The following is a 72089-nucleotide window of genomic DNA, read 5'->3' as shown; positions in this document are numbered from 1 at the left end:
TCCCCCAGGAACAGGAGGCCACAAATTTATTCTAGTAGCAATTGATTACTTTACAAAGTGGGTCGAAGCGCAATCATACGCTAAACTCACTGCAAAACATGTAGCACTCTTTATCGAAAGAAATACTATTTGCCGATATGGAGTCCCACATGAAATGATAAGTGACAATGGAACTCACTTTCAAGCCGAATGTGAAGAATTGCTACAAAAATACGACATTCAACATCATCATTCTTCCCCTTATAGACCTCAAGCGAACGGAGCAGTCGAGGCAGCTAATAAAAATTTAAAGACTATCATCGAGAAAATGACAGAAAATTATAAAGATTGGCCTGACAAGCTTCACTTCGCATTGTGGGGTTATCGCACGTCAATCCGTACATCAACAGGAAATACGCCATTTTCCTTGGTATATGGAATGGAAGCCGTATAACCTGTCGAATTAGAAATACCATCTCTACGCATTGCGCTAGAGAGTAAACTCGATGAAGTTGAATGGACTAGGGCAACATATGAAGAATTGATTCTACTCGATGAGAAACGACTAGAAGCTCTACATCACACTCAGTGTTACCAAACTCGTATGGATATGCATTTTAATAAGAAGGTTAAGACAAGAAATATGAAAGTAGGAGATTTGGTATTAAAAGCACTAAGGAAAAATGTTTTAGACCCAAGGGGAAAATTTAGACCTAATTGGTCTGGACCCTACATTGTCAAGACAATCCTGTTAGGAGGTGCTGCAAAACTAACTGATATGGATGGCAATGAATTCTCAAAAACATGACAAATCTTGACCAACTTAAGAAATACTACCCATAATCACTTGAGTAGGATACTCAAGAGAGCTACGTTCGGCCTGATTCCTTAAGAAAGGATACGTAGGCAACCCTTTACGGGTGCGACCACTTTATTTTTCGACATCTCCGCGTTCCAGAATTAATTAAAATTTCAACAGAAAATCGGCGAATTAATGGCGTCGCAGAACAGAACCTGGCGCCAGCCAGAAGTCATCAGCGTCAGCCGATGGAATTGGCGCCTGGCGCCAGACTTCAATGGCAGGCGCCAAATGCCAATAACTGGCGCCAATTCGGGAATAAGCTCTGGGCGAATTTCGGTGTTTTTCGGAAAATTTTCGACTTCCGTACTCGAAGAATTTCTGGAAAATTAATTTTTTTCGATTTTCATTGCTTTAATAAAATAAATTTAAAGTGAATAATTTAATTGAAAGCTGAAATTTCATTAATAAAATAAAATTACATTATTGATGGAGTTTAAATAAAAGCTGAAATAAATTAACTTTAAATAAAAATAACAATCTAAGTCTAATAAATCTAAAGCTAAGCAGTGCTCTTAATCTTTCTTTTCCTTTCTAGCTCTTTTCCAATTCTTGTCTGCTTCCTCCTCTTCATCCATGACCTTAGCTAGTAGGCATCCTTTAGAGGACCTACATTCAATTTTGGAATAGATGGTCTCCCCTTCAGCTAACACTCCATGCTTCTTTTCCACCCAAGCTTTTTTGTCTGTGGTGTTAGCTTTTCTTTTTCCTTTGTCTTTGTTAGTATTTTTCTTCCTAGGCATTGTAGGTGTTTTGAATTCAATTCTTGCACCTAAGCATTCCTTGGCAGGAGTCACCCTGTCACCTAGACGATTCTTCACATCGGTTCTACCCTGATCAATCGAAGATTTCTTCAGCAACCACTTCTTTACATCATTGGGCAAAGAAGGAGGAACCTTTTGGGTAATCACTTCCCATAAAGGTCTAGCACTCCAGTAAGCATCAAATCTGTCTACTTCTTGAGAAATAGGGTACTCAAAGGGAGGACGAAGATCTCCGGAAGGAATATTCTGAAGCAAGCCGTATTGTCTTTTTACCCTGCAGGGGTAATAATAAGTTACACGGGATAAGCTTGGAAGACGGCAGAAAGGTTGCTTGTTAACACCTGTAGACACCCATTTGTGTCTCCCCAAAACCAAACCCAATGATGAGTGCCTTTCACATCGAATCATAATCGAATGAAACGAAAGTGTGGAAAGGTCTAGTGTTGCGGAAAGTTTTTAATTCTTTTCTCTTCTCTCTGTTTTTGAAAACTTTATTTTAAGAAAACAGCCAATCCAGTTTGGTTGGTCCATGATATGGGTCCAATAATGGTGTAGTTGGATAGGGCTTGCAAAGACCTTTCCAACGATATATTATAAGCCCAATTCCGATGAATATTGAGGAAGTTATGGCCAATTTACTAAACTGGGCCCGGTTTGAGCTTTATGTGCGGCCTAATGATCTAGGGGAGGGCCTAATATGATTTATCATTCCTAATGCAATAAGGAATGGTTTTAGTCTTCTAGATTCTTCTAGAAGGTTCTTTTCATTCCTAATTCAATTAGCATTGATAAGTTGACTTTGTTGACTTTTCAGAGTTTTAATCGATATCAAATAGCATTTTCGAAGAAATTATATTATTTTATCCTCCAGTACGGTAAACTTATCGTATTTTCGAAAACGCGTTAAAATCAAGACTGGCGTCCAACCCCAGGCCTTGGCGCCTGGAACCAGGCTTGGCGCCAGGCGCTAGCCACTGGTGCCTGGCGCCAGCTAGCCAGGGTTGGCGCCAACCTTGTTTCCTGAGCGTCGGACTCTGTTTTGTTAAATTATCTTTTTTGGCTGATTTTCTCTATAAATATCGTATCAAAAACTCCGTTTTCATTCACGAATTCTCATTAACAATTAGTTTTAATTAGTTTTTATCAACAATCATTAATTCATTAGCATTCTTTCATTCAATTCTTTCTTACTTTGTTTTCATACAAAATTCCGCATTCGCAAGATCTAGAAACACCTAGCCATATTCGAAGTTGCCTTCGCCCTAGACGTGAAAGGTTTAATTTCTGAGGGTTTGGTCCCAAATCTCTCTTCCAATTATTTAATTTAATTATTTTGATTATTATTTTCCTTGAAGTTACTAACGTGTGTATTTTGTTATTAGAAAGAGGTACGAGGCATCAAAGTAAGTGCTTTAATGGTTTTAATTGATATTATGATGTAGAAATCATGTTTATATTGTTATTATGATTCCTAGTATCATGTCTAGGGTAATTTTGATATTAAATATGATTGTTACGATGCTTCCTATATTCTTCCTAATATTTATGATTGTTAGTATCATGTTAGGGTTAAATATTTGATTTTTTTTGCTTAGTGACATGCTAGGGTTTGTTATTAATCTTGTTAGTATCATGCCTAGGATCTTGCTATTTTTATTATGCTTTAATATTAACATGAATATTATTATAATTATGATTATTATTATTATTTTTGTTCATGATTATTATTTTTGATTATTATTGTTGCTTGATATTATTTATTGCTTGATCACCTTTATGCATGCTTAAAGGGAATTTGTACTTGCAATCACGCTTAATAAGATATTTAATAATCTTTTTTAGGGTTAATGTGATTATAATTCAAGTGATCGCCAATAATAGTTTATTTGTGCATTATATTCAACCAACATAGATAAACAGGTTTAGGGTTAATCCTATTGATTGCATGTTAATTAAAAAGCGCACATGAATACGATCAGAATAAAGTAGAAGCCTATTATTAGGGCAGATTCAATCTCTTTTAGGTTGGATTTGTACCTTCATCCCCGAACCCTTATTTGGTTCATGACCTTATGGAGTTGACGATCTCTTGGATCGTTAAGGGGTGTAACCTTCACCTCGTGAACGGTTTACAAGTTCCTTAACAAACTTGTTGGCGACTCTTTTGCTCTATCTTCTTCCCTTTTGGACGCCACCGTACTTTAGTGTATGATCACAGTGGGGTTCGAGCTAGTGGGATTAAAGGCTTGAAATTATTCCCTACAGTTTTTGGCGACTCCACTGGGGAGGATTTCTATTTTAATTCCTGAATTTGTTTCGGCAATGATTTAGAATGAGTGGATGAGACTCGAAAAGTTCTAAGTATTTCATGTGCGTAATTTTGATTAACATTATTGTCATATGCATAAAAAGGATCTCATTGGAAAGACCATCCGTAATGAGTCAAAAACATAGGATTTTACACGTAGGAAATTTGAGGAATGTCTTTCACAACTAGGACCGAAATAACACCGCGCGAAACTGGAAAATTTTATCGAGCACAGATAGCTGCTGATTTATGTGGGAAGTAGCGTCAGGAACCAGAGCTTGGTGCTAGCATTTTAGTTGTAGTGCCAGACGCCAGTATTAGCGCCAGGCGCTATAGTTAAAAGCTGGCGCCAGTCTCTGTTTGCTGGCGCCAATTTCCCCTAATACTGAGCCCGAAATATGCGTTCTAATTTCGACCGGTTTTTCGTATTGTTTGCTCGATCCTACTTCCTGATTGAATTTTTTCTCACTTTTCTGAAACCCATATGTGTTCTACATATGGACATAACCCTCTGGGAATTCATGCTCCATCTACCCGATTGAACGCTCCGTGCAACAAAGGGTACATCCGAGATGTTGAATTCACCAAACCATGGAAGCGAGTTTTTTTTCTAAAGCTCGCGGTGTCCCATCCACTCGCACCAACCCTTCACGGTTAGGCTTCCGCGCGGTGCATCTGGTCAATTAACCATGGACCCTCTATTGACTAAACCATATCCCGAACTTTAGAGAACTAGAGCCATGGTTAGGTTGCGAACGCATTGCATCATATTGTGCCTACTTGACTAATTGTGCATTATTTGTTGTGCATATATATTCTATGTTTCTCTTAACCGTTTGTTGACTTGTGTTGAGATTAAATAAATTAATGACTTAACAAACTTTTCTTAATTAATTAATTAATTGATTATTTAATTTGAGTCAATAAAGTCTAATTTTTCAATCGGAATTGACCTAGTACGACTTTAGGCTAACCCCAGTTGACTAATAACACCGAAAACAGTCCTAGACCGAAGCTCCAATACTGGCGCCAAGGTTTGAGCTGTAGCGCCACACTATGGAGTGTAGCGCCTGACGACAGCTATGTTGTCTGGCGCCAAGCTCCACAGTGTGACGCCAGTCCTGTTGCTTGGCCGACAGTTCGGATTATTGGTCGAGTCATCACCTAGGTTCTAATTAACCAGTTTGCTAATTAACTCGGTTAATTCTCACTATCAATAACACCTTGTCAAGTCATTAATCGAGTCTTGGTCACATAGTCTAGCCACATGGTCATGACACGAGTCTTAACATGTCACATACACTCATTGATCCTAGCACACACTTTGAGTATATGTCACCTTGACCATGTCTTAGGTTCATGCATGAGTCGGTCTTTTCCGTCATTTGAGTTGGGGGGTACATTCTATTCCTAATTCTTCATATCCCTCCATCTAAATCTTCTTTCAAATTCTATTCCAATCTTTCTTCACTTCCTCCATCCATTGCATGTTGAATAAAGTTTGAGTCAAATAATTAATAATGAATATCCCCAAATTCCTTTTCCATAGTACTTGGTCGAGGAGAGAAGGGCGATTAATCAAGGACAACCTCTTTATTCAAGTTTCACTTTTCGATAAACCGATTCGTTAAAAGAGGAAGGCTAAAAGGACCACTCCAGCCAGGATCAACCTGAGGCTGAGGACGCGGAGGCTGCTGCGATGACGAGCCTGCAACCTCGTACATCCCACCACCTCTGAAAGCCGAGGTAGCCTCTCCTACCGGTGCAGCATGAGCACCCTCAGAAGAAGATCCCGAGCCCTCTGCAACGTCAGCTCGAGCAGCCTCAGAGCGACCGCCTCTACCCCCTGACGAAGTACGACGACGTCTCGAGCTAGACCTCGCTGGATCCCTCCGCCCCTCAGGTCTCGTGCGGGTGTGAGAAGCGATAGGCTGGCCCTGCAAAAAGAATTGAATCAGAAACAAAATAAAATTGAACCAGCAATGCAAAAATAATGAGTAAAGAAAGGCTACCTCTCGGATGATGTCATCCTGACGGCAAGTGGCCGCGTTCCTCATCCGGACGAGCTGGCTCCGGAAGGCATCTATGCATCGTGCCATCGCCGAAACCACCTCGCGTGAAAATTGTCAGAAAAAAAAGTCAGTAAAAATGCATCATATATGAACACAAAAATTCTGAAAAAAACTAGGCTTACTCTAGTCTGGTGGCGAGGAATCGACCGCTCTACGAAGCGCTCGCCCTCGGGAGCCGGAGAAATCATCTCCTCGATCGGCTTGTACATCCCCTGGTAGTGGATGGACATACGGGGTGGCACGAACTCAGCAGCACCGTCCTGATAAAACAAAAAAATCAGTAAAGCATTACTTGGGGGCTACTTAGTGGAAAGTAAAGCTAAGAAAATCTTACCCTCACATCCTCAGCCGGTACGGGGGCTGGAGCTAACAAAGTTAGTAGCTCCTCAGCATAACACCGCCCGAGGATCACATGGGACCGCCAAGGGGTGCCAGCTCCCTCAGACATGCTTGACAACCGCGCCTCGTCGAACATATGACGTGGTGGAGCAACAGGAACGACGAAGACATCAGAGGAATGCTGTCTAGCGACCCTCTCTCCTAAGTACGCGACCGCTCCATAAGTCCCCAGAAAATAGCGACGCTCAGTAGAATACTGTGCGGCTAACCCAGGGACTGTCCATTCGCCCCACGGCCGGTATACCACCTCAGGTCCCTATAAAGAGCATCAATCAGGCAAGAATATGTCTAAAACACCGCGGAAAAGTAGATAAATAATAAAAGTCATACCGCGATGATCCGGTTCCGGACATGTGTAGTGGACATGTCCACATGATGACCGCCCCAAGAGGCGCTCACTGGGAATCCCCGCGGCGATGGTCTCGCCGGCGCAACGGAAGGAAAATACTCGTAGAACCAGATCTACAAAGAGTTAGAAGTGTGAGTAAATGCTAACTAATATGTAGAGCTAAACCTTATAGGGGATAAATGTTTACCTCTACGACCTTCCAAAAGGCAGACAAAGCAACGTTCGTCCCAAAGGACCGGTGGCGACACGAGTCCCTCAGCACACGAACGAAGTCAGCATAGGCCAAGCTGGCCCAGTCATAAGTCCCGATCCGGTGAAGATCACGGACAGCAGGAAGATAGTAAAGTAACGCTCTACTACCCTTGTCAGAGGAGAATGTCCCTGGCAACAACATCAGCACAAAGATGCGCACCCGCTGCTCTCGGGTGGTCGCATCGTCATCAAGAGCCGCTGCCAGCGTCGAGCGGCGAATTCCTCTAGCACTAAACTGAGTCGTCTCGACCTCAGCTCGGGCCCGAATAGCGATCGACCCCAACAACTCCTCGACCTCCGAAGAAAAGACGTTGATTCCACTGTCAAACGGCAGTGGCACAGAAGTGAAATCCAGTCCTATGATGAGACTGAAGTCTGTAGGGGTGACCATCATCTCGCCCCAGGGGAAATGGAAGGTGTTGGTGGTGTCCCAGAAGAACTCCACCAAAGCGCGCACTACATGATGACCCCCGCTGGAGGCGACCATAGCCTCGGAGGTCTCGAACAGAGTAGCTAGTCCACAAGACTCCCATAGGAGTCTCGTCTCAAGATCCCTGGCGATGTACATCCTATACAAATCGCCTAAACCATCACAGCCAGAGTCGTGATGTCGTGTCCTCCCGGGCGCGATACCCTGTCTCACCCTTTCAGAAATGTGGTGGACAGGGGCGAAGAATAAGGTCCGCTCATCCCACTCCAGAAGTCGACCAAGCGAAGTGGAGGGCGTGATGTCATCCTCTACGGGCTCATGCTCCCGTCTAGTGTTTCAGGACCGTGAACCCGAGCCTCGCTGTCTAGCCATGCTACATTGTGCAAAATTATCATGAATTAAGGTTCTATAGTATCTAAGGTTCGCCTAGCCGCATGATACTATGTTCGCAAAAAAAAAAAAAACAGAGTACGTAGCACTAAAACAGAGCACAAATTCAAATTGAGCATGACAGCATTTTTCAAGCAATTAAACAATTTCTTGCAACACTATAGTGATTATTGTGACAAATTGAACAAGAATTGCTAGCAAAAACATCAAGAACAAGCCACATTGTTCTTCACGACCTTAAGAGGTCCAACAATGGCAAATTGGTCATTTCTTCATCAAATTGAGTCAAACAAGTCTCAAATTACTCCCAAGGCAATATACAAACATAATCAAGCAATTTCATGGCATAAAACTTGACAAACAAAGCGAATTGAGCATTATAAATTTCGAATTTTCATGAAATTCGTGAATAAACATGCTAAGAATTCATAAAAACTGATGTGAGTTTGTAGAAAACTTACATAGATCAGGAAAATAGATGAAAAGAGCTTTGATTTGCAACAAATTTGAGCGAATTTGGTTGAGAAACGAGCAAGCAATGAGCAATTGAAGTTTCGGACTTCTTTCGAGCAGTTTCGCGACGAGCAGCCAGCAAAATGAAGAAGGAAGGGGGTATTTAAGGAAATCCCCGTGTTGGCGCCAGGCCCTATACATTGGCGTCACAGAGTTTTCTTGGCGCCTGGCGCCAATGTTAGCGCCTGGCGCTAAGGCCAACTGTGTGGCGCTGATGGTTTTTCAGCGACGCCAGATCATCCAGCCACCTGATGAGGTTGAGCTAGTCTTTTGCAACATATTTTTGGGTTCCTTGGTACGCCAGTTAGCCCCTCTATGCAATTTGACATGATTTAGTAATCGGCTTGATTACATGGAGTGATCGACCTGATAAGAGATCGTCTCACTTAGCTTAAAGCGCCTAAGCATTGGGCTCATTAGCAAAAAAGCACCAACATATAGGTTCAAAAGCGCAAAAGTCACCGACATATAGGTTCAAGAGCAAAAGAGCACCGACATACTGGTTCACAAGCAACAGAAGCGCCGACATACAGGCATAGCGGGAGCAAAGTTCAGGCGAACTTTTAAAGATCGACGGGCGTGGATCTTCAGTAATTTTCTTTGGAAAATTATCGTATCAAATGAAGATGACTTCAAGAGAAGATATCTTCGACAGCGTTCTCTAGCTTGCGGAGAGTTGTCACAAACAACTGGAGGTAATTTCGGGCGAAGTTATCTTCGATAGTTTTCCCTAGGATGTGAAATATTATCAATGCGGATGAGGATTGTTTCAAGAGAAGTAATCTTCGATAGTATTCCCTAGGATGTGGAATATTATCAATGCGGAAGTGGATTGTTTCAAGAGAAGTAATCTTCGATGGTATTCCCTAGGATGTGGAATATTATCAATGCGGATGGGGATTGTTTCAAGAGAAATAATCTTCGATGGTATTCCCTAGGATGTGGAATATTATCAATGCGGAGGAGGATCGTTTCAGGAGAAGCAATCTTCCAAATTAGAAGCAGTTACAGGCGTAGCGGTTTTCAAGCGGGATGGCATTCTCTAGCTTGCAGGAGGTCATCAAAACAATCGGTTACTTTCAGAGACGTGTGCTCGACGGTGCAAGATACGCGTTTCTTAACTCTTTTGTCTGTTTAACTAATGCTAGTTTTGCAGGTATCGGCGTTACAAGAGTGATTTAGGATTGCAGAACGTTCTGAGTCATTCTCCGTCCCTATCGATACTTTGACTTTTGTTTTCGAAACTTGCGTTTCTCCAAACTCAGTCAAAGTGGGGGCTTCTGTAGACACCCATTTGTGTCTCCCCAAAACCAAACCCACTGATGAGTACCTTTCACGTCGAATCATAATCGAATGAAACGAAAGTGTGAAAAGTCTAGTGTTGCGGAAAGTTTTATTTTCTTTTCTCTTCTCTCTATTTTTGAAAACTTATTTTAAGAAACCAGCCAATCCAGTTTGGTTGGTCCATGATATGGTTCCAATAGTAGTGTAGTTGGATGGGGCTTGCAAAGACCTTTCCAACGATATATTATAAGCCCAATTCCGATGAATATTGAGGAAGTTATGGCCAATTTACTAAACTGGGCCCGGTTTGAGCTTTATGTACGGCCCAATGATTTAGGGGAGGGCCTAATATGATTTATCATTCCTAATGCAATTAGGAATGGTTTTAGTCTTCTAGATTCTTCTAGAAGGTTCTTTTCATTCCTAATTCAATTAGCATTGATAAATTGACTTTTATTGACTTTTCAGAGTTTTAATCAAAATCAAATAGCATTTTCGAGGAAATTATATTATTTTATCCTCCAGTACGGTAAACTTATCGGATTTTCGAAAACGCGTTGGAATCAGGCTTGGCGCTTAACCCCAGGCCTTGGCGCCTGGAACCAGGCCTGGCGCCTGGCGCTAGTGTTGGTGCCTGGCGCCAGCTAGCCAAGGTTGGCGCCAGCCCTGTTTTCTGAGCGTCAGACTCTGTTTTGTTAATTTATCTTTTTTGGCTGATTTTCTCTATAAATATCGTATTTAAAACTCCGTTTTCATTCACGAATTGATTTCATTCATTCACCAATTTACACCAATTCTCCTCATTCGCAAGTTTTCATCAACAATCATTACTCTTCAACATTCAATTCTTTCTTACTTTGCTTTCCATAAAAAATTCCGCATTCGCAAGATCTAGAAACACCTAGCCATATTCGAAGTTGCCTTCGCCCTAGACGTGAAAGGTTTAATTTCTGAGGGTTTGGTCCCAAATCTCTATTTCAATTATTTAATTTAATTGTTTTGATTATTATTTTCCTTGAAGTTACTAACGTGTGTATTTTGTTATTAGAAAGAGGTACGAGGCATCAAAGTAAGTACTTTAATGGTTTTAATTGATATTGTTATGTAGACATCATGTTTTAATTGTTATTATGATTCCTAGTATCATGTCTAGGGTAACTTTAATATCAAATATGCTTAATATGATTCCTACGATGCTTCCTATGTTCTTCCTAATATTTATGATTGTTAGTATCATGTTAGGGCTAAAGATTTGATTTTTATTGCTTAGTGACATGCTAGGGTTTGTTATTAATCTTGTTAGTATCATGCCTAGGATCTTGCTATTATTATGCTTTAATATTAACATAAATATGATTATTATTATAATTGTTATAATTTATGATGATTATGAATATTATTATTATTATTTTGATGATTATTATTATTATTCATGTTTATTCTAATGATTGATTATTTATTAATTATGTTGCTTGATATTTATTATTTATTTCTTGATCACGCCTTTTTATTGCATGTTTAAAGGGAATTGGTACTTGTAATCACGCTTAATAAGATATTAATAATCTTGTTTAGGTTTAATGTGATTATAATTCAAGTGATCGCCAATAATAGTTTATTTGTGCATTAAATTCAACCAACATAGATAAACAGGTTTAGGGTTAATCCTATTGATTGCATGTTAATTAAAAAGCGCACATGAATACGATCAGAATAAAGTAGAGGCCTATTATTAGGGCAGGTTCAATCTCTTTTAGGTTGGATTTGTACCTTCATCCCCGAACCCTTATTTGGTTCATGACCTTATGGAGTTGACGATCTCTTGGATCGTTAAGGGGTGTAACCTTCACCTCATGAACGGTTTACAAGTTCCTAAAAAACTTGTTGGCGACTCTTTTGCTCTATCTTCTTCCCTTTTGGACGTCACCGTACTTTAGTGTATGATCACAGTGGGGTTCAAGCTAGTGAGATTTTAAAGGCTTGAAATTATTCCCTGCACACTCCTTGCAGACAACTTCAATATGCAGCTTTCAGTCTGAGTTGAAGAATCACCATCCTTGACATTGTTATGGCCCTGCAAGGTTGAGTTTGTATGACTTTGAGATTCCATCTCTAATTGAAGACTCCATCAAATGACTGCAGTTATACAGGATTTACTTACCAATATAATAAATAATAGACAAGCACAATAATATAATCCATAAACCACAACTCATCGATTAAGACAGTTTTTCTTGATTGTGTAGACTGGTAAATGAAACAGATAACCCACGTTGGTGAACAGATATGATAGGGATATAAATAAATAAACCACACCACCACCATCCACCAATGTCAAAAGGGAATTGGATAAGAAGGTTTTATGTTTATTGAAAATAATAATATAGAGTATTTTCACAAAATCTACATGATTCCTAGGATCAAGCAGTTCAAAACATCCGTAAAAAAAAAAAAAGCAGCTCAAAACATATAACAGGATAATAGTGTCATAAATTAAACCATTATAGCTTTTTCTGCTGAAACAAACAGCTTGTAAATCCATATGTCCTGTTATCTCTTTCTCTTCGCTTTTCCTTACTGCAAACCAGTCACGATAGTGAGGACTGCTCAACAGCCAAACCAACAGACAAGCCAACTGCCGGAGCAATATCATCAAAGACTTTTTTTACCTGAAATTTTAAAAACAAAAGTATATGAATGCATGCCTTTACGATTACTTACCACATCCGCTTTTTTAAATTAAGATTACTCTAGCAAGATAGCAACCTCCATAATGCCACTTAATTATGCGCTCTGATTTTTGGTAGTAATTAATATCTATAATAAACTTTAATTGAAAGTAAATAACTGTTAGATTATATTTATCAAATATATTCTATATGTTTTTTATATTCCGTATATATCTTTGTATATTGTTGATAGGCTAGCTATTAGTTAGGCGTAGCTTAGTAAATAGTTATCCCTAATATTAAGGGAATTAGTTAGGTGTTCCTCTGCCTAACTCTAGGGCAAATGTATTCTATTTTCATGATAATGTAAACTCACGGAATCAACTTCCTTCATGGTATCAGACTCTATTACGATCCTATTTACCTATCCCTAGCTCCTTTCCTCTTCTTTTTATTCTTGATCTTTTCTCTTTTCCATGGCAGACTCGTCCAAGTTTCATCCCGCCCTTACCATTACTAATGTTAAATCTCTCATTCCCGTCACGTTAGACAATGAGCACGGCATGTATCATTCTTGGGCCACCTTGTTTACCAATCTTGCTAGGGTACCTAATCTTTACGATCATTTGGTTCCACCAACCGAGGCAAAAGCACTGGCTGCTTACGAAGCGACAAAGTCGGCTGACCCGGCTCTTTGGAAGCGTTTGGATGCTGCTGTTTTACAATGGGTATACGGCTCCATCTCTTCCGATCCACACACGTAAGCATTTGAGCAGAGTACTTCAAAGCTTTTCTGAGATTATTATCCGATTCCTAAAATTGAATTTAGGACCTAAATTAAACAAAATTAAACAGATCAAAGACAGTAAGACACACAAATAAACACACAAATAATATGCAATAGTAGAGATTTAGAGAAAATTACCTTGATAATTGGACAGATGTAATCACGAACCAAACCAAACAAATGCTAACAATTCAACCACAACAAGAAAGCAATAAAATCATAGATAGTGGATTAGAATTTGCGAACCTTGAAAACAAGGTCAGGAGTTTTTTGACGCTGAAGGTGTTGAAGTTCACCGATTCGTTTGAGATAGGCTAGCTGTAATCCATGAATGTGGGGGTATGTTCTGCATCTATCGCTAGTTGCGGCAGTGTAGGTTGTGGTGGTGGTAGAAATCTACATCCCTTCATATCAAAGAGAGGATCAGAGGATACCCAGAAAAATTCAATTACAGACCTAAATTAAACCACAGAAACCTCAAATTTTCCAAACATCCACAAAAATTCAGATCTACCCTATTTCACAATCAACAACAATCAATCATTTTTTTTCCCGAAAAGCAATGACCCAAACTGCAAATCGAAAATTTCCGATCAAAATACTCCCCAATTCATAGATACTTAGATTATTGTTAGATTTTTCAAAGAATTTGGGAATATATTAGAGAGTAAATAAGGAATTTGGGTACTTTTTCAGTCGTGTTAAGTTTTTTTTTTTTGGGTACAATTAGCTTCTCCTTATTAAGAAAAATTAAGAAAAGAGGACATTAAGCAAACCTTGAATTTGATTAAATTGAAGAAAACCCAGATAATTAAATAATTATCAAGAAACAAGAGAAAAAGAGGAGAAAACTGGACTGTACCTGTAATTGTTCGACAGGGGAAGGTTGAAGTTGCATTTCTTCTGATTGTCGAGCCGCCACCCTTGCGTTTCACTGCTGCTGCTCCATTCTTGCGATGTGAGCTATGCCCAGAAAAATGTAAAATGGAGGAAGAAGAGAGTAAATGGAGTTAAAGGACTAAGGAGACCATAGGAAGTAATCAAAGGAGAGAGAAAGCACTCAAGTATAACCAGAAAATGAATGGGGGAGCAAGAAGCCAGAAAATGGGGAAAAAAGGTACTCCGGTTCTGAGTATAACCAGTTCATCAACCACGTGTTGCTGCACATGCAAAATAAGTGAAAGGCAAAATAGGGCGGTCACTGTAGATAAGGAAACCAAAGGCAAAATACAGGGGTAAAATCGCCCTGTCACTGTTCATAAGGATTCAAGACTTCTTTGAACACTTCTAATTTGTGATCCCTCGCTTTTATAGGGTAGGGATATATATATATATATATATATATATATATATATATATATATATATATATATATATATATATATATATATATATATATATATATATATATATATATATATATATAAGTTTACGTAATTTGTTAATTAACGAATAAATTTTACGAGGATTCTATGGCTATTTAACTAAATGTCACCAAATGCCATCGAGTTTTTTTTTAAAAAAATTCTCCAAGTGTCATTAATGAGTAACGGCTGTTAGCTCTGTTAGTCATTAGGATTAAATTATGACATATGTTATAATGTCATTGATTTAGGATTATTTTCTCTATTTTTGTGATGAAAATTTTTCGGGTAAAGTTTAAGGGGTTATTTTGACTCTTTTATGGATTCAAATTAATCTTATAATTAGCAAAAAAAAATGATGAAAATGCCTCGTTTTGTGTATCAAAATATCTCGATTAGTGAGTCGTTAGTTTTTAAAATGAAAATTGATAGGATAAGATTTTGAATGTCATTTTGAATCTTTATGGGGTCAAATTAAATTTGGAATACGCAAAAAAAAAAAAAAAAAAAAAAAAAAAAAAAAAAAGCCTTGTTTTGTATGTTAGAAATATCTCAATTTGCGTATCGATTGTTTTTAGGAAATTTTGCAAACAACTCCCATTAAAATGACCACTTTTGAGAACAAATAACATTTAAAATTTTCTTTTAAAAAAACTAGCACAAAGTCACAAAACTTTCAATCAATTGTGGTATAGGAAACAAGAGATTTCAATAATTAAACAGAATTATAGATCACTTATCTTGAATTTCGCATTTATAGTTAATTTAATTTCTCAATAAATCTTAACATTAGGGTGTATGGTCAAAAATTAAATTAGGGGCTTTACGAAATTGAGGGATTTGGAGCAATTAAAGTGTATTATCCACTTTAGAGTTAATGTAGAGCAATATTGTCATGTAATTTGGGTTTTTTAGAGGGAAATTTAATAAAATATGCCCCCAAAATGGATATTCTTGCCGGAAACAATAAATGTGGTAGTTTTTTCTAAAATAAAAATAATTAAATGGTAGTTGTTTTCAAAAGTAGTCATTTAAATGGTAGTTGTTGGCAAAATTACCTTTTTATTATATAAGTTTTCCAGGTTTGGTTTTGGCGGCCATTTGGGCCCTCTATGATACAAAATAAGCTCGGAATTGGCAAAGAAATTAATATAAATGCCCCGTTTTGCGTGTTAAGATCGTAATTTTTTTTACCGTAAAAATTGGAAAATGCGGCATTTACGTTAATTTTATGTCGAATAAACGGATTAAAATAACGTCTAAAACCTTACCCGATCAATTTTCATCGTTAAAAATAATGTCTCGTTAATCTAAATTTTTTGACATAAAAAAGGGACATTTAAGTTATTGTTTTGCTAATTTTGAGCTTAATTTGAACCTATAAAGGGTAAAAGATAACCCCCAAAATGTACTTTACCGAACAAATTTCATCACGAAAATCAAGAAAATTACCCCCAAATCAATCATATACATGTGTCATGGTTTAATCCTAATGACTATCAGAGTTAACGGCCATTAATCCGTTAGTCATTAATGACACTCAGTGAATTTTGTAAAAAGTCGGTGGCATTTGGTGAATTTTGAATACCTTGATGGCATTTGGTGAATTATTAAAGTGCTCAGTGGCATTTGGTGAAATAGCCGAAGATTTTAATTATCCTTTTTTTTAAAATATAATGATTAAGAATTTTATTTTGGATTAAACTAATGTTTTTAATAGGTTTAATTCTGATTTAATAAGGATAAGTACGGATATTTGATTAGCCCAATTTAATTGGAAGTCGGGTTCCGTACAAATCTTATCTTTCGAAAAGTCACCGCACGGCGATGAGCCTATTTTATTCCGGATTGACTTTGAATTAAATTCTAATCTTTTCGGTTGTTTTTTCCTATAAATAGGGAACGATTTCCTCCGTTTTCATTCACCGACATACACCAACAATCATCTAATTCTCTCTTCAAGCTAAAAGCTTTTCACTCTCTTTTCTAAATTTTTTCCTAAACACACATCATACGTGCTTTGCAAGATCCTAACACACCTAGCCAAGCTTGAACTTGCCTTCGCTCTAGACGTGAAAGGTTGATAGTTTTAAGGGTTTGGTCTCAAATCCCTATTTCAATAATATTATTTAAATTAATTGTTTGATTTAATATTTTATTGATGTTTACTAACGTGTGTATTCTTTTGATAGAAAGACATACAAGGCAACAAAGTGAATAATTCAATTACTTTTTTTTTTTTTTTTTTGACAAGAAGAAAAAGATTTCATTAATGAAAGATAGCCAAACGACACTTACAAACAATTTTGAGGAAATTTAAAATTCCAACACAAATACAATTCACCTTAAAATTAATTACATTGCAGATTCGATTAACAATCGCCTTAATAAAAATCTTCATCCGAAGCAATACAGTATGTGAGTTAGCACTAAATCGGTTTGAGATCCGCGAATGAATAGTTGTTTGGGTGAAAAAACTCATATGGCCTTCTAGATACTTTTGGAGATTGTGAAACCCTAAATCTTCAATCTTTAGCAGACGAACAAACAAATAAATTAAACCTAATAGAATAAATACCACCATAAGATGTGATCCTTTATTGAAAGTAATTAAAAAGTTTTTTGGGGCTTACCACCGGTAAAAACACCGGTGGAAGCCCCTACAAAAATTTAATTGAAACCAAAAGAAAAAAGATGGAAGGGAAATAGAGAGAGAAGGAGAAGATTGAAGGAAAACCTTCAAAAAAAAAAGTAGAGAAAATCTAGCAAAGGAGGCTAGAAAAAGCCTCCCAAGGGAGAAACCCTAGAGGGAACCAAAAAAACCCTCATAAGAAGAAAACCTAGAGGGAACCAATTGCTCTATTTCTTTAGAAAGCATACTTAGATTATTTTGTTAAATCCTAGTATCATGTTATCTTTAATGCTTTCTAGTATCATGCTTAGGGTGCCTCCTTTTTCTAGTATCATGTTAGGGTTAAAGCTTTAATCTTTTTTGTTTAGTGACATGCTAGGATTTGTTATTAATCATGTTAGTATCATGCATAGAATCTTGCTAATATTATTATGTTTTGATGAGAATATTAGTATTATGATGATGATTTAATGTGTCAATTGATGTTATGTTGCTTATTATTATTGTTATTGCTTGATCACGCATTTTCTGCAGGTTTAAGGAGAATTTGTACTTAAAATCACGCCTAATACGATAATTAATAATTTGGTTTAGGCTAATATGATTTTAATTCAAATGATCGCCAATAATAGATTTATTTGTGCATTAATAATAACCAACATAGATTAAACAGGTTTAGGGCTAATCTCATGATTGCATGCTGATCGGAAAGCGCACATGAATATGAGAAGAATAAAGTAGAGGCTTATTTTAGGACGAGTTCAATTTTTTTTAGGTTGGATTTGTACCATCATCCCCGAATATCCATGCATGGTTTCAGACCACTCACTACAAAAATAAAAGCTTTTTAGCAACTAAGTTTGGCAACAGATTTTTTAAATGTTGCTAAATAGCAACGAATCTAAATTTTTTCATTGCCTAATTAAAAGCGACATTTTATGATTTAGTTTTTAATAAACAATGGCTACATATTTTTGATTTGTTGCTTTTTAAAACAAATTGTTTTACTAGTTGTTACTAGACGGCATCATATTTTTCTCTTGTTGCCAAATAGTAACAAACTATGACAACAAATATTTTATTTGTATTGATTTAGAAACAAACAAATACAATGAATTTTTAAATTGTTTCCATTAGAAACAAGTCTTCTAAATTATTGTTGCTAATTGATAACGCATTATTTTGTTTGTTGTCATTGGAAACGAGTTGTGTTACATATTGTTGTTAATTTATATGTAAGAAACTTTTTGCTATAATGTATAAAATTATTTGTTGCTAAAATGACATCAAATAGAGACGGATTTCAATTTCGTAATCCGTCTCTAATTTAGAGACGGATTTTTTATTTTGTCCCTAATTTGGAGACAAATTTTTCAATTTCGTCTCTAATATTTTGTTCACTTATTATAATTATATGCATAGAAGTAAACAAATAGTACTTGGTATAGTTGGTAAGAGATTCACCATCTGACTTTGAGGTCGCAAGTTCGACTACTACCAAATGCGATTCTTGAGACTGGGGATTCAAAGAGCCTTACATGCAAAGTCGAGCCGAGTTGATTTCAGATTGGTAAAGGCCGAGATCAGGTTGAACCGAATTGCTAATAGGGATTGGGTTTTTGTCTCGTAGTGTTGATAGCAACAAATATTAATGATTTGTAGCTATTTTTATGAACCAACTTTAATAATTTGTTGCTATTTTTAGGAACCAACATTAATAATTTGTTGCTATTTTAGGAACTAACATTAATAATTTGTTGCTAATTTTAGCAACAACCAATGGTAATCTGTTGCCAAAGTTGGCAACGAATGCACCAAAAACAGCAACAATCATGGAAACTATATTTAAATTGATGCAATATTGCAACAAAATTGCTTTGCAACTAGTTTCCAAAATCCCATGGCAACAAGCCTTTTAGCAACAACAAATTTTTGTTTCCAACCCGTTGCTAAATAGAGTTGGCAACGGATTTTTGGTGAATAGCAACAAATTTTAGTTGATGCTATATTATTTTTTTTTTTTTGTAATGACTATAGAGTTAGCAATCTTTGTGATCGTGAATTGGGTGTAACCTTCACATCGTGAACGGTTTACAAGATCCTAAAACTTGTTGGCGACTCTTTTGTTATAGCTTCTTTCCCTTTAGACGCCACCATGCTTAAATACATGATCGTATGGGGGGCTCAAAGTTGGGTATTTGAAATATTCCCTACAGTTTTTAGCGACTCCATTGGGGAGGATTTCTATTTTAGTTCCTAAAATTTATTTGGCAATTGATTTAGAATGAGTGGATGAGACTCAAAATGTTCTAAATATTCATGTGCGTAATTTTAATTAACATTGTGGCATAAACATAAAAAGGTCCGCATTGGAAAGACCATCCGTAATGCGTCAAAAAATAAGGTTTTTACATGTAGGAAAATGGGGAAATATCTTTCACAACTAGAATCGAAAGAATACTACTACAAATTGGATAATTCTGAGAGCACGGAAAGCTGCTGAGGCATGTAGGAACTGTCGCGAGACAACAGTATCCATCGCTCTGCGATGGACCCTGTTTTCTCGCTCTGAGTTCTTCCAATACCGAGCCAGAAATCTGCCTTCTTGCTTTCACCGATTCTAGTACTATTTGGCCGATTCTACTTCCTGATTGAGTTTTGCCTTATTTTCTAAAACCCATTATATGTGTTCTACATATGGCTATAACCCTCTGGGTATTCAAGCTCCATCTACCCAATCGAACGCTCTGTAGCAACGAAGGGTACATCCGAGTTTTTTAATTCACCAAACCATGGAAGCAAGTTTAACTTGCGGGGTCCTATCCATACGCACCAACCCTTCCAAAGGTAAGTCTTCCGCGCGATGCATCTGGACTCATGACCATGGACCCTCTTTGACTACCATAATCCTTGAACTTTAGAGAACTAGAGTCATGATTAGATTGCAAACTCATTGCATCATATTGTGACTACTCGACTACTTGTGTATCTCTTGCTTGTGCATGGCTTATATGTGATTAAACTAACCGTTTGTTTTGACTTGTGTATGTAAATAAGTCTAAATAAACTGAATAATGACTAAAAGACTTTGCTTAATTAATTAATTTAATTAGATTAATAAAGTCTACATATATTTGACTTAGCACGACTGTAGGCTTACCCTTTCGAACAGAACACCAAAAACGAGTTAAAACCAACGTTTCAGTTTTGATGCGGAGGTTTTGATTTGTGATGCGAAGCGCCAATGTTAATCACCTAGCAATAGAAATATCGCGTGGCGATGGGATTGACGCGACGCTACAGTTCTATCACCCCGCGATGGTTCGGTTTTCTGCTTAGGTCTTCACGCCGAGTCTAATTTGTTAATTAATTAATAATTAAGGTCATAATTTGGTTGTTATTCAAGTCTAGTCACATAGTCCCATGGTCTTTACACGAGTTTCAAGCATGTCACTTTCACTCACTAGTCAAATACACACACTTTGTATATATGTCACCATGACCATGTTTAAGAGTCTTGTGTGCGCTTTTTTCTGTCATTATTTTAGGGGGGTAAGTCGGATATTATTCTCCCAACATAAACCATGTTGTTTTAACCATAACTTGATCCCAATACTTGATGCCCAAAATATGCACCCATTTTTTTTGTTTTTTCTCAAACCTACAAAAATTAAAGTCAATGTGAGTCAAGTCATTAAAAGAGTCAATGGTTTAATATTACAATACTTGGTCAAGGAAAGAAGGGTGTCTAATTAAACACCTTTGCTCAAGTACTACTCTTTGATAAACCGATCTGTTAGAGAAGGAAGGCTAAGAAAATGGCCACTCAAGAAGAAGTTGACCAACTCAAGCAAATTGTTAATGGAATCACTAAAACACTTAAGGGGCTTACTACGCAAGTCAACGATCCTAGTAGGCAAGTGTCGGTCGATACCATTAAGTGTATCAAAGATAGCCGTATTCAAATATCTAATGACTACAAGTTCCATGGTGTAGGGAATAATTCAAACATCCAACTTTGAGCCCCACTGTGATCATGCACTTAAGCATGGTGACTTCCTAAGGGAAGGAAGCTAGAGCAAAAGATTCACCAACAAGTTTTAGGAACTTGTAAACCGTTCACAGGGTGGAGGTTACACCCCTTCACGATCACAAAGATCGCTAACTCTATAGTGGTCCGGAACCATGACCGGATATTCGGGGATGTAGGTACGAATCCAACCTAAAAGAGATTAACCCCCCTAAAAATAGGCCTCTACTTTATTCTTCTCATATTCATGTGCGCTTTCCGATCAACATACAATCATTAGGTTAGTCTTAAACCTGTTTAATCTATGTTGGTTGATTATTAATGCACAAATAAGTCAATTATTAGCTATCACTCGAATTAAAGTAATATTAGCCTAAATTAAATTCTTAATTATCTTTATTATGCATGATTTCAAGTACAAATTCCCTTTAAACCTGCAGAAAAGGCGTGATCAAGCAATCACAATAATATATATCAAGTAACATGATAATAATTATATTGACACAACAAATCATCATCATCATAATAATATTTTTCATCAAAGTTTCGTCAAAAAAATATTTTTCATAAAAGCATAATATTAATAATAGCAAGATCTTAGGCATGATAATAACATGATTAATAACAAATCCTAACATGTCACTAGAAAGATTAAAGCTTTATCCTAAACATGATTAATAACAAATCCTAGCATGTCACTGGAAAGGCTCTACTGCTAGTACCATCAATTTGGAGGGCATACAATAGAAAACCATTTCAAATTCAAGGATCTTGTCCAAGGATTCATAGATAGTTGGAAAACTTGTTCCAACACCACGGGGACACTCCGAAAAAGGACGTTACTATCAATGAAGTTTAGGACATCGACGATGAAGATGTCTACCTTAAAGACATGGAAAAACCTCCACTCACCACAATCCTTTTGCTCAACTACTTTTGGGATGAGGAAGATTCTTCTATCGATGTCCTCACGAAGTCCGAAAGATTGCAACCTCCGGCCACACCTATTCTTACCACTCAACAAATTCCAATACCACTCATACAAGACAATGACGTTGTCAAGCAACTTAAGAGGACTAAAATTGAGATGAATGTGTGGAAATTACTAGCCACATTTCATGAGCATAGGCTTGCGGTGATGGATGCTCTAACTAAAGTAGGAATAGGTTCATAGACTACTCTAGAGGGACTAGCCAATTTTCTCACAAGTGACCTTCCAAGTTCAATCACCTTGATCACCTTTTCTGACAAAGATTTACCTCCGGAAGGTGACAAAAACAATAAAGCCTTGAATCTTACAGTGATCTGCAAAAGAATGAATGTGCCAATGACCCTTGTAGACAATGGATCAACAATTAATGTCTGCCCACTTTGAACTGCAAGGATGTGATAAGTTTTGTGAAGCTTCTAGCAGCAAGGTGAGTATAGAGAAGTCTCGAATTCATTTCTCTCCAAACACGAGTGAAGTGGATCAAGATGCGGTGTGTGGTGCCTTAGGGATGGAGAAAACTGGTGATTTTGGGAACTATCTTGGAATTCTTATAATTAATGGTACAATGACCAATACTCAATATCAGTTTCTAATAGAGAAGATTGACAAGAAGTTGGGAGGTTGGCAGGAGAAAACCCTTTTAATGGCTGGACATGTTACCTTGAAAGTTCAATCCCCTACTACGCTATGCAATCAACCAGGATCTCGAGGTCTATGTAACACCCCAAAAATCTCCCTCTACGGAATTACTAGTATAATACGTATATAATTATACCGTAGAGATAGACTTAGGCGTATTACCGCCGCGTGATTATGCAAGGCTACTCAAACTTACTAAATAAACCAATACTTTGCAGCGGAAACTTCAATACTCTTATTTATTTAATATTAGACTAAAATAGTAACCAATGTCATGAGTACTCAAAAATAAATACGTACAAAGACCAACATTTCCTAATCTAGGTGAAACCATTCCCAGGACTCCAAATGCTCAATTATTGACTCCACCTGAAATTAGTCAACACTGCTTACCATTACAATAAACAAGGCGAACCAAAACAAAATAAGAGTACGGGTTAGCAAAATAGGCTAAGTACGATAAGTGTAAGATAATTGAACACAATTTATTAGAAAACATGCTTTTGAAATCAATTTTATCCATCCCAATAATTAAACCAATAATTCCAACACATGCATAATTCCAAAACTAATTTCAATAACTAATATTAATATTCAATAAAACCAATTCCAATTACTTTAAAACCAATTCCTCTCCCAAGTGTGCACACCCCCCAAGTTAGTCTCCTTATGTTACAAGGCTATTCTTGAGGAAAGACTTGGTCATACAAAGTCTAAGGCCTTATCAATAAACCAAATCCGCATAGTGGGATTATCAACATGCTTGTAAAGCATTAATAATAATAATAATAATTCAATGATTGATAAATCCTCTTTTAAATCCAATAATTCCAACCTTTAAAATAATAGTTCAAACTCTTTTATTTAAATTCAACATGCTTTCAATATCAAACCTTTTGAAACATGAATAATAATTAATTTAAGGAAATTTTTTAAATTAACACCCAAAAATGTATCCATTTTCGAACTAACCTCCCGTTTAATTTTTTATTTTAAATTACCACCCCTTAAATTAAATAAATGCTCAGATTACCACCCATTTCAAAAATTCGATGGATTTTCCGTCTGTGGGCCCCACCTAACGCTTATTTTGACCCTTTTGACTGATTTTCCCACTACGTGAAAAAATGACTTTGGCACCGGTTCAAACCCGGCCTAAGGCACCGGTTTGAACCAGTGCCAAAGTGGGGGGGTGCCAAAAAGGGGTTTAAAAAGGCACCGGTTCAAACCGGTGCCAAAACTTAACCGGTGCCAAAAGTGCAAAAAAAAATTAATTTTTTTTTTAACTTAAAAATTAAATAAACTATAATTAAATGAGAATAAAAAATATAAATAGAACATCACAATCAATATAATCAAATCTGTTCAATATATATATAATCAAAAAAAAAATTCCAGTATAGATTAATAAAAAAAATTACAACATATAAATCAAAATAAAAAAATTACAACATAAATAAAAAAAATTACAATATAAATCAAAATAAAAATTTACAACTTCACAATAAAAAAAATACAACATCTAAATCAATATACTTGCATCTTGATTCTTCAATTTAAGATTTAAATTCATGTACCTGCACCAATTAAAACAACCAAATTAAATCGATTAAATTGGTTTAATTAAGTTGCGAAAAAAATTCCAAAAAAAATTTCCAGAAAATAGAAAAATAAAAAAGAAAATCAGTTGAAAAGAAAAAAAAAAAACCCAGAACAGTTAAAAAAGAATTAAACCCACAAAATAAATAAAATTAAATTCGATTTAAAAAAACCCAGAAAATAAATAAAATTAAATTCAATTAAAAAAACGCAAAAAATAAATATAACAACATTCGAATAAACCCAGAAAAAAAATTAGAAATCGAAAAAAAATTAAAATCGAACAAAAACCCAGAAAACAAAAAAAAATTGTAATCGAAAAAAAAATCAAAATCGAAATTGATTAAAAATTTGATTAAAACAAACTTGAAAACAAAAATAAAATAAACCCAGAGATTGAAAAAAAATGAAAATCGAAAAAACCTAAAAATCATGAAAATAAAACCCCAAAACCGCATGCAACTTGAAAAACAAAATCAAAATCGAAATTGAAATTGAAATCGAAATACAAAATCAAAATCGAAAACAACACAATCAAAATTGAAATCGAAAAACAAAACCCAGAAATAGAAAAAAAAAACAAAATCGAAAAAAGAAACCCAGAAATCGAAATTACTTGAAAATCGAAAAAAAAACCTAAAAATCACGAAAATAAAACCCCAAAACCGCATGCAACTTGAAAAATAAAATCAAAATCGAAATTGAAATTGAAATCGAAAAACATCAAAATCGAAAACAACACAATCAAAATTGAAATCGAAAAACAAAACCCAGAAATAGATTGAAATGGTAAAAAAAAAACCAAGATATCGATTAAAATGCGCGGTTTTTGGTCTTCGATTTGTTGTTGTCTTCGATTTCTTTTTGGTCTTCGAGTGATAGAAAGGAGAAGGAGTTTCAGAAAGATAACGAAATGAAGGAGATCGATGGTGAATTGGTGAGCAAGAAGGAAAGAGGAGGAGAGGAGAGAGAAAGAGGCGGAGGAGAGAAAGAGGAGAGGAGAGGAGAGGAGAGAGAATAGTCTCATTTAGGGTTTGGGGTTATTTAAAATGGGCGGTTTTTTTTTAATAATTAAAAACCGGTTCGGTTAGGCACCGGTTCAAACCGGTGCCCTTTTTATTTTTGGCACCGGTTTGATCTGAACCGGTGCCATTTCTCTTTGTTTAAAAACCTGCTCATTTTTAGGCCGGGTTTTGGCACCGGTTTGGCCTGAACCGGTGCCATTAGGGGGTTGCCTATTTGTATTTTTCTACTAGTGTCCCCTCCATTTTTCTCTTTAAAAACGTTCTCCTAACTTCAATTCACATTTTCTCTTTGAAATTTGGTAGAATTTGGTGAAGGAAATATGAATTAAAGTTTAGAGAGCGTTTTTAAAGAGAAAAATAGGGGAAAAAATCAGTTAAAAGGGTCAAAATAATTGTTAGGCGGGGCCTACAGACGGAAAATCCACCAGATTTTTGAAATGGGTGGTAATCTGAGCATTTATTTAATTTAAGGAGTGGTAATTTAAAATAAAAAATTAAATGGGTGGTTAGTTCGAAATTGGTTACATTTTTGGGTGGTAATTTAAAAATTAACCTTAATTTAATTAAAACATGGTATAAAATCAATACTCCAATTTATTTATTAAAACCAATTGATTTAAACATGCTTTTATTTCATAAATCATAATTCAATTCAATTTAATTCAATCATCACAAAATCATTCAAACATGCTCATTCAACCAATCATTTTCAAGGTATCTAACCGCCTAATGTACCTTGATCCTCGCTTAGCAAAATCAAACAAAAGAACCTCAAGGATCTTGATCAAACACACCCTACAAATAAATATAACCTTAATTAATATAAGGTTAACAAATACTCACAATAATTAAATTAAAAACCTCCCAACTATATGTACATGAACCTTTTAAATTAGTTAATCATAAACATTATTAAAAATTTGATTTTATAAAATTAAAACTACTGATAACAATTTTTATAAATCCCCCATAATAATTATAATTAATTGAATAAGAGAAAAGAAGAAGAAAAGATAAGAAACCAAGGAGAAGAGAAGGGAGGAGGTGGTAGCAAGGCTGCCGACGCTAGCATGTGGTGCCGGAAGGTGGAGGGCGGCGGCAGGTGGCGTCCGGAGTGGTGGTGGTGCACGGTGGAGGTGGTGGTGCGCAAGGAGCTGAGGAGTAAAGAAAATAATTTGAGAGAGAAATAAGAGAGAATTATGAGAATTTGTGTGAGGGTTTGATCATGAATTGAAGGGGTATTTATAGGCTAGTGTAAGCATAAATTATGGTAGGAAAATGTAGGAAGAATTATGGTAAGTAGGGTTTAAGTGATTACTTGGAGAAGTGAGTAAACGAATTAAGGAAGGTTTTGATATTAAGGTGATTGTGTATAATTAAATATGGAAGGTATGTTTGTCATGAAAAATAATAAGGAATTTGGAATTACTTGGGGAATAATTAAGAAGAATAAAAGGCAAAAGAATTTGATGATCAAATGTTAAAAAGATGGAGAAATATAATTAAGGAAAATAAGAGATTTTGGGAGATAATTAAAAATACAATTTTACCAAAATAAATTCCCCCAAAATAATTAGAGAGGGCCAAAAATCTTGAGCTTCCCATAACTCATATTTTCAGATTCCTCTAGCATTATTTAGGGAGATTTTGCTCGGTTTTTAAGGAATAAAATAATTGTATAAATAATATAGAATAAATAATTAATACCAATTATTTACCAATAAATAACCAAGAAAAATCAGATTTTCCATACATGGAAAATCCAAAATCCCTAGCTCATTATCGGGAATTTTCGGCCATAATAATTAATTAATAAAATATTATTTTGCTTTAATTAAAATATCCGAAATATGTAAATAATCTGGTTTTTAAAATAAGATAAATGGATAATAAATCTTATCCAAAATAATGATTAGTTTTCAAAATACTTTTGGCGCCAAAATTCAAATATTATTTTTGGCTCCAAATAATAAATTTACTAAAATACCCTTTTTATAAAATAATTCCTAATTAATTAATTAGAAATTACGTATGAAAATACGGGGTATTACAGTCTATGTGAGATGCAGTAGATAGGAAAACCCGTAATTTATATGGGTAGCACTGATGAGAAGCGCAAAATTCACTTAGTTGGATGGGATAAAGTTGCTCGGCCAAAGGATGAAGGGGGTCTAAGCTTCCGTTCAATGCGGCAAGCTATTGCTCAAATCAACATTTTATTTGCAGTTTTTATCGCTAAATATCTTTAATTTGGTAATAATTTTTTTTTTTAGGTTAAGGTATAGTTAGGGTTAAAGTTTGGTCAAATCGGACAATCAGATTAGACCAGATTAGATAATTTCAGACCAAATCAGATAAGCAAAAATAAGGTGAACTAAACAAGCCCTTGGTCTTAGATAAATATAGTATTACTACCGAAACAAACAAAATGACACCTTGAAAACAATATTGAAAAAACATATAACCTATTGATATCACAATTACTATTTTAAACTTAAAATAACTATATAAAAATAGCAAATGATGTTTTTCCGACACTTAGTGAAAGTGCTAGGGGTGCTTATGATGCGAGCCGAGTTCGAGTTTGGGGTAGCTCGACTCGTTAACATATCAAGTCGAGCTTTATTGAGTCGAGTTTTGACCAAATTTTACCGAATTGAGTCGATCTCAAGTAGCTTGCAATTTGATCCGTCTTTAGTAAAACTCTCTATTTACTATAACATCTCTTCATTCTCTGTAATTTTGTCATTTGAGAAGTATATACTACCTCCGGTCCACATTTGTTGCAACTTTGGGGTAGTTGCGGAGGCCGAGGCAAAACTTTTAAGGGGTTGATTAGAAAAAGTAAGGTAAAGTAATTAGGGGAGAAATATGGAGGGAATACATGTGGTCCCTTTATTTGACTTTAGAGGACCACTTCCACTTTTTGGTTTTTAGTGAGTATTTCCCACCCAATTTTCCTGCCAGCTTAACAACATTTGGCAAATTTGTTTCCCACCTTTTTTCCCTCCCAATTTTTCACCGAAATTCAAAATGAAGTGAAGTTACCCCAAATTTCAAATTTTTCATTCATCATCCAATAAAATGGCCCATATAAAAGGAGGGCATCCTTTTCAAAACCCCATATCAAAAGATCAGTTTTAGGGGAATTGGGGAGGGGTTGGGGGGGGGGGGGGTTAATAGAGTAGTTAGCTTACATCACCAGAAATTAAGTATTGTTAGTTCAAAATACAGGAAGCCCTACCAAATTACATCATTCTAAACCAAGATTAGCATTAACCTAATTCCTACAGCTGTGTTAGTAGATGCAGCATTTGTAATTACAGGAATAGGCTCCGTTGAAGACCGTCAAAAAAAACAAAAAACAGCCACCACTTCATCACCAAAAAGCCAATTTGAATAAAAAACAGAAAGGGACTCATGGCAGAGTTCATAGATGAACTTATGGATGAGTACATTCAATCTCAGCATGCATTGGATGATGAGTTCATAGAAGGTGAATTCTTCCAAGAAGAATATCCATGGTGGTATGATTCAGATGCTGAAGAATACCAAGAACAGCAAGCCAATGGTGATGGGTATGAAGAAGATGATGATGCAAACAATGATGAGGCACAACCAGAAAACAGAGTAAACAAGGAATTGACTGTGGAACAAAAAAGAACTCTTGTTGATGAGATAATGTTGCACATGGAGGGGGACTCACTGCCAAGAGGTTTCTTAGCCAATTTGGCTAGAAAACATTCAGTGCAAAAATCCACAACAACAAGATATTTCAAAATAATCAAGCAATCTCTAGCACAAGGTATTGCAGTTGTTGTTGAAAACAAAAAATCGGGTAGGAAAGGACCCAAACCAAAAGTGTACACAGATGAATTTCTAACTTCAGTTCCACTGTACAAGAGAGGTACTGAAAGAGGATATGCTGCAACCCTTAAAATTCCCAAAACATCACTGCACAGACTAAGGCAACAAGGGAGGCTCAGGACACACACCAGCACAAATCATCCAGCTCTAACAGAGAAGCATAAAATATCAAGACTTAAATGGTTACTAAGTCACATTGATCCAATTCCAGCACAAGGGGACCCAAAATTCAGAGACATGCAGCAATGGATACATTTGGATGAAAAATGGTTCTACATTAATCCAGAGACAAGAACATTTTATTTGCTACCCACAGAGGATGATCCATACAGGGCACAACAATCAAGGAGATTCAAGATCAAAGTAATGTTCATGGGAATGATCGGGAAGCCCTTATTTGATGAGCACAACAACATGGTACATGATGGAAAATATGGGCTATTTCCTTTTGTAAAGTATGAAATGGCAAAAAAAAAAAAAAAAAAAAAGAAGCAAAAACAGAGATGCAGGGACTCTAGAGACTAAGGCACTTCAAAGTGTCACTAAAGAATGCATCAGGGATATGCTACTCACACATGTCATTCCAACAATCTATGAGAAGTGGCCAGAACAACTACCTAAGGACATCATCATCCAATGGGATAATGCAAGACCTCACCAAGTTCCAAGAGATGAAGAATTTCAGGCAGCATGTAATGCACATGGATTCAACATTCAATTCATTTTTCAACCAGCTCAATCACCAGAAACAAATGTTCTTGATTTGGGTTTGTTTAGTGTCATACAATCACTACAATACTAATCATTCCCAAGGAATCTAGATGAGCTTATACAAGAAGTTGCAAGAGCTTTTGAAGAGTTTGATCCAGTTTTGAACAAGTACACATGGATTACACTACAATCATGCTTGATAAAGATACTAGAGAAGCAAGGTGGGAACAACTTCTCTCCCCCTCACATGAAGAAGAGAAGTTTGGACAGTCAAGGTCTACTACCACAATTATTACAAGTTTATAGGAATCTGATTGGTGAAGTTGTTCAATTTTTAGACTCAGTCACATATATAGTAGATGATCATGGACACATGGAAGTGGATGCAGACTGAAGCACATAAACACAAGAATGCAAATGGAAGAAGGACTCAAGATATGACTGCCACACAAAACCTTTTAATATTCAAACAACTTTTTGAGTGAGTTTATGTCTAGGTTATGTGTCATTTTGGTAAATATGAATTGACATATGTTTTGGGCAGTCATGTAATTAGTCTAGGCTACACCTTTTGTCTAACCAAACATGTAATAGCACAACAATTACAATTATATCATGAACTAGTATTTCCATCAGAATGGGTGTGTATTCAGTCAAAGCTTTAGTGAGTGTTGGTACCTCAACATCAAACCTCTAAAAGAGGTATCAAGAGCATCCAGACCACCCAAGTAGCTATCAGGTGAGTCCCATCATCATATGGAAATAAAACATGCACTTCACACCAAAATAGGGGGGACTCATTGCAAGTAAGGGACTCAAATGCATAAGAACACCAACGAACTTCAACATGCCTACATTAACAAACAGGGGACTTTCAACTGATGGCCTGAGTATTATGCATCAGGGATACTACCAAAACTTATTATCACCAATTACCAACAACAACTAACATAGATCCATACACTAAACACATAACCAAAAACATACAACATACAAGCACGCATAAATTCTCACCAACAAAGAGTCATCATATCCCACCAACAACCAACATTACATTCACAACAACAACCATATCCATACGCATAAAATTAGGGTTTATACCAACAATACAGAGGACACAATAAACTTAGGGTTTATACCACAAAACACAACAAACAACAAAATTAGGGTGTATACCAAAACACAGATGAAACAATATACCAACAACACATTCAACAAGATTACAGAACAAACAAACAACAGATTAAGGAAAAAATTTAGGGTTTATAGAGTATACGCTGCTGAATTAGTTCGGAGGAGGGTTGAATTGAGGGTAGTAGATCTGCAGGTACGCCTCGATCACCTCCTCCCTCGTCATCCCTTCAGGTGGACCAGATCTGATCCGCTTAGCACCGGTGGAAGGCCCTTCACCTTCTTCCTAGGACTTAGGTGGCTTAGCCACCTCAGACACCTCCACCTCTACTTGGTTAGACTCACCAATAGCAGATCCAGCGGCGGAAACCTCGGCCTCAACAACTTCAGCCGCCACCTCAGGCACCACCACAGCCAGGTTCCTGTATAGTCGTAGACACAGGGACAACCTTCTCCTCCTCATCGCTCACATATTCAGCCAATTTAGCCCCTTGGATCTTCCTCCTAGCAATAACTGAAGCACGACGAACGGGTTCATGTTACCCGTTCCTCGTTGGGGCTTGTACGTCACACGGCCAGATCGCCGCTTAGTTCCACTGGTTTCAAGGGTCTCATGGAAAAGAAGATCCAGATCTTTGTCATTCGATGAAGACATAGTGGGACTCAACAAAAACAACAAAGAACGAAGAAGGGAGAAAATAGAGATGGAGATGAGAGAGACACACAGACTACGATCTAGAGAGAGAGAGGAGATCAAATTCGGCGAATAGTGAGGAGTGAGAAAAAGAAGAACTAGGGTTTAGGGGGGGTATTTATTCTGGAGAATTCTCCAGAATAAATGTACTCAACCATATTTATCAGATCAATTGAATGTAGGAGCATTCAATTGAGTTGGTTGGGATGATGAAGAATTTAAACAATTGGGTTTTTTTTTTTGGTGGGAGAGATTAACCTAATTAATCAGTTAGTAAGTGTACATAGATTAGGTTAGTTGTTTAATAAGTTTGGTTAAAAAATAAAGGGTAAAATTGTAATTTTACCAATAAAAATTTACTAAATTAGGAAACATTTGGGAAAGTTGCAACTAATGTGGACCAACCCAAAATGGAAAAAGTTGCAACAAATGTGGACCGGAGGTAGTATATGATGATAAGAGTACATAAATAATGTTTATTTATTAATTAATTATCTAAAATAAAAAAAATTTATCAAAAGATTTTCATTTTTTGTAAATATTATATTATATGAAGGATTTCGAGCTTCTTACGAGCTTTCGAGTAATGAGCAACTCGACTCATTAACATTTCGAGTCAATCTCGAGTTCGAGTCGACCTCATTCGAGTCGAGTTTTGACCGAGTCGAAGTCGAGTAGCTCACGAGTTGTCTCATCTCATAAGCACCCTAAGTGAAACTTTTTTTTTTTATTCAACGTAGGTATGGTTCTTCGTTGTCCAAACCTGATGTGCTTATTTAGTTCACCTTATGTTTGCTTATCTGAACTGATCTGATTTGATGGTCTTATTTGACCAAACTTTAACCTTATGTGTATGATAATTTATAAGGAAAAAAATATATTAAGTGAAGCCTTGTTAGATTCGTTTTTTTTTAGATTCGTAACAATGTAAACTTATTTAATCTGATTTGATATGATGTGAACTTATTTTTTCTAATCTAATTTAAATTTAATTTTTTAAAATAAGGTGAATTAAACAACGTCTACTTGGTAGTGTAAGGAGCATACGTAATGACGTTTTAGACCCAGGAGTAGTGTGAGAAATGGTGCTTCATAGAAATTGCGGTAGCATCTCTCATTGAGTCATTGCAATTGTTCGTTTGTTCTTCATCAAAATTTGCGTTAATCCGTATTAAGTTCTGGGATTCGCCTTATTTTGTCATAATCATGGAACCAGGTACATTCGATTCTCTAACCCAATCTCGCTATATTTCATTTACTCTTCCCGTTCACTCTCTTTCTTGCCCAATTGACTATTTTCAGACCAAAAACCTTCAAATTTCTGTTCTTGATTCACCTTTACAACCCATTAATCCCCCCCAAATTGCAGCTATGTTAGTCCCAAAACACCGTGAAAATGATTGGATTTTCGCCACTGAATCTGGGCATCTCCGGCTTTTATTGGCTTCTCCTGGAATCTCCAGGTTAATTTTAATTGGTAATGCTTCTAATGGTGATATTAATGTTGGTAATTTGTATAAAAGATCAATTGAAAATTGCCCAATTTATAGGGAGAAATTGGAGAGAAGTTTATACCCTTTGTTGATGGCTTTATTACCAAAGGAAATTGCTCAATTGGGAAATGTTGAAGTACCCTTTTTGAGTTATGAGGATAGTGTAATTAGTAGTGTTGTATTAGAGAGGTGCACTGGGTCTTGTGTTGGGGAAATTCTGGTTGAAGATGTCGAAATTGAGGGTTCTAGGAGGGAATTTAGGAGAAGGTTGAGGTTTAAGAGAATGCCCAATTTGATACAGACTGAAATCAGTGTTGTGCCAAATAATGGAGTTGATGATACTGGATTGAATTCTTTATGTATTGAAGAGGCGGAGTTTTGTCCGGATTTAGGGGTGTTGGTGCATCCTTACTTGGCACCGATGGTGGCCGGTCTGTCCTTGATCAGTGGGTATTTACAGGAGTGTATTGAATCTAAGGTTAGGCCAAAAGGGCTTTGCATTGGTGTTGGAGGTGGGGCATTGCTTAGTTTCCTATCATTGCAATTAGGATTTGAGGTTGTTGGTATTGAGATGGATGAAGTGGTTTTGAGGATCGCAAAGCAATATTTTGGGCTACAATGTGGTAATGGTATTCAGCTTTGTTTAGGAGACGGGATCGAAATATTAAAGAAGGTAGCATTGTTTGACTGTGATAATGGATCAAGTCCTTTGGTTGCCAATAGCGTAGGAGAGGAATATAGTGAGAATTATTTTGAGTTATTTGGCCCTAAATTTCTTGTTATCATGGTTGATCTGGATTCTAGTGATTCTAAAATTGGTATCAGTGCCCCTGCATTGGAGTTTTTGCAAAAAGATGTACTTTTAGCGGCCAAAACGTCTCTTTCTGAGCATGGAGTTCTAGTTATGAATGTAATTCCTCCAAATGGGTCATTCTATGATATGCTGATACATGAATTGCAAGAAGTGTTTGTGGATTTGCATGAAATAGATTGTGGGAACGGAGAGAATTTTGTTCTTATAGCCTCAAAGACATCTGTCACTTATAGTTCTGAAAATGCGTTTCTGAGAAAGCTGAAGTCTGTTATTTCAGGAACATTTGTGGATTCTATCAGGAAAATGTGAAGTAATGATCAATTCTTGTTGTGGGATTCTGATTTTAAGGTGCTATGATTTGATTGAGAACACTCCAGTAGATTTTTGCCATGCTGTTAATGGTTGCATTTCTTGGTTTCTATTGGGAAGTTTGGAAAGCAGAATGCTATATGTAAGCTATGTCCTATACTCCTATGTGTAACAAGTGATATTTTGAGCATGTGAACTGAGTTCAAGGGATGAACAAAAAGAAGTAATGTCTTTAACTTGTTATAGGCCCTGATATTAACTGAAACCAAAAGTTTGAGAATTTTCTGAGGTAACTTGATTTCTTATCATTTTCTTTTCTAAACATATCTATATGCCAAAGAATGTGGTATTATATTATATATAAGCTTTAAAAATATCTTTCTTTTAATCTGCTTTGCATGGGTATGCTAATGCTTGCTTCTTGTCATTTATATATATTTTCAATTGTTCTGATTGCAAGTATTTTGTTCCAAAAGTGAAGTCTGTTACTTCGAAAGTATTCATGCATTCTGTCATGAAATCATGAAGACTATTCAGTGAATGTTTGTCCGGTCTATCTGACTTCTAAGTCGCCTTTTGCCTTAGTGCTCGATCGTAAGCCTTTTCAAAAGATGTTGGGAAGTTTTATTTTCATATCTTGCACACTTTATTTTGGTACAAAAATTAAGAATTACGGATACAGTGAGCAAATTGAAGAGAAAGTATGGGTTGGTGAAGAAAAAAGATGGTTGGAGAGAAAAAGCTAAGAAATAATTTAAGACTATAAAAAAAAAGTAGTGTGAACTCACAGAGACTTATTTTGGATGCAGAAATTATTGGACTAATGTGTAAAGTCTATATACCTAGGGTGATATAGATAAGCAACTTTCTCTATTTTGTAAGTACTACCTAATGTTATTATTTATTAATCAATTCACCATAGTTCTCTTCTCCATACTTCCCAGAAATTTGTATATTTTGTGAGTTATGAATATTTTATCTATTTTTAGGCAAGTGATGGGGAAAGGGAAGTTGCATTTTATTGATCTTTAAGAACTGCTTACCCTTGATATGTTTATACTTTGTTTCTATAAATGAACATTATAAATCCTTGATTGAGCAGCATTGTTTAGGTGCACTTGGTAATAGCACTATTATTTCCTCTTAAATTGTTTCCACAATGTAATTAACAAGAGTGTTCCTTGGTGTCAGGTGTGAATAATAATTTGCCTGGTGTGAGAGTTTAAGGTGAAGGTTCAATAGTCATACTTTTTTCACGTTTACCTTTGATAAGCATCGCATCGTTTATATGCATTTTGGATTTTACAGCATTATGTAGGGGTCTCTTTCTTAATCCTTTGAAGTAATAACCATTTACAAGTGCTAATTGGAAAGCCTGCTTTTGTTATTTCAGGTGATATTATCATGGTAATCCTGAGTTCATTGAAGTTCAGCTTTGCATATATTACGTGTTTTTTTTTGTTGGGGTGATCAAATCCATCAATCTCTAAAATTTCAAGCATCACCTTTGTCCTCAATGTAAGTGTATTGTTCCTGAAAGAGTTATGGCATATTTAGTTCACCGAATTTTCACTTCAAATCAGACAAAAAAAAAAGTTTAGATCAAATCAGAAAAATTAAGTTCATATCAGATTAGATCGTTTTTTGTGCTGTTTCCTAACGCTAAATATCTTTAACTTTGTCATGAAAAATTATGAAAATTACATATTAACAAAGTACACATTATTACGAATCTAACAAGATCCCCTTGATTTTTTTTTTCCCCCTATAAATTAGCGTACATATAATAAGGTTAAAGTTGAGTCAAATCAGACAATTAGATCAGAAAATAAGTCCAGATAACAGAAAAAATAAGTTTAGCTCAGATAAAACATAAGGTGAAGTAAACAGGCCCTTACTTTTCCTCTTATGGTTAATTAATGCAATTTTAAAATTTGAACCAAATAAATCTTGGTCGGGCTTTAGTGCTCAACTGGAGTATGTTTCATTTGTACCTTCATTTTACTGGCTGCCTTTTCTTATATTTTCTTTTCCCCCGTTATTCCTTTTATTGTCTTTACAGTCTACATAGCCTGTCCTAAAGAAAATTTTAGGTCAATTTATTTTGTTGATCTGTGACTGCATCATTATTACAGTGGTTAAGCATTATATAAGAGCTTCAATCCCAACATTGAACCCCAATATATTCAGATAAGATCTGATACCCTCAAGAAGATCAGCTACATAAGTTAAGTGGAGGCGCGGGAACCATATCCTGTAGGGTTGATTAAATTTAGCTGTTTTTCCTTATCAATTTTGGGATGTATTGACTTGTAGGCTTCTACCATGGAGAAATTAGTGCTCCTTTGTGACCAAGTTGAACATAAGCGCATATTTAGTCTTTAAATATTGTACCACATTGTCAACTAGTGGTGGGTCTAAATTTTGTTAATGGGGTCTCGTTAATTGTTTAAAGGTATAGATTTGCTAGCTTTTCATGATTTTCATTCCAAAATTTTACAGAAAACCTTTTCCTTTTTGACTTTATCTGATGTAAATGAGTAGATACCCGCGGACATAGATGCCACACATTGATGATATCTGATACAAAAATACATTGGTTGGACCTAATCTTACTACGACCTTTTTTGGACTTTTTGAACCTAGTTCATCACTTTCCATACTTACAATAGTTGCCAGCTAATGTAAAATAGTGTAGTCTTCCCTTCTATTATGTTTTAACGCATGTTTTTAACGATTAATATCACATTGTAAAATTATAAAAGTGGATTTAATAAAATATACATTGAAACGATTCAAATAAGATCCCACGTGAATATGTTTTAACGTATCTATAAACCACAAAAGCGAGTCAAAGCGTGTTGTGTGAATAGTGTAAAAGTCAAACGGTGTGGAGGAAGTATATAGTAATACATAACTATTTTAAGCCGTCCCATAATCACGCCCGTTTATTCTTAATAATATTATGTGTATATGTGTGGGTTGGTCTCAATTAGAGTTAAAGTTGAAATTTTCTTTTAGTAGACCATGTAGTGGCAGATTCAACACATGCTTATGGTGAATATTTTTTTATTTGTTAAAGTCTATGGGGGTGCCCTACCTTTGATGTCATGAATTAATTAATATTAAAGATAAAACTAAGTAACATGGTTAGGTAATGAAGCTTATTACTACCTCCGTTTCTTTTTAGTTGACACATATTCCTTTTTAGGAAGTTTTTTTTTAGTTGACACGTTTTCTTTTGGGGTAAATTTCTTACCTTGCATTTACAAACTACCCCACTTGCTTTTTCATGCTCTCTCACTCTCTCTCCTCTCCTTAATATATGTGCCTAAATCAAACGCGTCAATTAAATAGAAACGGAGGAAGTATATACTACGTATTATTTTTTGACTGTTTAGGGTTGACCCTTCACTCCTTCAGGTTACCATTCCTATCATTCTAATTAGCAACCAAAGTCACAGATATCCACAGTTTTAAGTATTTCATCTTCCCTAAAATCACAGCTTTTTTCCTCTGAATCCACCACCTGTTCATCTTTAGAACTTGGTGCGCAAATGGCTGATGTTGGAGCTATACTCACTGTTACTCAGACTTTATTTGCAGCACTGGAATGTTCAATCCTCAAGGAGATTTTCTCCATTTGGGGTCATATATCTGAATTGGAAGAGCTCAAAAAAATGGTTTCCACCATCACAAAAGTGCTCCTTGATGCGGATGCCAAGCAAGTGTTTACCAACGAAGAGCAATACTGGATTGAGAAGCTGAATGAGGTTGTTTATGATGCTGATGGTTTATTTGATGAGATCCTTACATTTGCTGAGCAAAAGCAGCAAAATGATGGAAGTAAATTCCTTGAAGAGGTGCGTAGCTTCTTTTCTTCTAATAACCAATTTAGTGTGGCTTACGCAATGTCTCGACGGGTTAAGAAAATCAAGAAAAAATTGGGTGCTTTTGCTGATAATCATAGAAAATTTGGCTTAGCTGTCAACTCCCACCAACCAGTTGTGAGAAGAGTGGAAAGTTGTTCTTATGTTTGTGCGAATGATGTTATTGGGAGGGAGGATGACCTGAAGGCTTCGATGCCCATGTTGGATTCTGATTTTAAGGATGATGTTGGTTTTGTCACTATAGTGGGAGTTGGAGGATTGGGGAAAACAGAAGTGTATCATGGCGAAAGGGTTAAACATGAGTTTCCCTTGAGGCAATGGGTTTGTGTTTCCGATCAAAATGGCGAACAATTTGATGTGTAATCAATTCTTGCTAAGATATCAGAATCAGCTATGTACCAGAAGCAGGATGGCTTTGGAATGGATCCATTGCAAAGTGAACTACAAGAGCAGCTAGGGGGTAAGAAATACTTGCTTGTTCTTGATGATGTGTGGAGTGAAGATCGCTTCAAGTGGCTTGATTTGAGAAAGTTCTTAATGCTAGGTGGAAGGGGAAGTAGGGTTGTTGTGACTACACGCTCAAAAATGACAGCAAATATTATAGGAAGTGAGCACAGTACTTATGAGTTGAAAGGCTTGTCCAAAGAGGATTCTTGGCGATTGTTTGAGATGAAAGCATTTGGCATGGAGCACAACCTAATTTGCCCTTCTGAATTAGTCGAGATTGGGGAGAAGATTATTGAAAAGTGTCACAATGCTCCTCTGGCTATAAAGGTGGTCGGAAGTCTTCTATTTGGTCAAGACACCAGCAAGTGGCGCTCATTTCAAAAGAGTGGTCTAGCCAAGATTAGAAAAGGTGAAAATGAGGTTATGTCAGTTTTAAATCTAAGTTACCATAATCTTGAATCACCATTGAAAACTTGCTTTAGGTATTGTGCATTGTTTCCCAAGAACTTTGTCATATGCAAAAGAAAGTTGATAAGCCTTTGGATGGCACAACAGTACATTGTGCCCTTTGATGAGGGACAAAGCGTAGAAAATGCTGGCGAGGAATACTTTTCTATTTTGTTGAGAAGATGTTTCTTCCATGATGTAATAAAGAACGAATATGGTGACGTCAAATCATTTAAAATCCATGACTTGATGCTTGATGTTGCTCAAGATGTAGCAGGAAAGGAAATATGTTTAGTGAACTCCATCACAAGCAACTTGGCAGATACAACACGGCATATATTTCATGCTGGAAACACATGTACTAAGAGTTTCTCTAAACTTAAAATCCGATCATATCTTAGGGATGGCTATAACCAATTACAGGTGAGTACATTATTAGCAAGTTGGAGGTGTCTGAGGATATTGGATTTGCATGACTTGGGTATCAAATATTTGCCGGATTCAATTGGTAAACTGGTGCATTTAAGATATCTTGATCTATCTGGCAATAGAAATCTCAAGGCACTTCCTGATTCAGTTACGAAGTTATCAAACTTTAGATTTAAGTAATTGCTTTTGGTTCTGCAGTTGGCCAAAAAACCTTCAACAAACTAGTTAATCTTAGATACTTGCTTATATTTGGCTGCAGTTTATTGTTGCATATGCCTCCAGGCTTGAATAAGTTGACTTGTCTTCATGCACTTTCTAAGTTTGTAGTGGGGAATGAAGATATATATGGAAAGCAATGTGTTGGCCAGCTGGAAGATCTTAAGGCTCTCGAGAATTTAAAAGGTAACATTGATATCTCCATTTATGCAAGTGGCTCAGATGTCAAGGAGAATGATAGTGAAGTGGGATATTTGAAAAGCATGGAACATTTCAAAGGGGTATCAATAACTTTTGAGGAATGTCATTTACCAGAAGAAGATTATGGACCTGTTGCTAATTATCATGAATCTGTGCTGAAAAACCTGCAGCCACATCCTAATCTCAAGAGCCTAAAATTGTCGGGGTTTCAGGGTATGAACATTCCATTTTGGGGAAGACAGTGGACAACATTTTTTCCAAATATAGTCAAGATCAATTTAGAATTTATCCATAATTTGCAGATTCTCCCATCACTGAGCAATTTGCATCTTTTAAAATCTCTGTAACTTATTGGCCTGCGTAATTTGGAGTTCATAGAGGATATGAGCAGCACTAATGGTAATGCAGCAGAACTGACCTTCTTCTGTTCCCTCAAATTTCTAGAAATCAGGGATTTACCAAAGTTGAAAAGATGGTGGAGAGAGGAGTTAATTGCTGACCATGTCATTGATAGCAGCAAGAGCTTGAAACCATCATTTCCACTTCTTTCTGTATTGGTCATTGATAATTGCCGTAACTTGACATCATTTCCTCTCTGTACAATCTTGGAACAACTTTGTTTGATAAGTTTGAATAAATTTCCGCGTATAAGAATGGGTCAGGAAGATGTAGGGTTTGTTTCTTCCTTGTCAAATTCTACAATGTCAGATACTGGAACTTCACTCTTGAAATTGAGGCATGTAGCTTTTGATGACATGCTTTATTTTAATACAATTCCTGTGGAATGTCTTACTAGCATGTGCATTAGACATGCTTTGGAGCTGGAGTGTTTATCAGAGGTAGGAGAGCTATTTAAGAGATGTTCTTCTCTGCGAAAACTTGCGATTTCTTGTTGCTTCAAACTTAGGAGTCTTTCGGACGGTTTGGAGTATCTCACTGGTTTGGAGTCTCTATCAATTCATGTCACCCCAATGGTCTTCTCCTCTACAGAGGATAATGATGGTTTGCCTTGGAGACCCCTTGCTCAGACTCTCCATTCACTGGAATTAATTGAGACAGTTCGAGTGGAAATTTTACCCAAGGGATTGTAGTACTTGACCAGCCTCCGACATCTGAAAATTGATGGTTGTATGACTTTGAATGCCGTACCAGAATGGATAAGTTGTCTATCATCTCTTCAATCCCTGAGCCTCAGTGGTTGTTATAATCTCAAATCACTTCCCAGTGTAATGCAAAAGCTCACCTCTCTTCATAGACTTGAAATAAAGCGTTGTTCAAAGCATCTATCAAGAAGATGTCGAAATCCAAATGGGGAGGATTGGCCCAACATTCAGCACCTTTCCTCCATATCCATCAGTGAATAGTTTTACAGAAAGTACTGTCAGTTGAATTTGTCAACTCAGTCTCTGCTTTGATAATACCTATCACATACTGTACTTTGTTTGTCACAAAAATAATATCTATCTCCTTGAGAAATTAGCCTCTCAGTTTTTTGCAAACTTTGGATTTTCCTATTGTTTCTACACATAGTAGTTAGTAGATACATTTTTATTCCAGCAATGAAGAAAGATTGATGATATTCTGCACCACTACAGAATTCAGTTTCATTGGTTTCAATAAGGCAAGTTTTCACATAAGCTTTGATCATATGCAATCCTTTAGCAACACACTGATGCTCAATTCTCAAACTTCAGTGATGGATTGCCAGGTCTGTAGGTCCTTTCAGGCTTTGACATGTTTATTAGTGAATCTTGTTTTGTTTATTATTTTTACCCAAAAGTGAAATTTACTACTCTTATACTTGTGTTCAATTCATGTAAAGCTCTTGTCAGATACGAGTAGTATTTTTTTTTTAAAAAAATCTGATGCCTGCAATACGAGTGAGATTATAAAGACATTCTGATGCCTGCAATACGAGTGAGTTTATAAAGACTTTCATAATTTGAATAAAACACAAAGCGCGCAGCTAGATTATCTTCGTTGTAGAAAAACAATCAAATACTAGGCACAAGTTTATTATGAAAAGACAATCAAATACTAGGCACAAGTTTATTATGAAAAGCAACTGAAAACTATATACTTAGGGCCTGTTCTCTTCCGTTGAAACTTAGTGCAGTTCAGTTCAGTTCAGCTCTTAATTTATGTCTAAGGATATTGCTAATGATATAAAGCTAAATTTCATTCTTTTAAACTCTTATTACAACGACAACAACAACAATTTCTTCTCCTGCTCGAGTTGATCGTCTGGATGGATTGGTGCGAGATCATAACGGTGGTTTTGATGTGGCTCTCCTTGATTGTTTATTCTCTAAGAGGTTTCGCTCTGTTAAGTCTATCCCTCTCAAGTGTCGTTTGGGTTTTCTCGGGTTCTGAAAGGTGCTCTTGATAAGGTGGTCTCTAAGCCTGATGACATTTCTAATTGGGTCTCTTTGTTGGTGTTACCTCTTCGCATCCTTAAAATCTTTCGTCCGCGGAGTAGTCGTGAGTCTCGGTCTTCGGTAAGACGTCGGCATCAAGAAGAGAGTATTTCCCGTGCTATTTGTTCTTGGAGTGTAGCGGGTGGTAATTTGCAGCTTGTGAGGGAAATTTTGGCAGAGGATTCTCCTACTTTGTCGACGGTTGATGATGAGGACATTGATTTGGAAGAGCGTAATATTAAGCAGTGTCGTAGGAAGATTTGCGATGGCCATTACACTGCTGCAGTTCGGGTTCTTTCTTCTTCAGGCGTTGCACCTTATAATGACTCCACTCTTGCAGATTTACAGTCAAAGCACCCTTCATCTCCAGCTCCATCCTTGCCTGATATACCTATTGATCACCTTCATCTCGTTACGACTTCTGCTGTTGTTTTGGATCGGATTAGGAGTTTCCCTCGTGGCACATCATGTGGTAGGGATGGTTTGCGTGCTCAACATCTTATGGATTGCTTGAGTGGTGCAGCTGTGGGAGTCTCAAATGAGTTGGTTGACTCTATTACCGGGGTGGTTAATCTCTTTCTAGATGGGAGATGTCCCATGGAATTAGGAGAGTACATTGCTAGTGCTTCTCTTACGCCACTTGTCAAGCCTGGTGGTGGTATCCGTCCTATTGTTGTGGGTACGGTTTGGCGGCGTCTCGTTTCGAAGGTGGGTGCTGTTATGGTTGGTCAGTCTTTAGGGAGTTACTTTGATGGCCTTCAATTTGGTGTTGGGTTTCTTCAGGTGGTGAGGCAATTCTTCATGCGGTGAATCGGTTGATTGAGGACCGTGGTTCTGATGTTGGTCTATCTATGTTAGTTGTTGGTGGATTTTCAAAATGCCTTCAATCTGGTTGATCGTTCGGTCATGTTACGTGAGGTACGTCGTCGTTGTCCGGGCATTTTGCGATGGGTAGAATTCTGCTATTCTAATCCAGCCAAGTTGTACTATGGGGACCAAACCTTATGGTCGTCTCAACGGGTGCAGCAGGGTGATCCCCTTGGTCCTTTGCTTTTTTTTTTTTTGTTTTACAACCCCTGGTGTGTAAAATCAGAGAGACTTTTGATGTATGTCTTCAGGCTTGGTATTTAGATGACGACACGATTATTGGTGACACTTTGGTGGTGGGGCAAGTTGTGCAGTTGATTATGGAGGAAGGACCTCGTTCTAGGTTATGTCTTAATGTGGAAAAAACTGAAGTTTTCTGGCCTACAGAAGACCCTCGAAGTAGGCTGGTGGGTGTCTTTCCACCTAATATTGCTTGACCTTTGCGTGGTGTTAGGTTGCTTGGAGGTCCCGCTAGTTCCGATTCTGGTTTTAGTGGTGAGCTTGTGATGCAGAGGGTGACCAAGACCATTGCCCTTATGGATAAGGTCGCTATGCTCGATGATCCTCAGTGTGAGCTGTTGTTACTTAGGGCATGTACTAGAGTTTCAAAACTCTACTTTGCATTGCGTACTTGTCCTCTTAGTACTTTTGAGGTGGCTCAGCGCACTTTTGACGGAGCTCTTCGATCTTCCTTGGAGCGTATTGTTACTGCTTCGGGGCCTGGGTTTGGTGATTGGCAGTGGCGACTTGCCACCTTACCATTTGCGTTTGGAGGGCTTGGTGTTTATTCTGCAGGTGATGTTCGTCACTATGCTTTTCTTGCTTCTCGGTTACAGTCTGCTGGGTTGCAGACACAACTTCTTCGGCATGCTGGCATTGTTGGTCTTGGACGAGCCTTTGAGGATGCGTTGAGTCTGTTTAATGGAATAGTGGAGTCTAACGTTTTGAGTAATCCTAGTGAGGTTGCTGCCCCTAAACTCATGACGAAATTGGCAGATATATATTTCACAAAGGTTACCGCTTCTGCAGAATCTGCTTATTCTTTAACTCCTCGACAATCAACATTATGGAAATCATAGCAGGGTGATCACACCTCTGCTTGGCTTCAGGCGGTTCCTATTTCAAGGTTGGGTCAGACGATGAACGCCAAGACTTATCGCTGTGTGTTGTCCTATCGGTTGGGTGTTCCATTGTTCTCTATCTCGACGTTGTGCTCTGCTTGTTCGAGGGTTTTTGCTGGAGATATTTTCGGTGATCACGCGGTGTCTTGTGCTGGTATTGTGGGTATTAAACATCGGCATAATGTTGTTCGGGATACCCTTGTTGATGTTTGCTATCATTCTGGGATTTTAGCGAGAAAAAAGGTTGATCGGAGGGAACGACGAGGCCCTCAGACCCGCGGATGTGTTACTGTATTCATGGGATCGTGGTCGCGATGTCTGTGTTGATTTGACAGGGTCTTCTCCTTTGACACAGTCAGGGCTATCTGACTTCATTCCTGGGCGGGTTGTGGCTGATGCAGCTCATCGGAAGCGGGTTAAGTATGAAGCTCGATGTCAGGCGATTGGATATGGTTTCATTCCCTTCTCCTTTTCTTCGCTTGGGGAATTAGAGAAAGAGGCTGTTGCGTTACTAAAGCGGATTCAGAGGTTCTCGACAACGCAAGACATTGGGGCTCGTGCTGCAGCTCATATCTTCACTAGGGTAGGATTTGCAATAGCTAGAGGAATGGGGGTCCAGATTGTATCTCGGCTTCCCACTAATTAATTTATTGTAGGTTGTATGACTTTTGTTTTTGAGATATAATAATAATAATAATGATAATGATGATAATAATGATAATAATGATAATGATAATGATAATAATAATAATAATAATAATAATAATAATAATAATAATAATAATAATAATTAGATACACTAGTTAGATACATGTATTAATTAAAACATTAAAGAGGGTGGGTTAGGGTGTTGGACTGTTGGGCGGTTGCCTCTGTTAGCTTTTCGTGTTTTTTTCTTTTTCTTTTTTTTTTTTAAATATTTTTTTAAAAATTTGTTTAAATGGGTTAGATATATGTAAGTGTTTTGTGTTCTTTTGTCATAATACTATTTTATTTTTAAATTAAATAGTATATGTGTTTATGTTGGGGATGGAGTGTGTTGCTACGAATGTTCAAGTTTAATCTTTTTTTTTTTTAAGCAAGAAAGGAAAGTCAATATATTACTAGCTGGTCATGAATACCCAGCAAATCAGAACTCTAGAATTAATCAATTAGATGATACCTGTCTTGTTGTTTTATGTATATTGTATTCTTAGAACTCTAGAAGTTTGTTTTGGAGTGTCGCCTTGTCAGATTAGGGAGGACTTAGAGGAGTGATATTGACAGAGAAGAGGGCTTTTCCTGATTTTTAGTAATGGTGATTATGTGATTGTTTGTAATTTAGGATTGTGAATGGATCAGTTGTTTGTGTGTAGAGTAATAGTACTACACCGTTTGGATTAGGATTAGGGTAGGGGAATGACAATGGATGTGTTACTGTGTCAAAACTTAAATATTTCTGTAAATAAAACTTGGGAATGAAATATTTTGGGAGAGATTAGTTGAGCACTTGAGCTTGTTATTACATTTGCATGGTTTCTTACACTGATGTGAGTGATGTCATGTTTTAACTGTGCAGTAAGACTGTGCAACTGCAACTGCATTTATTGAGGATTACTAAGCAAATGCTTTTTTTCTGTTGTTGACTGGAGTCATAGTATATTTGAAGAGTTATGATTATCTAGTTGTGGTGCATGAATATGTGTGGGTTTGGCCACTGATGAAGGTTGTTTAGAAGGAAAGAGTTTGTGAAAATTTGATTTGTTGGAATGTTTGCATTGTTATTGTGGGTACATTTGGTTATTTAGATTAAATTAGCCATCTTTTAACCAAATTACCTGTTTTGAGTAGCACTATCCTCTATTTCTTGTGTATATTATGCGTATTTTAAATTAAGTTAAGTGAGGCGTATACTTATTCTTTTTAATTATGCCATGACTTATTTTAAAGTTTCTCACATGAAATCTTAACAGATTCTTATCAATAATGAAAATCAGCTGCCAATAAGCTCAAATTTTGATTTACAAAAAGTGTTGTGATAATCAGCAGAAAGCTGTCAAGAAGTCTGATCTGTATTCTTGGATTAGAGATGAGTCTGGTTTTGACCTAGAATAGGTTTTGCTGATTATTTGTATCTGTTTTTTTTTTTTTTTTTTTTTTTTTAATTTTTTTTTTTAGTACAGAATTCTGTTTTGTGGCTCTGTTTCTTTGTTCAGATGTATCCCTTCAAACTTTTGAAGTGGTTCTACTGTTGCTAGTGCCTATTACATATACGATGATGCTTGCTAGTGTTGCAATGTGCATTTTAATATTTTATGCACTATTGAAGTTGGCAACGCATTAAAATGATATTGCTCAAGGCTTTTCTTGTGATATTTAAACGATGCAAGGCTATTTATGTGATTTATATTTATGTAGAATCTTCCCGTGTCTATTGCTTTCATGATCGTCTTTGAATTAATTTCCATTTATGATATTGAAGTCAAATCATGATTCCTCGTAGCATGCATTTTCCAGTATGTTCTTAGGTAGATTTCTGGTGTAGATTATTCACTGCCTATTAAAAATCCCCTAAAACATCCTTTGTGATAAACTGACTATGGTGTCCTGTTATATTTTATATGACCTTATGGCTTGGTGTTCCTTGGTTGCTTTAGATGACAGAATAGGTACTACTCCAATTTGTGCAGTGTTTTTCCTTAAATGAATTTCTAATGCGTTGAATAAAATGTGGGTGTTTGTTTTTCATTTTGAGGTGTGTTTGGAGATTTGGTAGAGGTTTGGGCACAAAGCCCGCGTATAAGACCTCGCTGTACCTGTGAGTAACTTAGCAAACCTCACATCTTCCTCCCGCTTCAAAGAGTACATGTGTTATTTTAGATGAACTACTACAAGAGGGGGGTGAATGGTAGTAGGTTCCAATCGCGGAACTTATGCGGAAATTAAAAACAAAACGTAAAGGAACTTAAAGCACACAGCAAGTTTTACAAGGAAACCATCCAGTGCCTAACTGGAAGTAAAACCTCGGCCCTATTGGGACTTATAAACAAATTCCACTATAATAGGCAACTCTCCTAGTACAACCTATTACACAGACCTTTGCTTTGCAAGTTCCACCACGGACACTTGACTCTATGATAGGACACCTCCTACCAGACCTAAGACACCTCTCAGGACCCTTTTTCTCCCTTAACCCAGGACACTTCCTAGGTAACCCAAGACACCTCTCAGGTTCCTTTCACTCACTGTGCAACCCAAGACACACTCGGGGTGACTAACTACCACTCAAATTTTAGAGAATTCAAACTCATACACTCAAACGTGAATTTAAGAGAATTCACAATCTCACCCCAAAATCCAAAACACTCAAACCCATTTTCCCATTACAAGATCTCAAAGAATAACTCTAAATACATATATATGAATAAAGAGATAAAACTAATATGTTGGACACTCGAGACCTGTCTGGAACTCACTGGACGTACTGTAACCAAAACCTGATAGGAACTTTGACCAGGAGAACTGACTTAGCTTCGTGGTGAAGGATAAAACCATTAAGCACGACCACTACACTTCGCCAGCCTCAACTTTGAATAAATACAGATGAAAATATTTATAGTACACTCGAATTATTCATTTCATCTTGAAAAAGAAGTTTTTTGAAAAGATAAGTTTAAAAGATATTTTCTAAAAATCAGTTTTCCGAAAATATATCCTTTTTGTTAAGAATAAAATCTGTCAATAATAATAAGATAAACTTAACATAAAATCAGATTTTATTCCAATCTTATCTTTTTGTTTAAAAATACTTTTTAAACAAAATTATCTTTTTCCAAAAGGGATTTATTAGAAGATAAATATCTTTATTCAGTAAAACCAAATCCCTAAAAGATATGCACGTATAAGGTAAATATATATATCATTAAAACCGACTTTTAACGACGTGCATACTTAAGTTCCTATTAGGTTCCTGAACTCTGACAGTCTCTGAGTTCCTGACAAGTCAGTCACTCTAATTTCATTGACTGTTTGGAGTTCACCTTGGTTCTATATAGACTTGTTCCAGACCAACTTTTATGTCCAACATACTTACATGAATCCTAGAGCAATATACTTCTATTTCTCTGTCTTCATGCTGCTTCTCTGAAACGCTTGTTCTGGAATCCTGTAGTCTTGATATATTCTGGATCTTTGGGTTTGCCCCAGCATTACACCGGAACCAGGTCGTTACAACCCGTTGATATGTTCCTGTCAGGAAACACCTTTGCCCCAGCATTACACCGGATCCAGGTCATTACAACCCGTGGTATGTTCCTGTCAGGGAACACCTTGAAGTTCCATTTCTGGAACTCTTCTTCTAACTTTACTTGTATCCTCATGGATCTTCTAAAGTTCCTCTGTTTCAGTTCCTTCTTCAACTCTCATAGTTTACTAAACCTGCAAACATCAAAACACTAGAAAATCCTTATTAAATGGAAGTTTGCTCAATTCTTAACATCATCATCAAAACCTCATAAGGGTCAACAAGTTGTCCCTTTTTTATGATGACAAACTGGGCAAACTTCTGAGAATAACAAAGTAAAACAGAAGGTTAGTTTTTTATTTATAAAAACAATAAAGAAAACTAAACTAAATTAAAAGACTCCTACACATACATAACCTATATATGTATAGGATACTTACCTTCGTGGTTCCTTAGCCATCATCATGCTTATCAACCATAACACTTATCGTTGTTCTTGTTCCTCTATTGCTTATCCTATATTGCTCAAGTTCCTTACATATATACCTGTCATTACTCAGGTTCCTTGTATCCTGTTCCAAGCATAACTTGCTCTTTCTATGCACAACTTAACATACACGTTAGATAGATAATCATCATTAGTTTATAATCATCAAAACCTAATTGCTCAACAACATGAACTTTAGTAAAGCATCTTATGTATGCGAACACCTTTTTAGCAAGTTATGAAGCCTCAGAAGCTACTCGTAGAACCTCAGAAGCTACTCGTAGAACCTCAGAAGCTACTCGTAGAACCTCAGAAGCTACTCGTAGAACACCTTTTCTGATGTAGAGTAATACTTCTAACTGAAAAGGGCAAATAATGCTGGACATGTAATTGCTACAAATAACTGGCAATCATGGCACATAACAGAAACTATTTGTCTTTCCTTTTCAAACAAATTGATTTTGTTGATTCATAATTTGTCAAGTATAATTGGACATTTTCATGATTTACAGGTTGATGTTATTACAGAGTATATGTTTGTGTGACATAAATGCTTAATTTATATTTTCTTGTGTGATTCCATTTTGTACTTGAAAATGTTACAGATATAACATGGCATCAAATCGGTGGTTAAAAGAATCAACTGTTCCAAGAAAAACTCAGGATGGATCACCATTTGGCTTCGTAGCTCTTCGAGGAGAGCTCCATGTGATCTCCCTCCTCCAGGGAGTTGAATTGTCAGCAATCCGAAGATCAAGGAATCGCAGAAGGGGCACTATCCTGTTCATGCAAATTTATGACCCCAGAAAAATGTCATGGAGATCTCTCATTACCAGGACAACTTTCCAATTTCCGCTAGATTTCAAAACTGCAGTTATGTGCACAGTTCGTGTGTAGTCTACATTTACATTATAAATTGAATATGGGCGACAGTATACTCAACAAGCAAATCCATTGCTATGTATATATAGTTCACTAATTTATATAACTTTGTACCATTAGTGTGTTCATTAGTTCATACATGTCATTGTACGGTTTTCATGAGATTGGAATATAATATTCTTAAATTAATATATTGTGCGACTTAGCCTTTTAGAATATTGTTTTAAAAGGCAAATTAAAATGCGAAACTTTTTAATGCTCGATTGGTACTTAACTACTTACTGCTTGAAATTACTCGAGTCTTTCACCATCGTCTACCTTGATTACTCATCTCTGTAAAAAAAACTTATTCTCGGAGATGGTTTTCACACAAGTTAGGCTCCAATTTATTGCCCTTTTGTGTTATGATTAATAAATGTGACAACTAAATTAAAAGGTGTAATAATGTGACAACTAGATTTGAAAAACGGACGGATTTAGTAAAATTGTAAATTACTGGGTAATATTATTGCCTTTTGTTTTGGATTATCAAAATTAGGTGAAATTAATTTTGTTCTCTATCCTTTTATCCAAAAAAATTTAATAATAAAAAAAAATAGAAAAAAAAAATCTATCTCTATTGAAAAATAAACAGTGAGAGAATAACACATAAAATCTCTTATTAACAACATAAGGGAATTGAAGAAACTACAACACTTGATGATGGAGCATGTACCATAGAGGGCACATTACCATAAACAACATAAGGGATGCCCAATACATCTCTTACTACCGTATACGGCGGAGCTTGTATCCTCGAAAATGGACTACGAGGCGCATAGAAGAACATAGGAGCGTTAGGAGGATACATTGTATTATGACGACGCATATGAACAAACTCTTGAATATTAGTAGCATTACTTGTTTGAGATGGAGATATGCCGTAGAGTATCCCTTCAAACTTTGTGTAGTCTTGAAAATTTTCGAAGCGAGAGTTGGAACAATCCCATTCAAAGAACTTGCTTAGAAGTTGAGCCGTTGCTAAGCTATCCGACCCTGCATGATGACGCTTTCCGAGTAGTTTAAACCCAACCATTTGAGTCACTTTCCCCAATCCTAACACATCTTCACTCAAAGGACCCAAGTAGTTCTCATAGTGCTTAACCATTGCTTTAAGATCATAAAACCTTCCAAAAACCCTCTTAACTAGTTCAAGAAATTGATCTTTCGTGCTTGGTATCGACAATCCGAGCACACTACTAATCAAGAACGCTAAGTCGTACATACCATGAAATGTAACCCACTTGATTTTTCCATGGAATTTTTCCACAATGTTACGAAATCCAACTTTGAATTTGTGAAATATACTCGTGGTTTCGCCTTGAACGTACGTCCGAGGATCACATAGATTGAACTGCCAACAACCACCTATCTTCCCTTCATCATCACATAAACTTAACCCGACTTGAAACAACTTGCAATTGCCGGTGTTGTACTTCATATCTTCGTATCTCATCAACTCGGTTGCACCTCGTGGTGTAACACATAAGAATGGAGTGAAGCCCGTATCAATACAAACATTGTTGTATAGCGCTAATAAATCAGTTAGACTTTTCATCTCTTCATCGTAGTTATTCAATCGTACTTGAATGATTGATAATGTTGAATCCATGACTTTAACTCTTCTCTCTTCACTTTTCACTCTTGTCTTGCTCTATTTGTTTTTGTGTTTTTGGGTGAAGTTGTATTATCTTTGCTTCAATGTAATGAGGCGTATATATTGAATTTATGCTGCTAGTGTACACTTCCGTGCACCCTAAGTAAAAAATAAACAAATCATGATTATTATTTTTGGAAATTATATCAAGTTAAAGATAATCCGTGAAATTTTTGGAAATTAAATCAAATTAAGATATTATTTCCCTACATTTATGCTATTATATTCGATTCTAATGCGTGTATATATTTGTGATGGGTTAAGTAAGTTTTCCAAAAAAAAAAATTTGTTTCCTCAAAAAAATAACTAGGCTCCCTTCTCATTATTTTACAGTACCTTAGCCTTTTTCTTTTCAATACTCCGTACAATATTTTTACAATTTGTTGTACACATTAAATATTAATTATATCACGCTTCCACAATTATATATATTTACGATATGAATTTTACCACGAATAAGAAGAAATTGTTACGTTGTTAAAGATGATAATTTAATAGCTCAATCCATCCATTTACATTTTTAATTAGTTTTTCAAATAGCGTGTATTATATATACACTCTATATTCATAAATGTACCTATGTTCATAGAACTTAACATTGTCCATTTTTGTCCATTTTTTTCCCTTATTCCGGTTTATTTGCAAACCTATTTTACTATCTTACTCTTATTTCCTATAGTTTTTTACACGTTTTCGTTGATTTTTTTTTTTGGGAAATTCTCTTTGGTATACCTCTAATAATAAACATTCTCAGTGGTCAAATGCAAAAAAAGTTATTATCCTTGGTGAACCATGTTTTAAAAAGTTTTATCAATGGTAACATTAAGCAAGGTAATTAGGCATTTTAAGCGTAACTATGGTTAACTAATGATGTAATGACTAATTTGACCCTGTGGTTAACCCATTCTTAGATTTTTTTAAAGGAAAAAAAAAAAAAAAAAAAAAAAACCAAACCCCTCACCTAGCCACCAGCACCACTGTCGGCGGCTAACCCCCAGTCGGCTTGCCTTCCCACCACCCGCCCCACCTCCTCTCTTTCCCAGTTCCCCCACCACCGTTCGTTGGGCGGCCCTTATCGCACCCAAAACCACCACGAAAACCAACACCCCTCCCCGACGAACTCCCTCCTCGACAAAACCACCACAAACCCTTGAAATCTACCCAAAACCACCAGAAAACCGAAACCCATTTCCAGGTTTGGTTTCGAAACCCTAACCGGGTTTGGGTATTTTCTGGTGTTTTGGGGTTTTTTAGGGTTTTTGGCCGGCGAACAAGGGAGGGGGTCGTCGGGGAAGGACGCCGGTTTTGTGGTGGTTAGAGTGATCGACGGTGGGCATTAGGTGGGGAAAATAGGAAGGGTCGAAAAGGGGGGAGAGAGAGAGGAGGTGGGGGCGGGGGAGGCGGGGCGTCACTAGGGGAGGTCGGCGCACCAGCGAAGGTAGTGCTGGGCGCCGATGCCGGCGTCGGTTTTGGTGTAGGAGGTCGGGAGGGGGAGAGGGAATGGTGGCGAATGGTGGGGAAGGTGGTGGCAGGGTGGTGGTTTTTTTATTTATTTAATTAATTTTAAGATGGGGGTATTTTAGGCATCACAGCTTTTTTTTACTTAGAATGGTTAACCATGGTTAAGAAATGCCTAATTATCTTGCTTAATGTTACCATTGATAAAACTTTTTAAAACATGGTTCACCAAGGATAATAACTTTTTTTGCATTTGACCACTGAAAATGTTTATTATTAGAGGTCTACCAAAGAGAATTTCCCTTTTTTTTTCTCTCTCTCTTTCAAACTGTGAAACACCCACCTTTTTACACTATTTTTCTTATTTATCCACCTTTCTGTTATACCAACTTACCATATTGGTACTCTCTTTCCAATTGCCTTTAATATATTTGCAAAGAGTAAATGTTATGGTAATAAGAACTTTAATTTGAAAACAAATGAAAGTAGTAGATATATGTACTCCATAAGAAATTTCATATTCATGTAGATATAAATATTGTTTTATTTAGAAGTCATACACATATAAATTCATAATATATTATTTAGCTACCATGAATAAATAAGTACGAGTATTGCACAACCTTACAATGGATCATCAATGCACAATATTTACTGTGTACAGAGTATATGATATAAGTTGAGATTATTCATGTCATAGTTTCCCTTTTTTCTCAAGTTTGTGGAGTAATAATTTAAAGTATAATTAACACTTTACCTTTTGTAACTTTTCTTCATCAGTGACACGTAGTATAAGATAAGATCATAAGAAATTACAAAAACTTTTATATACATCCGGTTTACACTAATAATAGTAGTTGAAACATAACTTGATTACACGATAGATACCCACAGTATTATGGTGATTAAAAGTAGTTCCTGAACAACATAACCAAGAAATCCTTAGAAATATGTTCCACCATTATTCTCCAGGGCAGTCTTGAATCCTCCACATCTAGGATGATACATTATGATATCCATACAAAAAAAAGCAGCAGCCATAGATATCGGTTTTAGCCTCTGCATTACCAAACATCAGAGGTTTGAAAGTCCATCAGCAAACATAAACATATATGGCAGTGATGGTACCGACCAAATGGAAACACATTAAACAAGGTACAGACCTAAGAGATCCTTTTCTGGACCCAAGCATTGGCAAGTGGTAACACGGCGAATCCCAATGCCAGTTAAGGTCAGTTCAGCAAAAAAACAGCTTGACTGGAGCATCAGCGACATCTTTCTTCTTAGCAGTGAAGTTGATATGGTGGATACAGCCTCTTACAACACCAACAGAATTCAAGGAACCAGTACCAGACTCCACAAGCTTATAATTTGCTTTCTGAGAAATTCAGGCCAAGACAACAAAGATTAAGCAAAGTCATCAAAAATAATGGGAAAAGCAAAAACCATAACAAGAAAACTAACCGTGCATTCATTATAGAACTCCAAGGCTAGCTTTGCATACGGCCTCACTTCAGCATTAGAATCTTTTTTTGTGCACTCCCTATTGCCCAATTTAGACCTTCGACTGTCTGAATTCAAACTACAAAACAATAACATGTTCTTTTGTGTCATTCTCATTCAAAGTGTTGATATAGTAAATGTTTCGGCAAAAAATGAGCTAACCGGGCCTTGGAGGGGTGTCTGAGAACCTCGAATTTGGGCCTTGAATGGACCTGCAAAATGAACCCCGAGCCCCGGGGGTTGAACCCGGGGCGGAGCCTCCGACGCCCAAGTTAGTTGCCAAACAATGCATATTTTGAGAGGAGTTTAGGGGAGAGAGTGGAGGAGTATGGTCATCTTAGATGATAAGAGTGACCTCCTTTTACCTTATGCCCATTGAGGGGTATTTATATGAGTACATGAGTGGGTTTGTGAGCCCTAAAAGTACATATGTGGGCTGTTGAAGGCCATATTGATGCATTTGACTTATTTGGGGCCTTTTAGACCTTTTTTATGCCCTTTGGGCTCATATGGGTAGAATTACCCAAGACTAAAATGGGTATGACCATTTTAGGACCCAAACAATTAGCCCCCGAGACCCAATTCTATTTGAAAAATGAGTTGGGTTTTGTTTCAATTTCCCAAATAATTCGTTCATAGAAATTGAGTCGAAGGACTTTATTTGTTCAGGTTTATGCTAGGCAACACTCTTGATCCGAGGATTGTAAGAGTTATTACTCTTGATCCGAGGATTGAAAGAGTTCATCCGAGGCAACACTCTTGATCCAAGGATTGAAAGAGTTAATTACTCTTGATCCGAGGACTGAAAGAGTTCATCCGAGGCAACACTCTTGATCCAAGGTTTGATCTGAGGACTGAAAGAGTTCATCCGAGGCAACACTCTTGATCCAAGGATTGAAAGAGTTAATTACTCTTGATCCGAGGACTGAAAGAGTTCATCCGAGGCAACACTCTTGATCCAAGGTTTGATCCGAGGACTGAAAGGGTTCATCCGAGGCAACACTCTTGATCCAAGGATTGAAAGAGTTAATTACTCTTGATCCGAGGACTGAAAGAGTTCATCCGAGGCAACACTCTTGATCCAAGGATTGAAAGAGTTAATTACTCTTGATCCGAGGATAGAAAGAGTTCATCCGAGGCAACACTCTTGATCCAAGGATTGAAAGAGTTAATTACTCTTGATCCGAGGATAGAAAGAGCTTACTCTTGATCCAGGGATAGAAAGAGCTTATCACTCTTGATCCGGGGATAGAAAGAGTTTATCACTCTTGATCCGAGGATAGAAAGAGCTTACTCTTGATCCGAGGATAGAAAGAGCTCACTCTTGATCCGGGGATAGAAAGAGTTTACTCTTGATCCGGGGATAGAAAGAGTTTATCACTCTTGATCCGAGGATAGAAAGAGTTTACTCTTGATCCGGGGATAGAAAGAGCTTACTCTTGATCCGGGGATAGAAAGAGTTTATCACTCTTGATCCGAGGATAGAAAGAGCTTACTCTTGATCCGGGGATAGAAAGAGCTTACTCTTGATCCGGGGACAGAAAGAGCTTACTCTTGATCCGGGGATAGAAAGAGTTTACTCTTGATCCGAGGATAGAAAGAGTTTACTCTTGATCCGGGGATAGAAAGAGTTTATCACTCTTGATCCGAGGATAGAAAGAGTTTTCTCTTCTTGATCCAAGGATTTGAAAGAATCCCGAAGGATCGGACTTTTTTTTTTTTTTTTTTTTTTTTTTTTTTTCATCATCATCATCGTGAGGATGATTGATGATTAATTTTATCATCGTCCTCGTGAGGATGGTTGATGATTATTTTTTTTTGAGGAAAATATTGACTGAAAATATTAAGAGCCATTTTCATTTTGCTGAAGCATTTTGATAGGTTGTCGAAGCTAATTGCTTCGGATCATTTGCTTCGGCTAGACAATTAGACACGAAGCACTTGATAGGCCTCGGTTCTTATGAGCCACCTTTGGCTGAAATGAGCTTCGGCTCGAATGAACCACCTTCGGCTCAGAGGAGCTTCGGCTCAGAGGAGCTTCGGCTCGGACGAACCAGCCTCAGGCTTGGTTAGCTGACTGAGTTCGGCCTGGGCTGAAACACCTTCGGCCTAGGCCGAGACACCTTCGGCTTTGGCTAAAACTCCTTCAGCTGGGCGAGCTTCGGTTCGGATGAACCAATTTTCGGCACCACCTTCAGCATGGAGCAATTTAACCTCGGCAATGGTGAACCTCAGCAAGGAGCTTAAGCTTCGGCGAGAGTGAACCTCGGCTGGAAGCTCGAACTTCGGCGGGGTGAACCTAGGAAATAAGCTTCAGCAATGGCTAGCTTCGGCTCGGATGCAAATTGGTTCGGCTGAACCTCCTTCTAGTGGTGGAGTTGCGAGCCTTGAAGCTTGTGATATAGACCTCGGCAATTTGACGAGGACAAGATCTTTAGCTTTAGTATTTACTTATTCTGGATTTACGTTGGTGGCTTTTAACAAATCCATAGATTAATTAATGCCACCACCGAATGTGCATATCGAGGCACAATGAACAAAGTTTGTTCCACTTAAATTACAGTATACTTTGACTTGCCTTTTTCCACCATTTTCTTTTTTCAATTACAGTATGTGTTTGAGAAAGCACAATAATGGAGAAAATGAAGCAATTGTGTTTAGTAAATAATCAAAAGTGGAAATGAGTTTTGCCACCCTTGGCTAAGTAGTAGTTCGACAAAACTACTCATATACCTCACTTCAGCTTTTAGCAAGGCTTTAACTGAAGAAAGATACGACTGTTTAATGGACTTTGGGCTAAACTTACTGGAAATTTTGACCCATTTTCGTGATAGAACACGGTAGCCATGAATTAGTGGATTTTCATGGGTAGTAGAACTCGTATCCCCACAGACGGCGCCAAATTGTTTCGGCAAAAAATGAGCTAACCGGGCCTTGGAGGGGTGTCTGAGAACCTCGAATTTGGGCCTTGAATGGACCTGCAAAATGAACCCCAAGCCCCGGGGGTTGAACCCGGGGCGGAGCCTCCGACGCCCAAGTTAGTTGCCAAACAATGCATATTTTGAGAGGAGTTTAGGGGAGAGAGTGGAGGAGTATGGTCATCTTAGATGATAAGAGTGACCTCCTTTTACCTTATGCCCATTGAGGGGTATTTATATGAGTACATGAGTGGGTTTGTGAGCCCTAAAAGTACATATGTGGGCTGTTGAAGGCTCATATGGGTAGAATTACCCAAGACTAAAATGGGTATGACCATTTTAGGACCCAAACAGTAAATAAAATAAAAAAGTTGATATAGTAGTGACATAGCCATTCGTTTGTGTCATTCTCATTCAAAAAAAAAATAAAATAAAAATGTTGATATAGTAGTGACATAGCCATTCTCATTCAAAGTGTTGGTATTGACATAGCAATTCATCCCATTCTCACGATTCGACAAGGTAACAATAACAAATCTAAGAATAGGAAAAGATGGTATGACTTATTTATGAATCAATTTTATTTCAAACAAAAATAAAAAAAAATAATCTAAGAATAGGAAAAGATGATGATATCTAATTTCTAAAGGATATGTGGATGAGTGTGTAACTGTGCTCATACAATTAATACGGCCAACGTCGAATCAAGTAAAAGACACAATTGTTACAATTGAAAAAAACACATATAAAACCAAAATCAAATATGAATTGCAAAAACTTAAGAAATACTTTTTGGGTTTCAAAATCCCCCAAAAATAAATGATTTATGTAATTTTTACAGGCTAAACCTGAATTCAATCAACTAATCAATCAATTTTATCCTTTTTTTTTTTGTGCAATTAACTCGATAATATAAAATTCAAGCAATTTAAAAACCCTAGATCAGATCGATTGAATTATTTGAATCAAGTTAAAAACAAAAAAGTTAGAATACCTGGATGGGACAACCCTAGAACGCAAACGCTTGGAGTTGTCAGAAGCAGAATGCAAACAGTAACCACCGGGACGGCGGGACCTTCGCGAAGTACCGTCGACATCTTTTTCCTTTTTTCTTTTTTGTTTTTTTACAATGTGCCCCTCCTTTTTTAGATTTCCACACTATAAACTTAAAAATACAGTTTGTTTAATGTAATCTTATCATTATTCCGCCGTTAAAAAATTTAGTTAGTGGGGTCCACTCTCCACTTAATAATATTTTTTTATCGATTTGCGTGTTGGAAATTGTTCCGTTAAAGGTTTAGGGGGCTATTTTCGGTCTCAAGGATCCATATTGAGCTCAAATTTGGCAAAAAAATAACGTAAACGCCTTGTTGGATAAGCATTAAAACACTCTTGAAAATTGTATAAAATTAGAAATTCATGACAAAAACGGTTTGATAGTTCGGGTTCGGTTCGGTTCGGTTTGAAATTAGTTCGTTATTAAACCGGGTTGGTTTGAAATCGGTTTAAGTGTCTCGCGGGTCGGTTGCAGTTCGGTTTAAATAGTTATTGGTTCGATTTGGTTTCAGTTTATTCTTGAGTGATTTTAATTCGGTTCGGGTTGTAAACAGTTCGGGTAATAAACGGTTCGGTGCAGACGGGTTGCGGTTTGTTAACGGTTCGGCGTAAACGGTTTTTATCCGGGTTCAAACAGTTTCGAGTTGGGAACGATTTCGGGTTAGAAACAGTTCGGTTCTTTTTCGGTTCAGTTTATAACTAGTTAGGTTCTTTTTTGGTTCAGTTTATAACTGGTTTGGTTCTTTTTGGTTTAGTTTATAACTAGTTCTGTTCTTTTCGGTTCAGTTTATAACTAGTTCACTTCTTTTTCGGTTCAGTTTATAATAATGCTCAATCGGTAGTAAACATGTGTGCATAATTAAATTTCATTTAAAACACCTTTTAACTTGATTTTAATATTCTCTTTATAGTAAGTAGTTTGTAGCCGATTCATTTATAAGCGATCCGTTTCATAAACGATTCGGTTTGCAAGTGGTTCGGTTTATATACAATTCGGTGCAAACGGGTTGCGGGTTGTTAACGGTTCAGTATAAACGGTTTTTATCCCAATTCAAATGGTTTCAGGTTGAAAGCGGTTTCAATTCGGGTTAGAAACAGTTCGGTTCTTTTTCGGTTCGGTTTGCTTTCAGTTCGGTTTAAAACTGGTTCGATTCATTAACGGGTTCGGTTCTTATACGGTGTAACGTTATTCGGATCGGTTCGATTCGGGTTCATTCACATGCGGTCCGGGTCGGTTTTCGGTTTCTAAAAACGGTTTTTAATCGGTTCGGTTCTCATTTGGGTCGGTTTGTTTCGGGCAGTTAAACGAGTTTCAGTTTGAAATTTGACAACCTGATCAAGTCGAGCCCGGCCCAATTTAGGGTGGGTTTTGGGCAGATTTTTTCGGCCCAAAATTGGGTCGGATCCGGCCCTGCCCCAAAAAATAAAAAATTTGGGCGAGCTTGGGAAATCAATTTTATGCAATTTTAGTTATTTTTTTGGCCCAGCCCAAAAAGCCCGCATGGCTCGGGTAGTTTGGGCACACATATTCTAGCCCGACCCGAGGAATAGACTTACTTTTTTGCTCTCGGCCCGGCCCACCCATTGATAACCTCTAGCTTATATATAGTCCTAGCCTCCTAGGGGCTATGATAGCATTATCCTAAAAAAAACATATAGTAGTACACGTTTATTCAAAAAGAATTTGTTTTTAATTGATTTTATTAATCCCACCTTTAAGCGATTCACTGTGAATAATCCCAACTTTTGATTATTATTTAATAATTCCACTTTTATTGATCTTTTGTGACCGATAACTTGTAAATTAGGTACTTTTTAAAAAAAAAAAAAAAAAGGTAACTTGTCATTTTTTTTTTGAAAGATGACACATGTCACTTAGTGATTGGTAAAAAAAAAAACTTACAATGAGAATGCCTATGTATTTTTACCCTTTTTAATCGTGTTTGATGCAATCGTTAACACTTTCAATGAGAATGGCTATGTATTTTTACCCTGCCGAATCGTGTTTGATGCAACCTTAAACACTTTCATTGAGAATGACTATATATTTTTACCTTGTCGAATCGTGTTTGATGCAAGTTAACCCTTTCATTGAGAATGACTGTATTTTTACCCTGCCGAATCGTGTTTGATGCAAGTTAACTCTTTCTATGAGAATGGCTATGTGGCACTTCTGCTAACCATACTCTCATCTCAACATAATATCTACATATTATTACTAGCTGGACAATTGACATCTCTTTAAACTTGAGAAAAAGAAATTACTAACGTTGTTATTTGTGTGTCTAATATTAATTATAAGCATTATCAACCACACACTTGTAAATAGATTAGACACAGTTATTGGGTTGTGCATGGCTATAAAATTAGGCCCTAAACTCTTTTACGACACAATAAATCAAACATTGAAATCAATTCAATATGAATAACAATAAGTTGTGTGCTTGTTTAATAATTATCCTTGCCTTTGTAATGGTGGGTGAATCAGTTCCGCTCTCAAACATCATGGAGTTTGATGAGCTTGCAAAAGTACTCATTGAAGGTGGTGGTGGTGGTAGTGGCCACGACACGGTTGATGATGTTGGCAATCGCCTCAGTGGCCCTGTTTGCACAAAATTTTGCAGAGACCTTGGTGAATCTTGTGGGTTTCGCAAAGGGGTCTGTTGCTCGGACTCAACCTGCGATGATGGCACTTGCAAAAGATTGTGCAAAGCCAAAGGTGAAGCTTGTGGGTTTCACAAAGGGGTCTGTTGCTCGAGCTTACAATGCATTGATGGTGCTTGCGGAAGAGTGTGCAAAGCCAAAGGTGAAGCTTGTGGGTTTCGCAAAGGGGTCTGTTGCTCAGGCTTACATTGCATTGATGGTGCTTGCAAAAAAACGTGCAAAGACGAAGGTGAAGCTTGTGGGTTTCGTACGGTCTGTTGCTCAGGCACTAGATGTGAAGATGGGTAATGAATGTATGTTCAACAAAACCTTTTATCTCACTACATATCTATATGTATGTATTGTTGTGAACGTATATGTAACGTTCATGCCTTCTAAATAAATTAGTGTTTCTATGTGTAATGTGTATGCATTATTGTATTGTTGCTTTGCATCAAAAAAATTATTGTATTGTTGCTATACGGCCAATATATATGGATCCGTACATAATTTTTAAATAAAATAAAATCTATTTTGTTGTGTAAATATCTAAGTGGGTGTTTTACATACTATTATCGAGTGTGTTAATTTATTATGGTTAATGAACATCTCTCATGAACTTTATCGTTGCCCTCAGATCAATTTCAATAATTACTACTTCTCCGTAGCTTCCAACACTACTAAAATTCGGTCAAATTGCGACCGTTTTCTACGACCGTCATGAAACGATTGCAAAATATAAAATTTGCGACCGTTTAGAACGCAGTTGCAAAATTACGACCGTTTTTGCCGGTTTTAACCATCGCAAGGTCATTTCAACATTTTAAAATAATTTGAAATTTAAAAAAACCTTTTGCGACCATTTTTGCGATTGCAAAAGCCTTTTTTTTTAAAAAAAAAAAAAATATATGTATAAAAGGCCACCCAATTCACTCTAACTGTAAATTACTCACGCTACTCTTTATTTCTTAATTGACTACATTAATAGCTTGTCGCAGCTGGGTGTAGGTTGCGATATGTTCTGCTCACTCGTTCTTTTTATTATTACAACCTGTGAGACACACAAAAATTGCGTGTGCAATATAAGAAATTTATATGCATGTCTCGATTCTTTTTTTTTTTCCCCTAAATATATCTATCTTATTCTAATAAAAAAAATATTAGTGTGTTAATAAATTGATGAAGTCTTAGAGGTTAAGTTCAGTTCAGTTCAGTTCAGTTCAGTTCAGCTGAGTTCAGTCAATCAAAACAGGCCCTTACAGGTAGCTGCAAGATTCAGACTACAATACACACATCAACTCCCTAGTCTTAGCAATATAACAAAAGATTTTAGAATAAAAATGACAAGTTTTCATAAATAACTGACTGTTAGGCACCTACATACTTGTACTCTTCGTAATCCGGCTTGATTTTTTGGTTTTCTTTGTCCTCATCGAATTCTGTTGTTCCGAAAGGTGAAACAAAAATTTCAACATAACACACTGTTCTATCAATATAACGAGGAAAATCAATATTCTCCTGTTCTAGATCTTCTTGAACTGGGTCAATTACACTAAGTTGCTTCCTTTTATCCTCCTCGTAATGGACTAAACACTTGCTGCTCTCATAGACTTGAAATAGATAAAAAGGCCTTTGTCGACAGAAAATTTTCGCCCATGTATATCCCAACTAACTAACAAGTGACTTCAACAAGCACCCATTAGTCACAAATAGTTGTATCTAATCTTTATCATAAAAATAACAATCAGATACAATTTAACGCTTTTAATTCTCCAAAAAGCTGGGTGTATGTTAATTTATTGAAAGACTGGTTAAAGTTATATTATAAGTATTTAAAGTATTTAAAATTACCTTTATACAAAAATACACATAAACTTATCTTACAAAAGACTTATAATATAGTATTAAGATTATCATATTAGCCTTTATAATATGTAATCATGAATCTATAAGAAAAAAAAAAAATCAAATCAATGACAAATTAAAACTTACCCTTTAAGGGATTAAAGTTACCACAAAAATAGTTAAAGTTACCCATTGATCATCTTACAATAAAATTAACGTACACTCGCCTTTACACAGGATTTATTGCAATTTTTTTAATATATGAGGCGATAATCATGTATTGTAGGGATAGTTTTGAGGATTACTTTAGTATAGTACGGAGTATATAGTTTTATATAGATTGATATAATATTGTAAGTAAATTCAAACTTTAAATTCATAAATAATATGAGGAACAATATATGTACAAAAATAATATACTAGCTATCTTTATGAAATTTCAACTCACTTACAATTCATGTGGTCAAAATAAGTAAGTTTGACTACATTTATGGAATATACAACAGAAATAAATTAGCATGTGAGATCTTAGTAGATTTCATTGTTGTAAAATTTTCAAATATCAACTTTTTATAATTTTCACTGATATATATTCAAAGATAATAACGGTTGAAGATGTTCAAATTTTCAAGAACGAAGGTGCTATGTGCAATAATATGTGTACAATATATGTACAATAATATTAATAATATGTATTATACTTTGTCGACTCCCATATATATAAAAAAAATAAAAAATAAAAATTGGCTATGGCACTATAAAAACCTTCCACTTTAGTTACACTTTAGTCCTTGTTAGTTGTGGTAGTAGACGGATGTATCTCTAGACGTATCCCTACACCAAAAACCATAACCAGAACAATGGAGCAGCCAAATGCATACCATTAATTGTCAAAACTTTCAAAATGCTTGAGTATATAGTTTTGAAGAGATTAGGGAACTTTCGAATTATTTATGAACCGACATATTAGAGCACATTCCGTGCTATTCCTAGAAAAGTTTGTCCACATATTACAGCATAAGATCTTTTATATTATCCCACCCCTCCACATAATAATTATAACACTTTGACCTACACACATGTCAATACACAACTTTGACCATTATTATTTTACATGACAATAATATATGTTTTTCATATATTGATAAAAAGTAGAGTCAACGTAAGCATATAGATTGTGCAAAAGTCAAAGTGTTGCGATTATTACGAAATGAATCGTGGGATTATAATTATTAGATATTATTTGTTAACCATTATTACTTGAAGGTAAAGATTTAATACATAATAACAAAAATATTTAAAAAAAAAAAATGTATCGTCGAAAATTACAATTATAGGCTTCATAAAACATTTAAAATGGTCACATACTCGTAATTGTCGAATATGATCTAAGTGTATGCACATTGGCATTTATAGGCCAAACACCATGAAGTCGGAACGTATGAGAAACCAGCTTATCCGGTTTGCAGTTGCAGTTATATAAGTGATAAAGGGTCTTAGGCCGTATCATTGGAATGCACTTCATATAAGGTCATACAAGAGCAAGAGCGAGAGCAGGAGCTACTTATGTCGAATTTTTTAAATCAAACATATTTGCTTTAAGTATATTCAATCAGAATGATTAACCAACATATTTTTTCAAGATTACAATATGTTTAACAAGATTGCCTATATTTGATTACAATATATATTCAATAATCAATGAGTATGAAACTTAAGTTTATGTTTACAACAATACAATATTCTTGATTTTATTCATCACCTTGAGTACTCAACTGTCAAACTAAAAGTGATTTTTGAGTTGGCAATGCCAACTTGAATAATCAAGAATCTTTTCTAAAATTGAATGTAAACATTTTAATAAAAAGTTGTTAATTAAATTACTAGTAATTTTTAAAAGAAAAATACAAATTTATCGCCTTACTAATTAAAATTGTAAATAAATCAACAACTTCGTATTAAAATTGGGCTCACAATTGTTGATATGATTACATAAGTGTCATGCTGATCGAATAATTTTGATAATTCGTTTACAATTTTTCATTTGATAAACGGAATTTGTTTATTAATTTAAGGTGATGGGGGTAGTTCCAAGTTTCTCATATTGTGAGGCATAGAATGTATATCATGGGGTTAATTAAGATCGTACTTTCACATAGTCAGTAAAGGATAAAAGCATCTTTCTCTAAATTATGTCTAAATTCTATTGAAATTTTTCCAATCGTAGTCATTTAAAAAATAAATTGCAAATTGTAGATTTTTAAAAAATAAATTGCAAATTACAGCCCAAAAGGACTTCTAACCTGTTAATTGGTAGCCAATTTTATTTTCTTCGATTTGTGCCAAAAAAAGTCCCATTAAGATTTTAGGGGTCATTTTAGCCCATAAAAATCTAAATTAAGCTCGAAATTAGCAAAAAATTAACGTAAGTATCTCGTTTAGTGTATCAAAAATGTATTGATTTGTGTGCAATTGTGTTTTTTGCCGGGATTGAGAAGGTCGGAAGGCGAGTTTCAAAGGTGGGAAGGGACGGCCGACTGTTTTCAGGGGGTTATTGAGGAGGTGGGAGGTGGTCGCCCGACTGATTTTCTGTGGGCTGGGGTTGGCTTATGGTTTCACGGGGTAGGGAAGGGAGTGGCTGCGAATTTTTTTAATATTACACGAATTAGGTGTTGACATGCGACTTTTAAAAAACAAAAAAATTAAAGCTATTTTTTGCAAAATAACACCACAAATTTTAAAACTTTTATTATAACACCACACAGAAAACCCAAAAATTGGATTTCACCACCACTTCACTGATGCCATCCTAAAAGTTGTCAGTGGGCCCCACACAGTACACGTGTCACTTACCTATTGGTTAAAAAAGGAAATTTTTTTTAAAAAAATTAAACTTATACCCAGCCACCACCCCTAACTCTTAAACCAACCACCACCACCAGCAGTAGTCATACAACCCGCTGCCGAGAAGCCACCATGCCGCCAGTAACACTGTCAAAACTACCACCTATCCCCTCTCCTAACACTAGAACACCCCTAAACCCAAATTTACATCCCGAAACCCCTCCCCTTAACACCAACAACACCTGAAACCCCCTTATTACCGACACCGCCTGAAATCTCCTTCCCTAACACCAACAACGACCGAAACCTCCTCCTCTAACACCAACAACGACCGATCCGAGACTCTCTCCCCAAACATTAATTTACCTAGAAATTCCCACTTTCAACACTGGTTGCGTTTGGGGTTTGTTTTTGGGGTTTGATGAGGGATATTGGTTGCTTCGACCTTGAATGAGGTGTATGTTTCGGCGGTTGGGTAGGTTTGGCGAGGATGTCGGCGCTGCCGCCTGTCAATGGTGGTGGTGGCTGGTTTAGGGGCTAGGATTTTTTTTTAATGCATAATTGACACATGTGTTGTGTGGGACCCACTTGTTTTGGGTATTTTTGTCCCTCGGGAGAGTTACAACACAAAGACTGGTCCGGTGCGGCCTGTACCTGCAAAACAAACGGAGACACCGGTTGGGTGGTGCTCCGCCTTCGACGAACAAGTTAGTAACTTGAAGGGAGAGAAGAAGGTGCGGAAATCTAGGTGGGTATCTGCTCGGATTCCAATCTCAGATGTCTCTATCACATGGACAGTTTGTAATAAATGGTAAAAACGTGCCCTCCAAAAGAGGGGAATCTCCCTATTTATAGGGTCCTCGGGATTTGTGCCCCTAATTAGGTCACTGAACCCTAATCATTGGTGGGCTGCGCCGCATTGCGGCTTTCTCGGGATTTGGGCCTGAAGGCCGCCATTTTCCCCTGGTTTCTGGAGTGACATGTGTCAAGCAGGGATAGGTCCACTTTGGGCCATCCTGGGGCTGACACGTGTCATCCTCTGATTGGACCACGTGGCGGGGTAAAATTACCCTAAACATTTGCCCCTCACATATGTGACGTGGCACACCACGTGGCATCTGTGACACGTGTCATGCTCCGGTTGGTGGTAATTTTACCGCTAAAAAGTAACCGTTCAACTTCTGAGTAAATTACGGGGATGCCCCCGCATTTACCCTCTATATATAGCCGTTTACCCTCATAATTTTGTACGTTACAAAGAAATTTCAAGAGAGAACTTGGAGAGAGCAGAAGACAGCCGTCTGAGTCAAGCGCAAGTACGAAAACTCGTTCTCGTCAACCCAGCCGGACCCGTCTTTCTTTAGATATCAAATCTAAAGGTACCGTCTCTGCTTCTCTCAGCTCTTTTTCATGTTTCACCGCTTGTACATATTTCTTGCAATAAATGTATGCATCACCAACACACACGGCACAACCTAGGTTAGAGTCCAGCCGGTCACCAGGGACGGCTGAGTCTAGGACTGGGAGTGCCGTCTCGGGGTGTTGGGACCACCCTTTTGCTTGGATTCCGACCATTTACGTGTCTGTGCGGGACACAATGGCTCGGACTATGCAGACGACCCCCGATCCGGAATACAGAAGCGAGGGCTCAGGCAACCAAACGCCTGAGGGAGAAGCGTCTGGTTAGAGAAAAAAGACGGCTCTGGAGAGATCCCCTCCGCGTGCCCCTTCAACTCCCGCAGATTCCTTTTTGGAAGAATGCGACCAAGGCGGCGATGAAGCTGTCTCAGCTCCTTTTCCAGAAAATGAGGAGAAGACGGAAAGCGACAGTTCCGCCTCCACTTCAGAGAGTAGTGACGACTTGCCACCGCTTGAAGACAGTGAGGAGGAGGAGAGGAAGAAGTGGAGTGAGAAGGACGACCACTTCAAAATCCACGTCTCAGCCAAGGACAGGGGTCACATGGAGGACAACTTAGAGAGATTTAAACAAATGCACCCGTTAGGAGACGGGTACAAAATCAGGGTGCCGCCTGAGGAAGGTACCATCGCCTGGGAAGACGATCAACAGAACGCCAACAGCTATTTCGGCTGTTATGAGGCGACGTTCAAGGCCGGTCTTCGCTTTCCCCTTCACCAGGCGGTGAAGGCAATATTGAGAGGCTACGGCCTCGGAGTCTGGCAACTTACCCCTAATTATTGGGCAAACATCTTGGGGTATGTTGCCGCCTGCGAATTCCAGGGGCTCCATCCCGGGTGGGAGGCTTTTGCTAAGATGCATTATCTTAGCCGAAGCCCAGGCGGATGGAGGGCGTGGTACACTTTAACCACGTATCCCCAATGCATGATGACCTAAGACAAGGTCTCTAAATTTGACGGCTGGAAGCACAGGTTCTACCTGCTGTCGGCTCCCAGCAGGCGGGACAACTACGAGTTCCGCCAATACAATAAGAAGCCCGAACTGATGGGCCGGAAGTGCTATCTTCCCCAGATCCCAGATGAGGACTTCGACAAAATAATTGAGGCAGACTTTTTCGGCCTCACAGACGCAACCTTGTCAACCGGGGAGACAATAAAAGTCCCCAAGAACTGGATCCCTAAGAGCGCCTGGTTCAGGGACGAGTGTTTCTTAGCCGCCTGCGGGCTAGGAAACATGTTTACCAAACGTATGCGCCTGAGTTCACATCCGCCTGTAGTACTTTTGTATCAGAATTGCTTGATGATGTATTGATCAACTTTTTTCTTTTTGCAAAAGAAGCTTTAAGCATGTTGCAAACTGAGAAGACACCCAAGCGGTCCTCTGCAACCATCCGCAAGGAGCTTGCGGAAAAACAGGCGGCCGCAGTCAGGGCCAAGGTAAAAAACGCTTGACTCTTTCTTAGGTTGGCCTCAAAGTTTACTATCTCCGGATGCTAACTTTAACTTGGTTATTTTCACAGGGAGGAGAGGTAGGGAAGACGTTTGAGAAAGATCTCAAATGGGCCAGGGAGGAATCTGCCTCCACCCCTAACAAGACCAAAAAGTCCAGCTCCGCCATAACTCCTGGCGCCTCAGCCGAGAATAATCAGATGCGGATAGGGGGGCGAAATGAGAGGATAGGCGGCAGTCTGGGCCTCGACCTCGTCAACCACCTATCAGCAACCAGGGGGTTCACCACGCCTGCAAGCGGCTCCCGCTTGGCCGGCTCTGAAGGTAAGAACCCATTTGAATCCCCGCCTGAGATGGGGTGGCCTTTGCGAGTGAAATCCCACTCCCAACAAACGTCATCCTCAGACGGTCGGCAACAAATAGGTGTTGCCTTAATTTCGCACTCATCACCTGTTGATTATGGTGCAGATCAATCTCCTCGCTGGCCAGACGTCCAGAGGCATGCTAAGGCCATGCTGGAGGCGGTAAGCAAGAAGGACAAGAACGCTATCCCTGGGATAGAGACGTTCAATCTGGAACGAATCCTGTCCCTTCTAGTTGAGGTAAGATACTAAAAAAAAATTTCTAAGTGCTTTACTCCGCCTGCAATACTAACTTGATTTGCTTTTGCAGGCTCTGCTGCGGGTAGACGGGCTCAAGCGTCCTTATACCCGCAAACGGGAAGAGGTAAAAAGGGCCAAGAAGTCCGCTACAGACGCTGATAATGTTGCTTTATACTCCACTATCATAAATGAACTTGAAACTAAAGCAATCACAATGACACAGGCGTCGAAAATCCAGCAGCTGGAGGCGGATCTGAAGACGGCCAACCAGCGGGTGAGCGACGCTGAGACAGCTCAGAAGAAGGCGGAGGAGGCTCAGAAAAAGGCGGATGAGGGCCTCAAGAAGGCTGACGAGGCGCTCAAGAAGGCCCAGGCGGACCTTGGCACACTCCAAGGTGTTTCTGAAGAGAACACCAACCTGAAAGACAAGGTTGAGAAGCTAGAGAAGGAGGCTGCCCAGGCTCAGATAAACTTTGCAGCAACTCTGAAGGCGGAGCAAAACCGCCTGGTTGCTGAAAGCGATGCTGACAACGACGCCAGAATGAAGATCGCCTGGTGTAGACACCCATTTGTGTCTCCCCAAAACCAAACCCGGTGATGAGTATCTTTCACGTCGAATCATAATCGAATGAAGCGAAAGTGTGGAAAGTCTAGTGTTGCGGATAGTTTTTTTTATTTTTTTTCTTTTCTCTCTGTTTTTGAAAACTTATTTTAAGAAAACAGCCAATCCAGTTTGGTTGGTCCATGATATGGGTCCAATAGAGTGTAGTTGGATGGGGCTTGCAAAGACCTTTCTAACGATATATTATAAGCCCAATTCCGATGAATATTGAGGAAGTTATGGCCAATTTACTAAACTGGGCCCGGTTTGAGCTTTATGTACGGCCCAATGATCTTGGGGAGGGCCTAATATGATTTATCATTCCTAATGCAATTAGGAATGGTTTTAGTCTTCTAGAATCTTCTAGAAAGTTCTTTTCATTCATAATTCAATTAGCATTGATAAATTGACTTTTGTTGACTTTTCAGAGTTTTAATCAAAATCAAATAGCATTTTCGAAAAAGTTATATGATTTTATCCTCCAGTACGGCAAACTTATCAGATTTTCGAAAACGCGTTAAAATCAGGCTTGGCGCCTAACCCCAGGCCTTGGCGCCTGGAACCAGGCCTGGCGCCTGACTCTAGTGTTGGTGCCTAGCGCCAGTTAGCCAGGGTTGGCGCCAGTCCTGTTTTCTGAGCGTCAGACTCTGTTTTGTTTAATTTATCTTTTTGGCTGATTTTCTCTATAAATATTGTATTAAAAACTCTGTTTTCATTGATCATCTACATCTATCATTCACCAATTCTCCTCATTCACAAGTTTTCATTCGCATTCTTTCATTCCTCGTTCTTCTTGTCAAAACTTTGCTTTTTCATACAAAATTCCGCATTCGCAAGATCTAGACACACCTAGCCATATTCGAAGTTGTCTTCGCCCTAGACGTGAAAGGTTTAATTTCTGAGGGTTTGGTCCCAAATCTCTCTTTCGATTATTTAATTTAATTGTTTTGTTTATTATTTTCCTTGAAGTTACTAACGTGTGTATTTTGTAATTAGAAAGAGGTACGAAGCATCAAAGTAAGTGCTTTATGGTTTTAATTGATATTATGATATAGACATCATGTTTAAATTGTTATTATGATATTCTTAGTATCATGTCTAGGGTATTTTTAATATTAAATATGATTGTTGCGATGCTTCTTATGTTCTTCCTAATATTTATTGTTAGTATCATGTTAGGGTTAAAGATTTGATTTTTATTGCTTAGTGACATGCTAGGGTTTGTTATTAATCTTGTTAGTATCATGCCTAGGATCTTGCTATTTTTATCATGCTTTAATATTAACATGAATATGATTATGATTATAATTGTTATAATGATTATGAATATTATTATTTTGATGATTATTTTATTTATGATAATTATTTCAATTATTATTAATATGATGATTATTTTCTTTTATGATTATTATCATGATTATTTCAATTATAATTTATTTTTATGATGATGATTATTTTATTCATGATTATTTATTCTTTGTTGCTTGATACATTATTTATTTTTATTGCTTGATCACACCTTTTATTGCATGTTTAAAGGGAATTGGTACTTGTAATCATGCTTAATAAGATAATTAATAAACTTGTTTAGGGTTAATTTGATTATAATTCAAGTGATCGCCAATAATAGATTTATTTGTGCATTTAAATTCAACCAACATAGATAAACAGGTTTAGGGTTAACCTATTGATTGCATGTTAATCAGAAAGCGCACATGAATACGATCAGAATAAAGTAGAGGCCTATTATTAGGGCAGGTTCAATCTCTTTTAGGTTGGATTTGTACCTTCATCCCCGAACCCTTATTTGGTTCTAGACCTTATGGAGTTGACGATCTCTTGGATCGTTAAGGGGTTTAACCTTCATCCTATGAACGGTTTACAAGTTCCTAAAAAAACTTGTTGGCGACTCTTTTGCTCTATCTTCTTCCCTTTTGGACGCCACCGTACTTTAGTGTATGATCACAGTGGGGTTCAAGCTAGTGGGATTTAAAGGCTTGAAATTATTCCCTACACCTGGGCTGCCTTGTACCCAGACAAGGATTATGGCATCTGGGCACTGGCTCACAGGTACGCCG

General features: G+C 37.1%; 2 protein-coding genes and 1 pseudogene across 3 annotated transcripts; 2 read left to right on the top strand and 1 right to left on the bottom strand.

The window, feature by feature from the left end:
- The first annotated feature begins 32801 nt into the window (after positions 1-32801).
- LOC145640815 (uncharacterized) lies at positions 32802-38097 on the top strand. Of its 2 annotated transcripts, none has more exons than XM_081692052.1 (3): positions 32802-34643; positions 35748-35872; positions 37961-38097. In XM_081692052.1, the coding sequence occupies exon 1, from the start codon at positions 32945-32947 to the stop codon at positions 34352-34354; it is 1410 nt and encodes a 469-aa protein (XP_081548178.1). In that variant the 5' UTR covers positions 32802-32944; the 3' UTR covers positions 34355-34643; positions 35748-35872; positions 37961-38097. The 2 variants fall into 2 exon arrangements, with proteins under 2 accessions (XP_081548178.1, XP_081548177.1); XM_081692051.1 differs by having other exon boundaries at positions 37948-38079.
- Positions 37912-40331, top strand: LOC145640813 (disease resistance protein RGA2-like; annotated as a pseudogene).
- Positions 40332-49334: 9003 nt separating this feature from the next.
- On the bottom strand, positions 49335-51631 carry LOC145639902 (putative CCR4-associated factor 1 homolog 8). The gene is made up of 2 exons (XM_081691224.1): positions 50696-51631; positions 49335-49457 (listed from the first exon to the last, which is right to left on the bottom strand). Exons 1-2 carry the CDS (start codon positions 51629-51631, stop codon positions 49335-49337), a joined length of 1059 nt encoding a protein of 352 aa, XP_081547350.1.
- Between the last annotated feature and the right edge of the window lie 20458 nt (positions 51632-72089).

The sequence above is a fragment of the Chenopodium album genome, chromosome 7, assembly GCF_948465745.1.
Source record: "Chenopodium album chromosome 7, dcCheAlbu1.1, whole genome shotgun sequence".
NCBI lineage: Eukaryota > Viridiplantae > Streptophyta > Magnoliopsida > Caryophyllales > Amaranthaceae > Chenopodium > Chenopodium album.
Note: the sequence above shows the minus strand (reverse complement) of the source record. Positions and strands in the feature narration are given on the sequence as shown.

Coding starts and splice junctions, on each gene's coding strand:
- LOC145639902 (XM_081691224.1), bottom strand. CDS start 51,631: ATGGATTCAACATTATCAATCATTCAAGTACGATTGAATAACTACGAT. Junction 49,458..50,695: donor ATGGTAATGTGCCCTCTATG/GTACATGCTCCA, acceptor TGCCCTTTTCAG/TTAGAAGTATTACTCTACAT.
- LOC145640815 (XM_081692052.1), top strand. CDS start 32,945: ATGGAACCAGGTACATTCGATTCTCTAACCCAATCTCGCTATATTTCA.